Below are 68,586 nucleotides of genomic sequence, written 5' to 3'. Positions count from 1 at the left end.
GTTGTGGGAGATGGGGAGGGTGGCTGGAGGTGGTGTCGGAGGAGTAGGAGGAGGGGGGCTTCCCCAAACACCCATTCGTGGGGGGGGGGGAATTCCATAGTTTCTTGGGCAGGTGTTTATACCCCACTGTATAATTTTTACATTCGCTGGCCAATCTTCGTTTTCTGTTTCCTGTATTCGACCCCGTACTTGGTTGAGAAGAATGCAGTGGCTCCTTGCACACACTCTGTTCCCTTGGGGCCAGTAGAGAGAGGAGTGGGAGATCTGGTAACCAAAAATGGTGGCGAGTTCCTTCCAGATCTTTCTGGTGAATTCTGGGGTGTTGTCTGAGTGAAGGGCTCAAGGAATACCAAAATATGGGAAGAAGTGGCGAATGAGTGCTTTGGCCATGGCCACGGCGTGGTGCTTCTTGGCTGGGCAGGCGATGAGGAATTTTGGACTTGATGTCCACAAATGTTATGATGTATTGGTAGCCGGCTTTGGGTGGCAGGGGCCCGACTATGTCCATGGACAACAGCTGCCATGGTTTGTGGGCGATGATGCTTCCCGACGGTCCAGGTGTGCAGGTGATGTTTTTACCAAGTGTGCAGGCCCGGCAGGCCTGGATAATTTGTTTGGCGACACTGGAGGGGCCGGACGTCCAATAGATGTCATTGAACACTTGTAAGTGTTTTTATTTGGTGCCGAGATGGATGCTGTTTTTGTAATGTAGGTGGGTCATTGCACTGAGGGCGGTGTCCAGGTCGAGGACTATGTGCCTGGGCTGAGTAAACAGGCGATTGCCGTGCCTGTGGAGCTTAGAGATCACCTGGGGTGGTACCCAGTGGGGGTGCTTCTTATTTTGCCATTCTTGTAGGAGGTCGGAGGTGGCACTGATGGTGTTGACTGGTAGGTGGAACAAGGTGGTGTGTAGTTTCCCTAGTCTGTAAGTGATCTCAAGATCAAACTCCTCAAAGGTCTCTCTCCACCTGATCAGTTAGGCGTTGTGGGTGTTGGATTGTCGTAGCCACTGGAGGGACTGGTGGTCTGTGATGATAGTGACGTGAGTGTCGGAGAGGTAGGCTCGGAAATGCTCCAAGGCCCACATAATCCCCAGGCATTCACGTCTGGTGGTGGCATAATTCTTTTTGGCTTGGTTGAGGGTCTGGCTGGCACAGGTGATTGCGTGTTCTTGCCCCTCTTGGACTTGGGCCAGGATGGTGCCGAACAGGCAGAAGGGCAGGGTATAGTTAGGAAATGTGATGACCAGGGCGGTGATGAGTTTAGTTTTGAGGATGTGGAAGGCGTTGATTCGGTTGTAAGTCCAGGTAAATGGCTCGCCCTTCTTAGCCAGGTCGTGGAGGGGTTTTGCAATGTTGGCGAAACCCTTGATGAAGCGCCGATAATAGGATGTGAGTCTGAGAAAGGTGCACACGTTGTGGACATCTCTTGGTAGGGGGAGGTCTGCAATGGCCCGCAGTTTGTCGGGGTCGGGAGATATGCCTTCCTTTGAGATGATGTGACCCAGGAAGGAGACGGACTGTTCAGCCAGGATGCACTTAGATGGTTTAAGTCCCACCTGGCGGATGCACAGGAAGGCACTGGAGGTGGTTGGCCCATGTCTGGCTGAAAATGATCACATCGTCCAGGTACACCAGGCAGATTTCCCAGGTGAGGCTGCCAAGGACTGACTCCATTAGTCGGGAGAACGTGGCAGGGATGTTGCAGAGTCCACATGGAAGGACATTGAATTCGTAGTGTTTACCATTACTGGTGGAAAAGGCTGTCTTCCCTCAGTGCTCAGGGTGTTCAGGGACTTGCCAATATCCCGACTGCAGATCTAAGATGGAGAACCAGGATCCCCCATATAAGGAGTCAAGGGAGTCGTCTATCCTGGGTAGAGGGTGGCATCCTTGGTGGTCATGTCATTGAGTCGCCTGTAATCCACACAGAAGCGCATGGTGCCATCTTTCTTTTTGACCAGGATGACAGGCAAGGACCACGGGCTGGTGGAGGGGGAGATAACGCTGGCAGCGAGTATTTCCTGGACCTGCCGGTCTTCCGCAACCCATTGTTTGGAGTTTTTCCACCGTGATGGTCGGCAAATAGGTGGTCCTGTGGTGTGGATTTCATGTGTCAGGTACGTGTTGTACCCAATGTCTGCTGGTCCTGACAAAATTTGGTCTTGGAAGTCCAGTTGTTGGAGGTTGTTAGCTCGGTGAGGTGAGAGGTGTTCAGGCAGGGGGGGGTAGGGTGGCAGGGGAAGGGGGGGATTTTCACAAGGCTCGGCCTCCTCCATTTCTCCAACCACTAATCCTCGGGGAAGGGTGAGTGGGGTGGTGGAGAGATTGGCGATGTGTACTGCTCCGAAGTAGAGGGGTAGGAAGGTGGGTGACAGTAGGCAGGAGGAAAACAGGACTGAGGTGCCAGTAGGTCTGCTCAGGTGTAGCCAGGCCTCGTGCTGGGGGGGATGATTACGGTGGAAGCGATGGTTGTGGGGAAGGTGGGGTGGGGAGGAGTGGGGTGGGGAGGGGGCAGGGTGGAGGACATGGTGGGAGGGGACAGGGTGAAGGGGTGTGTGCACATGCAGAGTGGGTGAAACTGGGGATCTGGGGGCTTCCGAAACTGGAGACGCCGTCTTTGGCAGTCGATACTGGTGTGCAGCTTCTGTAGGAGGTCCAGCCCCAAGTAGCTGTCATTGGCACGGCAGGTTGAGTTGAAGATAATGAACTTGTGTTTGGTGGATGCTTGCTTGTGAGTATCAGCTCATGAGGCCCGGGTTTCCCCATGTATTGGCAGGAGACCATCCCCCGTGTCTATGAGGTGAGGTGAGGTAGGGAGAAGCGGGCCAAAGGCCGAGGCGTGGCGGGAGTAGAAGTGGGTGTAGAGACAAGATCTGGCCACTCCCATGTCGACCAGCAGCCTCGCTTTTACTCTGTTCAGTCTCATCTTGACGCAGACTGGAGGGTGATGTTGCTGTGAGATGGCCCTCACCACTGCGGGGAGGTGCGAGGGAGGTCCTAAAAAATCCAGCTGTTGTGGGGTGTCTTCCTCCTCGGGCTCCATTTCCCTGGGGTCGGCATAGTCAGTGGGTGAGGCATCATCCTCGGCACCTTTGTCGTCTAATGAGACTGCGGCACCCTTGGGTGGCTGTTCTGCGCTAGGCAGCCTTTAGCTGTTCACGGATGTCGTGGAGATGGCAGCTGCGGCTGCAAGCGGTGAATTCCCATGGACTGATGGATATCAGATTCGTGTTCTCATTTGGGTTGGGATGTTTCTAGGTAGGGTGCGCCCTGGGTATGGAGGGTGTTGTTGAAGGGCTTGGGTGGGTGGAGGGCATCTGTTGTTTCTGGTGTTGTGCTGTTCTCTGGGTGGGGAACTTGCTCACTGCGTCAATGTGCTGGGGGGTGGAGCGGGCGGCTAGGAGGTGCTGCACGAGTTTAACGTCCTTGTCAAGGTCTCCTGATGAGTCGTGTATGGTAAAATGTTCCCTTATATTGGTGGAGGATACTCAACAATGTGTTAAATATGTGTTGCTCCCGGGTGGCTGTGTTGGTGTCCCGGCAGGCGGTAGTGACAAGTTGTCCAGGTTGCTGTCGTACGTGAGGGCGTCAAGCTGTGACAGAGCTATGACTTTTCCCAAAGATGGCATGACTGACTGTATCACGATTTGGGTAAATTGAGCCCATGTTAATTCCGGGACGATCTTGGAGGCAATACTTGATATTGCCTTGCCCATGTGTGGCAGGGTAACAGCTATTTTCTCCCTGTCATGGTCAAAGCCTATGTCCGATAGTGGCTCAACCATGGACAGGTATACTGTATATTGACAGTGTACTGTTCAGGATCGAACTTTGGTAATTGGACATGAGGTTTGGCTACCATTTTGCTAGACTTTCTTGTTTGCTCCTCTTTGTATTCTGATCAGGTAAAGAACCACTGCTGGCCACCAGTGTTATGCTGTGTGTTCTTCAGGTGATTTCTCGTCCTTAGAACACTAGCTACTGAGCTGGGATTCTCTTTCGAGGCCGGAACTAGAATACACAAGAGGAACAAGGTATAAAAACTTGGCTGACCAACCTTACACGTATATTACCTTAGTTACAATCAGAATAAGTACAATATTCATGATATACACAAATCAGGTTAAGACGACACAATTGGACTACAATAGTTGACTTTGGTCCGGGCTGCTGTGGGTTTGGGTTGCCTTACAGGTGACGCCCGGGAGTGAGAGGTAGCTCATCAGGTGTGCCTTCCTGCAGAACTCACGGGACTACTGCCGGGGGCTAGGTTGTCTGGGATGGGCTGCTGGTCGGCATGGAGGAAGGCCATTCCCTAGTGGGGCCTCGGTGGGGGAGGCAATCCTCTGAGCTGGGGCCGAACAGGGCAAGCAGGCGTGCTTGCCTCCACCTGCTCCTGGAGGACTGCCTGCTGGCGGGACTGGGGAGGTTATACCCTGGAGTTCTAGGGGTGCCCTGGGTGTCTGAGGGCTGTGGTTTCTGCTGGGTCAAGCTGCTGTCAGGAGCGGCCTGAGGCGTCCTATCCTTGAAGAGTCCGTCAGCTGGGGGTGTCGCCCGGGTACTGGCTGCAGGGTGCTCATCCCCATGCTCATGATGGGCCCTTGCCAAAGCTCTTCTAGCTGCAACTCCACTGGGGAACTGCACTTGTGGGGAGAGAGACAAAGGCGTCCTGTTCGGCTTCTGGATGGGTGGTGGACCAAGCCAGGGACTTCCTCCAGAGGGGTAGTCACAAGGGCAGTGGACAAAGGGTGTATGGTGGCTGTCCCTTCCTTCCCGGTGGGGACGGTGGCCATCACCGCGGTTCCAAAGGCCCCTGAGACAACAACCGAAGAGCGGATGGTGGCCGTCTCTTTCTTCCCGGCGCAGATGGTGGCTGTCACTGCAGTGCAGTGCTGCTCCCAGGACCGGTTACTGCCGAAGAGCGGATGGTGGCCGACTCTTCCTTCCCGGTGCAGACAGTGGCTGTTACCAAAGTTCTGCCTTTTGCTGGGTTGTCAGCTGAAGAGCGGATGGTGGCTGTCTCTTCCTTCCCAGAGCGGACGGTGGCCGTCACCGCAGTGCTGCTCCCTGAGGAGGTGGCAGACAAAGGGTGTAAGGTGGCCGTCCGTTCCTTCCCGGTGCGGATGGTGGCCGTTACCACGGGTCTACCTTTCTCTGGGTTTTCAGTGAAAGAGTGGACGGCGGCCGTCTCTTCCTTCCCAGTGCGGACAGTGGCCATCACTGCGGTGCTGCTTGGGACTGTATTAAGACAAGTCCCACCCCAATCCTGGTGAGGGCTGGCCCGGCTGCAGTGTAGCCTGTTGGGGCAGCGTTCCTGCTGGTGGCTGCATTGCGGGGAAGAGGGGTGCAGGGTCACGGGGGACATGGGCCCGTCTTGCCTGGACCTTCTGCGCTCCCTATGTGCCTCCCCGTGGTCTCCTCCTGGGGTGGGTGTTGGGCCGTGGGTCCTCCCTGGGGAGGGTGTTGCGACACCCCTCCCTGGGCTTCCGGTGGGAGTGGGCACTTCAAATAATAATAATAATAATAATAATAATAATAACAACGGAGAGAACAAAGTGTTAGCTGTTATACACAGGTCTTGAGTTTAGTGCTGAGCGGGAGGGGGGGGGGCACGTAAAGAAATCCTTGGCAGGTGTGTGGGAGGTGAGGAAGTAGGAAGGCGACTGGGAAGCCTGTTGAAAAAGAAAAATGGAATACAACAAAATAGCGGGGCTTGGCTGAAATAAATCATCTACCTGTGCCAATGTTATAATTTTAGACCACGTTAAAGAGTAGATATTGTGCCGTGACGAAGGCCATAAAGGATGCACGTTATCAGATAGTGACGTAGATGAACACATGAAACAGCTACACTATCTGTCATGTTTAGCCTATCTCTGATTTCCTGATAAACGAGAGAATAGATTGGCTTTACTGATGTCTGTCATGGGGTCAGAAAGAATACATACACGAGCAAAGTTCTCTCACAATCCTATTCTAGCATGCTGTTCTGTCTTCCACATTTCTCTCCTTCCTACATGACAAAGTAGTATTCTTTCTTTTGTTACATGCCGGTGCTTGATATTACTGTCACAAAAAGAAAAAAAAAAAAAAAGGAAAAAAAAGTTCACGTAGCACCCTCCCATTGTCACAGCCGGCAAAAGCGTCATGAACTTTTGCTTGAGACTGTAGCCTACTATGTGATTTCTGAGTCACTAACCCATTAACTCACGTGTTAACCCATTCAGCCCCAGGACGTTTTATATCTAGAGTTTATTCACTTTAACTTGGCAATTGTCACGAAGCCTATTGTTTTAACCTACTCAGCCTCTGGAAGTAGGTTACTAGTATTTTTAATTTATAATATCAAATTATCAACTCAGAATGTAGACTACGCTATATATAAACCCTTCTGTTAGAAAAGTGCCTCGAACTGAAAATCGTCTGAATGTGGCAAAATTAAATAAGCGCCACCGTACTGAAGAGGTTTTTAAGATTCCGTTTAGCCTTGGGGGGGGGGATGGTTTTTCCAAGTGTGTTACCCCAAACCACCTTATCTCGCAATAACTGTTTCTATTGGTTTCCCGCTGCTCATAGGCTACCTCTCATAATATTACAGTAGATCATAAGGTGGCAGATCTAACTCATACACCAGGCCTACATGTTGTGGGGTTAACACACGGTGAAACGAGATTAGTGGCCTTCTGAAACAAAGAAAATCATATAAAACTAAATGGGGTAATTACACCAGCTGCAAACCGATACATATCTAGCGCGGCTCGCAATGACCTTGACCTTGACCTACTTCCACCAATTTCGATATCGTATATGAGAGGGGGGTGTGAGTTGGGAGCAGGGCAGTGAAATGGCGGGGGACAGGGCGACTTGGAGGCGATTTGTTTGTGGCCACCCCAAACGGGATTGAGGCGTCTGGCAATAGATAGATAGATAGACATTTTCATCCCTACTACGCACATGTAAAATTTTGTGATGATGTCTTGGGCGGTTGCAAAGTTACCGTGCTAACAGAAACACAGACAGACAGACAGACGGACAAACTGAAACCAATACCACCACTATCGCGGCTGGTAATGAATATCAGAGTCAATCTTACAGTGTTTGAAACAGAGTATATGACTCATAATTTTACAAGGGCGATACCGGTACTTTTCATCTGCAACATGACACTGTCAGTACATTGATGTAGTTAGCAAACGGTTTCCTGTTAGTCAGGAAACCATTTACAACGCTGGGTGGTAACCCTAACGTGTTCCCTACGTGTCGACAAGTGGGTTGGCGGAGGGTTGGTACCCTTTCCTGGAAAACAACCAACTTAAAGACCAACGGCCACCCCTTAAGGGATAATGGCATCAGGCTATAGATAGATACACACCTTAACTGTCATATATATATATAAAAAAAAAAAAAAATCTCGGGTTACCTGGGAGGGTGGATCACATGTCACGTACTAGTGCTGCATCTTGGCTATGCCACTGTTAAGTCGTCGTAACATATCCCACAACCAGCAACGTAACTGTTTGCTGGGATTAAAAAAATGAGAGGTTATGCCTACTGGCTTGTGTGATGCGGGGTTTACTTTACAGGGGTCTCGAGGTATTACCCGGAAAGTCAGAATGGCCGAGACATCTCTGGTGTGTCCAGTGCCACCAGCAAACCTATCAAACCTGCGCCAATTTATTGTTTCATGCATGTACAAAAACATGGTGTAAACACTACCTTACTGTTCACTCCAACTGCGTAGACACAACCTTGCTCCCTCCCTTCAACCCTATTCCTTTCGTGCCACATTCTTTTTTCCCCTTAAAACCTCAGGTATAATTACATTAAACGGAAACTAGTAACATTAAAGAGAATATTCCTGTGTAATATGCAAAACAAATAATCATGCAAGAGGTGCAGAGAAATTACCTAATAATCTACAGATATACAAATACAGTGTAGCAGGTGGGGGTGCTCACCATCCACTCACTCGATGCTGTGTTGTTCTCGGATGACTATCCTCTCTCTTCCTCCCTTCCCTCCTCTTTTGTATTTTTCCTTCATTCTTTCCTCTTCCTTATGCCTACGGGTGACAACACTCTCTCTTCAGTCTTTTTTTTCATTCTTTCCTATTCCTTCTGCCTGTGGGTGACCCTACACTGAGTGACGAGCCCAATGGTTTCCTTTGCACCAGGAAACCATTTACTACGCTGGGTGGTAACCATATAATCAAATTATGGCGCCTGGTGGTTTAGTAATTAAAGCGCTCCAATCGGATTACGCCTGTGTAGGTTTATATCCAGGGGATGGTTAGGGTTTATTGCTCACGTAATGCCACTCAGGGAAGAGAGGCTGGTCACTATCTTAAACGTCAGGACAGTCTTGCCTAGCCCCGGGCTCCTACTCTCCTCATGGGGCAACACTAGATCAGATGATGATGATGATATACAACCCATTCGATCCTAGCATTTTCATACATCCAGTTTAACTCAGTGGTGAGGGTAATATAAATGAATCCTCGGCTGCAGCGGGCAAAATTTAATAAACAGCCGTGGAAGAGCTGTTGCGAAGTAGGGAAAAGGTGCTACAATCGTAATACGCCACTCAGAATATAACCAATCAGGCTTTGTAAATTTCGTAATGCCTCTTCTTCAGTAATGATCAAGATGCAATACAAGGGAATATTCCGGTGCAATACGCAATGTGAATAGCTAAGGAAGAGGTGTTACGAAGTTCTGGTATCAACATGCGTAGTTTCCATTATGCAATGTTACTTACCTTGAGAGCCCATGATCACCACCTTGACAGCGATTATCTTCATAGTGTCCATTTAACAAGCTGATAACACAAACACGTCAGAAGCAAGGGTACGTACACATCACCTAGCGCACGAAATCTAAAGGTATTTCACGTTCTAGTCCCTAATTTCCATCGACAGTACTTTAGGATTTGATTTAAGTTTTATTTGTAGTTATTTTTTGCGCTGTCAACGTGAATGAAGCGGATGATCAGGGTCCGCAGCACTTAAACACCGAGCTCTACTTCAACACCCACCACATGCACGGTCTCAATCACACTGCCCGAGGAGGTGGACTGTGGTGTGGAGGTAGAACTGGACCAGGTGGTTCATGCAGAGTTGCCATCCTTTATATCTATAAATTTAGCTAAACTTGCTATATTTCCTTAAATTTTAGTCTTGCTGTATAAGTATGATTGATTAGACATTAGAAATTTTAACTCAAGATGAAAAATAATAGATTTCGTATAACGACTAAGAGACATCAAGATATTAGAGAAGAACGATTTTGTACTGTGTATGATAGTGCTGTGGTGATTATTAAGCCATATGATCGAGGTTAGTAGGTTCATATAGAGTCGCCCCAGCTTGAACTAATTTGGTCAAAAGTACGCAAAATGACAACAGAAAGGTCAACTGGCAAAATATTCGAGGGTCTGCTATGACAGGCACTTTTTCTCAGTTGTTTCCTGCTAACTATCATGTACCAGCATGGAACTGTAAACATAATACTTGAATTTTTAAGGGATTTATGTTCTCTGTGTTGTACTAGATCGACACTAATAAAATTTTAATATTCTTGAAAATAGCAGGAAAAACTTTATAATATCTAGACTATGGCTCAAAAATCATTAGATGCCACCTTCTTTTGATGGTTAAATACTTTATATACTTTTCAACAATAGCATTTCTACCAATTAATCACTATATCTCTGCTGAAGGTGTGGTATGATCCATCACCACTCATTGTTGTATAGGCTACTGTACAGTATTATGTAACTAGTGCTTGTATGTAATTATATTTGTTGAAGGAGGTGTGTGTATGGTCAGATTCACCACCACCTTTTGTTGTATACTGTATGTACTCTGTACTTTTACAGCAATAAACATTTCAGTTCAGTACCTTCAGATTATTGCTAAAGTTCTCAACACACACACACACACACACTGAGTACCTAAATGGAAGTCGCTAAATTTGTAACTCTGGATTCACTCCCACGCCACAGGTGTGCCCACATGTATAGTTGCCAACCATTATTTATTACCATTACTTCTCATCACAGCCTTCCTCTCCAGAGTTGTTGTCACTGGGTGTCAGAATTAACATGAGAAACTTCGGTTATTGTAAGTTATTGAAAAATAGGAAAACTATCCTATATATCACGCGAACTTATAATCTGTCAAGTGCGAAACAGTTAGCATTTTTTGTATTATCGTCAACATCTCTCACCAAGATCTTTTCCTACCAGTTTTGTGGGAAGTGGTATTAAATCTGATATTACTGAAGGTTAAATGGGGACAACGGAAAGCTAGAAAGAAGGATAATTAGGACGCCTCTTTGGAATATGGACATGACAACTCTACACCGCCACGTAAACAGATAAGCACCTAGATAACATCACTGATCATGTGATAAAAGGTCGTGTTCTAAATGGATATGGAGATTGCGTAGCACCTCTTCCTGAGCGATTTATTCTGTACAGGACACCCTAGTTATGGGGCGTCAGTTCAGATTTTTGGTTGCAAATGAAATTATGCATCAATCTACATGAAACTTGTTATGATGAGTGTTTTTAGGCCGACTCCTCGTACTAGAAACACTAGCTACTGAGCGGGGTCCTCTTTCTGGACCGGAAGTAAAGCACTAACAAAGGAACAGGACATAAAAACTAGGCAGTCCACCTTTAACACATCTATTACCTTAATTCTAACACCGTGACAATATTACATAGAATGATATTCTGGACAGGGGTTACAGATATACAAGGTTACGTTAAGATAGCATGGGATGTTCACACACACACTGTAAATACACTTTACAATGGGTTAGGGCTCTATAAGTGGATGTGACTGTCTTTCATTAAAGTCCAAAAGGTCTTAGTGCACTGGTACAATAGGGAAGTATAGGCTTAATGGTCCAGGGGAGGAATATTACTATAAAAGAACAGGGGGAGCAGATCACTACAGTTTACTGGCTGGGCTCGGCGCGGCGACTCTCGCCCGCGCGTGCACTGGTAAGGGGGAACTCCTCTATTCTGGGCTGGGGGAACAACACTAGATTCACGGGCCCAGAATTTATAGTCTTTAATCAAGGGAAAGTAATCACAGGCACTTATAGATGGGATCCCTCTTATTCACTCTGTCACTGTATCACTGTCCCTGTCTCACTTCCTCGGATGTAGGAGGGAATGTCACTAATCTTGCCCGATTTTCTGGGTCGATATCACTCTGTCACTTTAAGGGGACCTCCGGGGGCTCTACCCGTGGCGGGAATCACCGTACCCGCTGGGGGGAGACTCGACCCGGTTCCGATCCACTGAGGCGTTGCAGGGAGACCCTCTTGCCTGGGGTCTCGACCTGTTGTAGACCCTCCTCTCTGGTCCCGTCGTCACGGTGCAGGGAGACCCTCTTGCCTGGGGTCTCGACCTGATGTAGACCCTCTTCTCAGGGTCCCGTCGTAGTGGTGCAGGGAGGCCCGTCTATGTGGGGCCTCGACCTGTTGTTGTGGCCCTCAGGACTGGAGCCAAACAGGTGGAGCAGTCGTGTCTGGCGTCGGAGCTTTTGCGGCAGGAGGAGGACAGCGTTGGTAGGCTGCTGGGCTCGCCCGGGGGTCCGGGGGCTGTGGAGGTCTGTCGGAGGACGCGCCGTCAGGTGTGGGCTGCGGCCTCGTCTCCTGCTGGTGCCTGGGGAAGACAAGAATCTCCCGGGAGTGGGAGATAGGTCCCGACTGGGACTGGGTCTTTGCTCGGGGGACACCTTCGGGGCAACTCTCCCGGGTGGTGTCCAGCTACTCCTGCAGGAGTTGGCTGAATATAGAGGACACACGGAGGCCGTGTTCTCTCTCTTACACAGGGAGGGTAGCACAGAGGCGACTCTCTCTCTTGTCTTCAACACAGCCGTGGCGCCAGGTCGATCGGCCCTGGGACCCACTTGTGGCTTTATACAAGGGGCTCTTACCCTTGGGGTGGCTAGGGGTGTTGGCCCCTTATAGTTCACTATTGGGCCTCCTGCCCTGTTTGTGATAGAGGGTCTTTCTCCCTCACAGTTCACTAAAGGACCTCCTGTCCTGGTAGTGGCAGAGGGTATTTCTCCCTCGTGGCTCACTGTGGCAGAGGGTACTGGCCCCTCGTGGCTCACCAGAGTAGTGGCAGAGGGTGGTGTTCCCTCGTGGCTCACTGTGGCAGAGGGTACTAGCCCCTCGTGGCTCACCAGAGTAGTGGCAGAGGGTGGTGTTCCCTCGTGGCTCACTGTGGCAGAGGTGCGAACACCTCGTGGCTCACCAAGGGACCTCCTGCCCTTCTGGGGTGAAGCTGTGGTCGTCACCACAATACTACTAGGGACTGATTTTAGATCAGTCCCACCCCACTGCTGTCGATGGTCAACCCGCCGTGTAAGTTGTTGCGGATCTAGGCTCACCTGGCGTTGGGGCAGTTGCGGGAAGAAGAGGCACAGGTCAGTGGTGGTTGGATGACCCTTTTGCCCTGGGTCATTAACCTGTCCGTTATCTCCTCCTCGGGTGGTGGGGTGGTGGTGGCCCGGTGGTGGTGTGGGGGGTGGCGGGGCGGAAGGTCCGGCCGCGGGCATTTTAAAGCTTTACTGGATAATAGCTATGATACCTACTTAAGCGTGTAGAAAGTTTCAGGACGATACATGAAAAAGAGAAAAAAAAAATCAGTAAAATCTTAATGTATTTAACCTTTCACTGACTACTGCTCCTAAGTGAGTAAACATATAATCATTTTAAAAGTATCATATTAAATTAATCTTTTACAAATAAAGCTCAGGGATTAGTTTTGCCAAATATAGCTATTATCCAGTAAAATTTCATGTAAATTGATGCATAACTTCAATTTCAAGCAAAAAAATGAACTGAGGCCCCTTAATATATTTTTCCATCTCCATCCTTCTATCTATCGTTGTTGTTGTTGTTGTTGTTAAGATGTTTCCATCTGATATGGTCAGAATGGAAGCAGGCCTACAGTGTGAGGCCCGCCAGTGAAAGGCAGATAAAATAAAGTAGCTGTTGCTATGGCGGTGGAAGGAATTAAGTAATATGGGATGCGATGCGGCTGGAGATCAAGTCGATGAAGTCGGACCTGGAGAGGTGCTGAGCAAGGTGTTCGCTGAGTTCTGTGGGGCTTAAGCCTAAAGTTGGAGACAGGTGGGCGGTCGTCATCGGCAGGAGAAGGGCTCCTGGGCGTAGGGTCGCTGACGTGAAGAGGTACGGCACGGTGTTTAGTGGCGGGCTGCTTAGTCGTCTTCCCCTTCTTCCTCGGTGGTGGTGGGGTGGCAGAAGGGGAGGGACACACCTCCTGGATGGACTGAAGAATGGCCGGTGACACATCGTCAGCAGAAGGTGAAGGAGTGGGAGGAGAGTCTGCCACATCCTGGATGATGGGCGGGACGGGAGAGGCGGAGTCTTCCTCAGTAGCTGGCGATGTGTTGTGCAGGTCGATCTCAGGGTGGGCGTTTTTGATGTCCATGGGCTGTGCAGTGCTAGTTGTGGTGATGATGGTTGCCTTGTTTAATGGAGCGTCGAGCTGCAACCTTTTCCGTGGTGTTCTGTGGGGTTGGGGAGACTGCAGCGGAGGGGCACGACACTCCTGACGAGGGGCTGACTGTACACCACGAGCGAAACTCTGTGGGATAACAAGGCTCGGCAGCCCGTTCTTCTCGAATATCTGAGGGAGAAGAAAGAGCATTGCGGCCATGTCGTCGCCACAGAACTCCCTCGCCGTCGCGATGCACTTGGCGGTGATCGTATCCACTTCACCAGGGCTCCAGGGATCCATAGGCCAGCGCCTCCAGGCCGTGGGGTGCCGCCGTGCATGGGCAGAGCCCTTGACAGACGCGCCTCCCGGTCCAGTGACATTCCAAGCCTAGGGACCCTTCGGTGTCTGGTGAAGACGGAAAACGACCGTCTCGCCCTCGCCTAACGAGCGCCTGAGGCGCCGTGAAGTGGGAACAGCGATCCTCAGACGGTGTACATACACATCTGTTATGCTGGGTGTTTTTAGGCCGACTTCTCGCCCTAAGAACACCAGCGACTGAGGGGGATCCTCTTTCCGGACCGGAAGTAAAGCACCCACAAAGGAATAGGACATAAAAACCAGGCAGTATACCTTAACACATCTATTGTCTTAATTTCTACACCGTTACAATATAACACAGAGAGGTATTGGATATACAGTAGACAGGGACACAGAGTTAGCCTTTAACACCAAGATTTACAGTTACACTTGAGACACAGTATTCTGCATGTACACTTATGTTGCTAGTTATAATATCACTAAAATGCCAGCCGTGTCCGCCGCCGGACATCCCACCTCACCACCCCCCACCCCACCATCGGGCCGCCACCGCACCACCACCCCAGGAGGACACAACGGTGAGGTTAGTGACCCCATTCAAGAGAGTCATCAGGACATTACGGTCCTGGGCCCTTGTTCCCCGCAATTGTCCCAACCCCAGGTGATCAGGGGAAGTAGACTACATTGCGGGCGGAGCAATGGTCGCCAGAATAGGGGTGGGACTGAACCAGATTCAGTCCCAGGTAACACCATATTGACGGCTTTATTACACCCTCTAGGGCAGGAGGCCCAAGGGCAAGAGGCCCAAGGCTACGGCCTTATAAAGTGTGTGAAGGGGAAGGTGACCCCAGGCTCCGGCCTTAGCACACCAGAGAGAGAGAGTTGCCCCAGCGCATCACTCTCTTGCTGTTCTCCCCTTCAGGAGCAACTAAACGTTGTCGGCCCAGATACACGGCGGAGAAGGGACGGCCCAGTACACCCGTCAGTTATTCCTGATTGGATAGATCAGCTTCTGGCTACGGCCAGAGTACGGACCAGGGCAAAGAGCCCCTGCTATCGTACGTGTAGCACTTCCCTATTATGGGAGCAACACCACGTCGTCGGCCCAGATACGTGGCGAGAGGACGGCCCTGTACGTCCTGCAGTTGTTCTCCGTACAGGTAGGCATTCGGCTCCGGCCGGGGCACGTACCAGGGTAGAGAAGCCCCTGAAGGTAGACTCAATCCGTATTGGAGAGAGTGTGGCCTCTGTGCCCCTCACTCCGGCTTGTCTCCTACTTCGGGAGCAGCACCACGCTGGCGGTCCCAAGCCGCGGCGAAAGGACGGCCCTGTCCGCCCTACAGGTGTTCCCCGTATGCCGGGCAAGTCCACGGCTACAGCCAGAGTACGTAACAGGGGAAGGCGACCCCAGGCACTGGCCTCCAGATGTACTCGAGAGGACACGAGTTACGTGAGTCCTCCTCCAGCCTCCTTCCCTTCGGGGAGCCCTCCGTCACCACCCGGGAATATAGCCCCGGAGGAGACGCTAGAGTGGTGGCAAGGCCCGATATCGGGCTTACCGCCTACACCCGGGAGTTTCTTGTTCCTGCCCGAGCCCCGTAGGAGACGCTGCCGCAGCCCAGTCCTGACGGCGCCTCTCCCCCTTGGTGCTCGCAGTCCCAGGACACCCAGGCCAGACTCTCTAACTCCTGACGAAGGTAATCCGGGCTCCCTCACTCCCCGGAGCCAAAAACGGCAGGCCCGATTACTCCGGCTGTTTGGTCCCAGTCCCGAGGGCCACCTATCAGGTCGAGGCCCCCAGACCAGAGGGCCTCCCTGCACCCCACCGGCGCGGCCCTAGTACGAGGGCCGCCTCCCAGGTCGAGGCCCCCAGACGGGAGAGCCTCCCTGCACCCCACCTACGAGTGCTACCTAGAGTGAATATTACCCAGGAGAAAGGAAAACAGTGATTCACCCCCCCCCTCTTTGTGTCAAGAACAACTGGGGAAAAAGAACAGTGCACAGTGACTCCGTAAGAAACAGAGTAGTCAATAGTGGCCTACCAGAACTCAGTGTTGACAGGGCAGAAAGTGAACTTTGTGTAATTATCCCAGTTCTCCCCCCCACGTAAGAGAGGCAGAGAGTTTTCTGTGAACACCTGAGGCTGGGCGCACATTGAGACGCAGGTGACACAGGCAACGCAGCACAGAGCAGGGCAGAAAACTGCATCTCACTATTTTAAATGTAAGCGCGCACGTGGGCACACAGGGCAGCACAGCTTAGGTGCAGACCTGTGTCAGCCTGCGCCACACAGTCTTTGAAACGCAGTTTCCTGCACACATGCGGCACAGCAATTCATTTTGACAGTACTCACGATGTCGTCCACCGAGGAACTTATAGAGGCTGTCCGCCAACAAAGAGTGCTGTATGACATTACTCATCCTGAGTACATGAAGGGATCTTGTAAAGACAAGATATGGGCTGTGATTGCATGCACTCTACAATTTAAAGATGGTGAGTATATTGTTGTATGAAAAATAATATCATGAACTTGCATACGTATACGACTGAGATACAGGCTTTCCTTTGATGTATGCCGTTGCATCTTGTGTGTGTGTGTGTGTGTGTGTGTGTGTGTGTAAATCACCGGGTCGGTCAGGATCACCTGATGGTCGTGATCGTCAGCTTTTACCCTCCCGGAAGGGAGCAGAGAGCTCATATAGTCCGATCTAAGGGCAAGGCTGTGACCTTCACACATGCACACACCCGTCCCCTTGCTCAAGGGGGACAGTAACCACCCACTTCGTCAGTGAAACTTTTCGCAACCTGAGCGAGGCGCGAACTCCCGTCTACCAGATGGCAAGCGTGAACGTTACCACTGCACCAGCGAGCGGTGTGTGTGTGTGTGTGTGTGTGTGTGTGAGAGAGAGAGAGAGAGAGAGAGAGAGACAGACAGACAGATAGTACCACTGAATTATATGTAATGAAACTAGCTCCTGGGATATTGCATTTACTGTAGTTAGTAAATATCAAGTAATTCAATGAAAAAAATTATATGATGCAAATTGTATTACACAATGAAATTTACCAGAGGATATGTCACTTTGTATCATATCATGCACTTCTTCAAATTGATCTTGGCTTAATCTGAAATAGTTCTTGTATCTTGTATCAGACTCAGAGGTTAAAGCAAATGCTCCATGGGTATTCCTCTTTTCTATGTATTCACTCCTCCACAGTGACCTCTTTCCTTTACAAATGTCATATAATAACATAACTTTCTCAAATTCATTTTCTGAGTCGGACTCTGAACTAAGGTTTCTTAAGTAATCTTGAGCGACAATCATGACCACAGTACCCGCACAGGACGACAGACTGCTTCTCAATGTGCGCACTACACCTGCCCTGCCCTGCCCTGCTCTGCCCTGCGTCTGCCCTGCTCTGCGTCTCAATGTGCGCCCGGCCTGAGGGAAGGGCGCGCAGGCCAGTCAAACGTAAGTGTAAGTGTCTCCGTGACAAGGTGACCACGTCGAGTGTCGATATCCGCGCCCTACCTCATTTATAGTAATTAAAATGCCCGCGGCCGGACCTTCCGCCCCGCCACCCCCCACACCACCACCGGGCCACCACCACCCCACCACCCGAGGAGGAGATAACGGACAGGTTAATGACCCAGGGCAAGAGGGTCATCCAACCACCACTGACCTGTGCCCCTTCTTCCCGCAACTGCCCCAACACCAGGTGAGCCTAGATCCACAACAACTTACACGGCGGGTTGACCATCGACACATTGGCTCCGGTGAACTCTTCGGTATCGGTACTCCAAGCTCAACTTACTCCAGACGTCGTGCAGCTTACCATCTCGCCCGACTTCACGCTCTGAGGAAGTAACTCACGGTGCTAACTGCCCTAGTTCCACTACCACGAGCCTGCGACAAGATCCTTCACTGCAAATACACCTTGCTTCACTGCATACCAGCCTTTCACGGTGTATCATCGCAGCCCCAGCAACCGCGCCCCACGATTGTGTACCGGGGGACACACACTTGTGTGTTCCCGCCTTTTCGTGGGTTGCACCCCCCTCCAACTATCCTTCCTTTCGACCCTAGTGTCCCCCAGTGGTGGTACGAAGCCGAATCCTTAGGTTTTCTGGCGCAGGCCAGATACACGAGGGAGCCCCTCAGGCAGGGGTGGTTATAGGAAGCCACTGGGGTGGGTCAAACACTTGTTAGGGCGATAGGCAAGACCCTTCCAGGGGCAGTGGCAGGGCTATCACGACCTCCGCTAGCGGGGGGATAGTCACCACCACTGTAGGTAGGCGCCTTCTTTTTTCTGAGTGCATGTGAGTGTGATTGGAGAGTGAAAGTGTGAGTGACGGCCGCCAAGATGGCGAGCCGAGATGCAACCCCTACCTCTAAAGAATCGCTTGCCCCTCAACCTTCCCGTGACCCCAGACTCGCCAAGAAAAGAACACTTGAGACGAAAGACGCCACCCCTACCTCCGAGAACGCCAGTGGACGAAAAGCAAGATTTGACAGCCCTGACAGACGCCAAGACCTCCCCCCACATATCAACTTCACCATGGACTATGACGACACACCATCCAGCCAACAAAACGACCCGGACCAGCACGACTCCCAGGACAATCATTACGTAGAAGACTCAGCCTCCGTCCCCCAAGACCCCGACGATGGCTTCACACTCGTTACCAACAAAAAGAAAGGAAAAAAACAGGCACAAAATTCCTCTGACCCACGCCCCACCTATCCCAATCACCGGCCTTCCAACCCACCCACCCCCACATCCAACCTCCCAGCTTTCCTCATCCCCAAACCCGACAACTTCTCTAACACCTATGAAGTAGTGACAGCCAATGAGAACTCCTACCCCAACCTTCAATTTAAAATAACAGCCACGAAAGCCCTAAATACTATCATAGTCCCCCTTAACACTGAGTCACTGGACATCTTAGAAAACGTTCACGAGTTAGAGGGCAAACCCGTGAAACTCATCAAACTTGACCCCCAACCTTGCCACAAAGAAACTTGTTGTTAAGCATTACCCCCTTAACTTCCCCTTAGAGGCTATCCTCAATCACCATCAAGTCGAGGAAGCCAAACGATGTGATGCAAAAGGGGAGCCAACCAGATAAGTAATCATCACCCTCCGTGGCCCAACTCCCGACTCACTTAACCTAAAATCATGGGGCACATATGACCTCCGCCCCTACACCCCAGAACCCCTACGATGCTTTACTTGCCAGAGGTTTGGGCACCACCAGTCAACATGCAATCGCCCTCCCACCTGTGCCCTCTGCAGCGGTCGCCACCCAACTCAACAATGCCTTGATAAATTCAAGGCAAAGCAAGCAGTCCAAGCCAAATGCCCCAACTGCCATGGCCAGCACCATGCTTGGAATAAAGCATGCCCAATCCGCAAAGCCATCATTAACAAAGGCATTAATAAAGGTCAGGGACGTGCGCAGGGTAACACCATCATCACCCCTGCCCCTTTAGGCACCTTTAAGTGGGGGCAACAGAACAAAGGCGCTAACCACCCCTCTCTTACTACAGGCAATTTCCCCCCCCAACCCCCAGACCCCCCACACTCACCCCCCAACCTCACCAACTGCCCCCCCTCCCTCGCCTCCTTCTACCACCCTTAAACACGCCAGTACCCAAACTACCGCATCCACCCAAACCCAGACTCCACCACCAGCCACCCCTCAACCCTCACCCCCCCCCACCCTCAGTAGCCAAGACCTCATTCTCATCTCGAACACCATCGCCCAGGGCATAGCTACCTATCTATCCACCTTGATAGGCAAACCAGTTCCCACCACCGACCTTACCAAAGTGCTCCATGACTCCATCCACTCCTTCCACAATCACTCCACTTCCCCCAACGCAAACACTGACAGCCCTCTACCCACATCAACACCAACACCTGTTGAGAACCATAACACCACTCTCACACACACATCCAAACAAAAGACAACACACAACACAACCTCCACACAACCACAATCAGACACTCCATCACACCACTCCAAACACCCACAACACCAGCGCCGCAACAGAAGCAGACACCGACACTCCACAAACAGCCGGAAAAACACCTCCTCACACAGATCCCCATCAGCCACATCCCCCACCAGAACACACCACGAGCCCCGCTCCTCCACACGTGAAAACATAGACTCTAACATCTTGTCAAAATCACACTCACGCTCACCAATTTCAAAACACACATCACCGACACAAACGCCATCAGACATAGACACCCAAACACTAATATGGACAGACGACATGGACATGTAAACACTCCAACACCCTCCCCCCCCACCTCCACAATATCCCCCAACCCCCCCTCACATTAAAATCCTTCAGTGGAACGCCCAGGGTGCGCAGAACAAGCGCTCCCTTCTAGAAGAAACAGCGCACAAAGACCAAATTGATGTTATCCTCCTCCAAGAAACCCTCATCCCCGCCCATAAATCTATCAAAATTCGAGGCTTCACCTCCTTTACACTCCCCCATTCCCGAGGGGGCCCCCGGGGCTTAGCAATTTATATAAAAAACCACATCCCTAACAAACCCATTCACCCCCTGCCTGACTGCGGAGATGGCGTGGAAGTACAGGGACACTCCATCACCCTTGCAACCACCCAGTTACATTTATATAATATATATCGCCCCCCCAACGCACAGCTAAACCTGGACGAGGTCCTTGCCACATCAATAACAGATCATGTGCTACTTGGAGGTGACCTTAATGCCCACCATCCACGTCTTGGCTCCAGGAACACCAATCCAACAGGGCGCCACATCATAACCGCATTAGATAATACCCCCGAAATATCTCTTTTAAATGACCCTCAATCTCCCACTCACTTGAGAAGGGGCAGATTAGACCTTACCATGATTACTACTAACATTGCAAACTTAGCTAAATGGGAAATACACCCCTCCCTTGCTTCAGACCATCACGCAATCCTCTGCTCTGTTAATCTTGCTAAGCTCCCCAAACCCCCCAACCCCCCACCCAAATGGAATGTTAAAAAAGCCGACTGGGCCCACTTCACCTCTATATTAGAAGACTCCTGCAACATCAACCCCCCCATTGACCTCGAGGAACATGCGACCCTCATTACCAATGCTTTCCACACTGCAGCCACTCAAGCCATACCCACCACCAGCCCCCCCAAACACCTACACCGTGATTATTGGTATTATTGCGACAGGGTCAGAGAACTAAATAAAAGATTAAACAGGGCCAAGAAAATACATAGAGCAAACCCCACCCCTGAAAGCCTAAGTTACTTACAGTCGGTAATCAGACACTCCATAGATGAGAAAAACTCCCTTAAGGAGCAAAAATGGCTAGAGTGGTGCCAGACATTGGGAGCTCATTCAACAACAAGCAGTATATGGAGAAAGTTAAAGGCATTTTCTAACCCCCGCCCCACCCGCCCCCCGACACACCCTGACCCACAAGGAGAGGCAGAACGTTTAGCTGACAACTTTGCACAGAGAACCTCCCCAAATCAACTGCCACTACTAACGAGGCAAACTCAAGACACACTACACCCCGTAAGAGAACAGCTGATTAGAGAAAGCCAGAATACACCTTCCCCCTCTGATCAAAATTTCACCCTAGATGAGCTAAACAGGGCCTTAAAAACAAGCACAGACACAGTCCCTGGAGCAGATGGAATTACATATTCCATGATTAATCATGCGGGGAACTCTGCTAAAACAGCCTTTCTAGACCTCATCAATCACTCGTGGCATTTAGGCATTATTCCATCTCAATGGAAGGAGGCTATAATCCATCCCATCCCCAAGCCTCTCGATCCCACCACCTACAGACCCATCTCTCTTCTTAGTTGTCTCTGCAAAACCACCGAAAGAATGGTTAAAAGCCGCCTTGGCTGGGTCACCCCATCACCACATAGCCACATCGCCTTCACAAAAGGCAAGGGCACAGCTGAATGCCTTAGCTCATTTTTATCAGAGCTCAGGGGAGGTAAAGGCCTAGCCATTTTCATAGACCTGGAAAAAGCTTTTGAGCTGGCATGTCCCCAGGCCATCCTTGCCACCCTTGCAAGCAAGGGTGTTAAGGGTCGCCTTCTGCGCTGGCTTGAAAGCTTTTTCTCAGGTCGCAAAGCCAAAGTCAGGTTCCAAGGCCATCTTTCAGAAGCATATAATCACACAAATGGCACTCCACAAGGAAGCATCATAAGCCCCACCCTTTTTAACACATTAATTGAATGCCTCCTTCATTTCGACCTAGGCCAAGGAGCCCGCCTTTTGTGTTATGCTGATGATATAACTCTAGTAATATATGGGGGGCGCTACTCACAGAAAGCGCAAAAAGCACTCGACATCCTGCATAAAAAATTTAGAGAATTAGGCCTGAAAATAAATCCACTCAAAACTAAGGCCCTCCCCATCAAAATTCCAAACCCACCAAAACAGCTGTTCCTCGGTAACTCTCTTATAGAGTACGTCAACACCCGCCGGTACCTAGGGGTATACATGGACAGAAATCTCACCTTTGTCACAGAAATAAAATACCTCCGAGATATCACCAAATTACGCCTCAACGCCCTTAGATCTTTAGCTGGCAAAGGTGAAGGAGCTTCATTTAAAGTCTTACGTCTTTTCTATATTCAGGCAATAAGATCTATTATTGATTACGCAGCGCCTGCCTTACCCACCATCAACCCAAAATTAGCCGACAAACTGGAGGTTATACAGAATGAGGCACTAAGAATTATGACGGGATCACCAATGTGGACCCGTCTTTGCAACCTCAGAATGGAATGCAACATCGAATCTATTAACATCAGAATCAAAGCAAGAGTCGCTAGCTTGGCAGCCAAGCTTACACGTATAAACTCCCCCCTCCCCCTTACAACAGATTAACGGCGGCTGCTAACCTACACCCCGACATCCTAAACAACACCTGGAGTCACTGCGCCGCAAAAGCCATTCACTCCTTTAACCTAAATCCCATCATAAATCTCCCCCCAGATGAACCAAGTGTAGCGTATCATCCCCGCCCTCCTTGGGATCCTCCCCTATTCAATCTTATCATTACAAGCTCTCCCCCTAAAGCCCTCACTCCCGTACAACAATTACGCCAAGAGAGCTTAATGCAAATTGCCTCCCTCACCTCCCCCAACTCATCAACCTACTATACAGACGGCTCTGTGAATAACAATAAAGCAGGTGCGGCAGTCGTATGCCGAGAACACTCATTTGGCCTGCGTGTATCAGATGGAGCCTCTACACTCCAGACTGAATTAATTGCAATTCTTACCGCCATGGATGATGCCCTAGACATCAACCCAACATCCCATACAATCATCCATTCACACTCCGCCAGCGCAATACAAGCGCTAAGAAAACAGGAGCCGTCTGATAACACTCATTTAATTACTGACATAATTGCCACCGCGCAAGAAATACGAGATGCTGGCGGAACTATAACAATTAATTGGATACCCAGCCATGTAGGTATCAAAGGGAATGAATTGGCAGACCAACTAGCCAAAGAAGCCACGGAATATTCACACGTTCAGGTTGACATAACACAGAGCCTCACTCAGATCAAAAGAACAATTAAAATGCAGGCAGCAACAATCAACCGCTCAGAACACGAGCATCAAGTCCAGGCAGGCTCCCCTTCTGCAATATGGTATGCTGCCGCTACAAAATATGAGCCAATAAATGCTATTAACAAATTCAAAAGCAGAACACTTAAAAATATACGACGCCTCCGCCTGGGATACGAGTATAAGTGTAAAGCTCATATACTCACAAATGAGGCACAACCCAGCACGTGTGAAAACTGCAACACTGATACCCCATTCCCGTTTCTCCACTATATTCTCAGCTGCCGAAACACCAATAAATTTAACAGACCTGTCAATCTCCCCAACCCAGATACGCCCCGCATAAATACGGCAGCCAGCCCCGAGGAGACACTTAAACAAGCAGGTGCTGCAGTGATTGCTAATACAACCATAACAACCCTAGCAAACATCACTGCACACTTCCCCCCACCCTTTTAAAATCACTCAGTCAGGCAGCCACAAATGTCTCAGTCACCATGTCCCCTTCCATACGGTTCAGGTACCGTTAATCCCCGCTAATCCCCCGCCTAACGGTCACCTGGTCATCTGTCCCATTATACCCTCCCACTCTAAAATCACTCGTGTGTTTGTGCCTGCATGCGCGGATGTTTTTATACATCAACGTGTGCAGGCATATGATGCACCTGTGAGCTATATTATTTAAAAAAAAAAAAAAAAAAAAAAAAAAAAAAAAGGCCATACAGAACCACCACGGTGTTTTCTTCCCCCTCAAATACAGCCCAGACAACCAACTAAGAAATCCAGTAAAAAATCCACTGACTGGGCTAATGTAAGGCCCGGCCCTCCCTATAGGGGAGGAAATCGTCAACGAACGAACGAACGAACGAACGACCATCGACAGCAGTGGGTTGGGACTGATCTAATATCAGTCGCTATACAGTAGTAGTTTTGTGGTGACGACCACAGCTTCACCCCAGAAGGACAGGAGGTCCCTTGGTGAGCCACGAGGTGTTCGCACCTGCTGCCACAGCGAGCTACGAGGGAATACCACCCTCTGCCGCTATTCTGGTGAGCCACGAGGGTCCAGTACCCTCTGCCACAGTGAGCCACGAGGGAGAAATACCCTCTGCCACTACCAGGACAGGAGGTCCTTTGACGAACACGAGGGAGAAATACCCTCTATCACAAACAGGGCAGGAGGTCCAATAGTGGACTATACGGGGCCAACACCCCTAGCCACCCCAAGGGTAAGAGCCCCTTGTATAAAGCCACAAGTGGGTCCCAGGGCCGATCGACCTGGTGCCACGGCTGTGTCGGAGACAAGAGAGAAAGTCGCCTCTGTGCTACCCTCCCTGTGTAAGAGAGAGAACACGGCCTCCATGTGTCCTCTATATTCAGCCAACTCCTGCAGGAGTAGCTGGACACCAACCGGGAGAGTTGCCCCGAAGGTGTCCCCCGAGCAAAGACCCAGTCCCAGTCGGGACCTACCTCCCACACCCGGGAGATTCTTGTCTTCCCCAGGCACCAGCAGGAGACGAGGCCGCAGCCCACACCTGACGGCGCGTCCCCTGACAGACCTCCACAGTCCCCGGACCCCCGGGCGAGCCCAGCAGCCTACCAACGCTGTCCTCCTCCTGCCGCAGACTCTCCGACGCCAGACACGACTGCTTCACCTGTTTGGCTCCAGTCCTGAGGGCCACCACAACAGGTCGAGGCCCCACATAGACGGGCCTCCCTGCCCCACTACGACAGGACCCGGAGAAGAGGGTCTACATCAGGTCGAGACCCCAGGCAAGAGGGTCTCCCTGCAACGCCTCAGTGGATCGGACCCGGGTCGAGTCTCACCCCAGCGGGTACGGTGATTCCCGCCACGGGTAGAGCCCCCGGAGGTCCCCTTAAAGTGACAGAGTGATATCGCCCCAGAAAATCGGGCAAGATTAGTGACCTTCCCTCCTACAGTGAGACAGGGACAGTGGTACAGTGACAAAGTGAATAAGAGGGATCCCACCTATAAGTGCCCGTGATTACTTTCCCTTGATTAAAGACTATAAATTCTGGGCCCGTGAATCTAGTGTCGTTTCCCCAGCCCAGAATAGAGGAGTTCCCCCTTACCAGTGCACGCGCGGGCGAGAGTCGCCGCGCCGAGCCCAGCCAGTAAACTGTAGTGATCTGCTCCCCCTGTTCTTTTATAGTAGTAATCCTCCCCTGGCTCATCAAGCCTATACATCCCCATTGTACCAGTGCACTAAGACCTTTTGGACTTTAATGAAAGTCAGTCACATTCACTTATGGAACCTTAACCCATTGTAAAGTGTAATTATAGTGTGTGTGAATATCCCGTGTTATCTTAACGTAACTTTGTATATCTGTATCCCCTGTCCAGAATATCATTCTATGTAATATTGCAACGGTGTTAGAATTAAGGTAATAGATGTGTTAAAGGTGGACTGCCTAGTTTTTATGTCCTGTTCCTTTGTTAGTGCTTTACTTCCGGTCCAGAAAGAGGACCCCGCTCAGTAGCTAGTGTTTCTAGTACGAGGAGTCGGCCTAAAAACACTCAGCATAACAGTAATATACCCCATACAGACTCCCAACCTTGTTTATTCCTTATGTGAACAATTCTAAAAGTGACGTATAAGCAATATTGTAGATAATTCACGATCTCCCTGTATAAACATTGTAGTGTGTATTAAGTGCAACTCTATTTTGTGGTGCTAAGTATTAACTCTGTGTCTCTGTTCCCCTGTATTTCAAATATCACTCTACGTGTATTGTTACGATTAGAATTAAGGTAATAGATGTGTTAAGGTATACTGCCTGGTTTTTATGTCCTGTTCCTTTGTTGGTGCTTTACTTCCGGTCTAGAAAGAGGACCCTGCTTCAGTAGCTAGTGTTTTTACGACGAGAAGTCGCCTTAAAAACACCAGCATAACAGTAGCAGCAGCAGTAGTAGTAGTAGCAGCAGCAGCAGCAGCAGCAGCAGCAGCAGCAGCAGCAGCAGCAGCAGTAGTAGTAGTAGTAGTAGTAGTAGTAGCAGCAGCAGCAGCAGCAGCAGCAGCAGCAGCAGTAGTAGTAGTAGTAGTAGTAGTAGCAGCAGCAGCAGCAGCAGCAGTAGTAGTAGTAGTAGCAGTAGTAGTAGTAGTAACAGTAGTAGCGGCAGCAACAACAATAACATTAGCAGCAGTAGCAGCAGCATAGTAGCAGTAATAGTAGTAGTAGTAGTAGTAGAAGTAATTTCAACCCCGGTGATCTGCAAGCTGAAACTGACCTCGAATCCATCCTCCTCCTGTCGAGGGATTGAGAGGAAGTTCAGGGACGCTTGTATTAACCGGGCAGCTCCACCGTCCCGTCATATGGGTGCCACTACGTGAAGGCGTCCCTCTCCAGCACCAACAAAGGGAAGAAAGCTTGCATTAACCCCCCTCCCCCAGCTGGATGACGTCTGAAGGTTTTACACACACAGCAGAGGCGGGAAAAAGTTCACGATATTAAGAGGATAAATACAATGCAGTGAACGCTAAAAATAACTCTGCTGGAGGGAGGGTGAGACGGGGGAAGCCAGTGTACCAGGGAGTCCAAGGATAAACACCACCTGTATTGTTTATTTTCATTTATCATCGCGAAATTAGTAGTCGTATCAAAGATCTATCAGCAGCCTTGTAAAGTTTGTGTTTTCTATATTTTTTTGGTGTATAGAACAGCTCTTGGAGAAAATTGGTGACCAGATAGTGTGACTCATTTTCCTCTCGGCCACAAAAACAAATATATGAAGTGCACAGAGGGAGCAGAATATACCAGGGACCCTACGTATACTGAGTGAATTTCTTGTTTGTTATTTTTGCACCGGTAACCGCAAAATCATTGACGGTATCAAAATTCTAGCTGTGGAATTGTGAAGCTTGTGTTTTTATCTGTCTTTTGATATACAGAAGACCGCTTTAGCCCGGGAAAATCTGTAGCTAAAAAGCGTGACCAAGTGTTGTACGTTACTTATGCAGCAGATGGCAATGTTAGACAGAATAGTACAGTAATGTGTAATAAATAAATCGCTTAGGAAAAGGTGGTAGGGAGCTTCCTTAACCGACTATATGAGGTAACAGCTCCGTAACTATATTCTTTTTACTCTAGCTTGGCCTAAAGCTGCCGCCATCTTTTAGTTACGAAGAAGTGCTATGTGAAGGATGTAGAGCCGTAATGTGTTTTTTGTCGAAGCCACATGGAATTCAGTGTAAAACAACGAAAATTGGCGCTAGTCACGAAGAAGTGCCATGTTTGTTTTTCTAAGCTGCGTGAAATAAGACGCAAAAGGGAGAAAAACAGTTCTAGTCACGAAGAAGTGCTATGTTATGTTTCTAAGGTACGTAAAATAAGATGCACAAGGACGAAAATTGGCGCTAGTCACGAAGAAGTGCTATGTTTGTTTTCTAAGCTACATGAAATTAGATGCAAATGGACGAAAATCTGGGCCAGGTTAGAATAGTAAAAGTATCCGCTTAATTAGTGCGTCTACCTGCCGTGCGCTAAGGTAATTTGAACCCCAGGTAATTTGAACCCCCAGGTAATTTGAACCCCCCAGGTAATATCATCCCTGAGGTAATTTGAACTCCTAGGTAATTTGAATCCACAGTAATTTGAACCCCCAGGTAATTTGAACTCCCAGGTAATTTGAACCCCCAGGTAATTTGAACTCCAGGTAATTTGAACTCCCAGGTAATTTGGAACCCAAGTAATTTGAACCCCCAGGTAGTTTGAACCCCAGGTAATTTGAACCCCCTGGTAATTTGAACCCCCAGGTAATTTGAACCCCAAGGTGTGGCGATGGTGTATGTGGTGCGCAGAAGGGCGAAATTCAGCCTCATAATAACGCTATGTGCAGCCTTCGTTATTTATATTATGTAAGTGCTGTGGAGCCGTTAGTTTGTCTGTTTTAGTGGACTTTCAAACACCTCCTCCTTAGCGATTTATTCTGTGTCTGATTCGTCTCTGCCTTTGTCTGTCTGTCTGTCTGCCTCTCTCTGTTTATCTATTACTCTACCTATCTATCTACCTACCTACCTACCCACCTACCTACCTACCTATCTATCTATCTATCTACTTGTCTACCTATTTCTCTCTATCTATCTACTTACGTATCTACCAATCTATCTATCTATGCATCTATATATATATTACGACACATGAATAACACATAACACACACATGAATAACACACATAAATAACACACACATAAATAACACACATAACACACACATAAATAACACACATAACAAACACATAAATAATACACATGAATAACACACATGTGAATAACACACATGAATAACACATAAATAACACACATGAATAACACACACGAATAACACATGAATAACACATGAATAACACACATAAATAACACAAATAACACACATAAATAACACACATGAATAACACACATAAATAACACACATGAATAACACATAAATAACACACATAAATAACACACACAAATAACACACATAAATAACATACACGAATAACACACACGAATAACACACATGAATAACACATAAATAACACACATAAACAACACATGAATAACACACATAAACAACATATGAATAACACACATAAATAACAAATAAACAACACACATAAATAACACATAATAACATAAATAACACACATGAATAACGCACACATAAAAAACACATGAATAACACACATTAATAACGCACATGAATAACACATGAATAACACATATAAATAACGCACATGAATAACACACCAAAAACTGATAATAAGGACCTTTTTAGTATACTTCAAGTCTTTATTATCAACCATATATTCTCAAAGTCCCTAGCACCTCTTCCTTACCGATTTATTTTTTGATACAGCTGGCCAATAATGGTTTGTACGCCACTTATGCAGGAAATGATGTTATTTTAGTGATTTAAGTAACACAGAAGAGGACAGCAAGGAGTAATAAGCAAAATAAATCGCTTAGGGAGAGGTGTTGGGGAGCTTCCTTACTTGATGAGATACGGGTTTGTCTTTCCAGTATCAACACAGATTGCATAAATAGCCTGTAAGAATGTATTAAGGTGTGAAAAAATATCACAGCTAATACCATCACATCAGTCCTGAGTGGGGCAGCCCTGGCATGTATTCAGTATGGACGGTGCGTATTGGTGGCCAAGTGGTGCCATGTGGCAGTGTGTGGTACGTTGGGCTACTGGACCTCAGGGAATGGGCTGTGAATTCCATGGCCAGAATAGGACACGTAAAGCATAATGATAGTAATAATAATAATAATAATAATAATAATAATAATTATAATAATAATAATAAAAATGATGATGATGATGATGACAATGATGATAATAATAATATAAATAATAATAATAATAAAAGCCATATCTGTTCTTAATTAGTTACTGACGTTTTTACTGTGTTTCAGAAAAGGAAAGATGTTACACTTCTTGCCTTCAGGTGAGTGTGTGGGTGTGATCTCTCTCTCTCTCATACACACGAACAGTCGGTTAAAATGGTTCAGTGGGTTAGAGCGCTCCGCTCTGATCGAAGGATCGGAGGATCGAATCCACCCAAGGGTCATTGGTAGACATCAGGAAGGGCATCCGGTCATAAAATGCTACACGCTCCAGTCCAAAAGTCCTCTACCCAGGGGCAACGCCTTAGCCCTTCGGGGATACCTGGCGTAAAACCAAAGTAATATAATAATAATAGTATTCTAGTATTTTTAATCTACCGCCCTCCCCTACCCTTCCCTTCTTCCCTGCAACACATATACAGGGTCCAAGTGGGGCTGAGAGTGTTGCGTATCCCTCGTGAAGGTAACAGGTGCATAACTACCCCTTCTTCCTCGTCAGTGATGGAGAGGGACGCCTTCAGGTGGTGGCACAGATATAACCACGTGACTCAACTACCTGGTTATAGAAATATCCCTCAGTTCCCTCCCTATTCCCCAAAAGGAGGATGGTGGACTGTACGAGGGCAACTAAAACGTACTATGCAACCTATTTTTTTTATCAAAGGGTATATGGTTACACGCACACACACACACACACACACACACACACACACACACAATGTGTGGCCAGACCCACGAATGTTCCACTACCAACTGTATGTAACTGTATTGGCTGAAGGAGGTGTGCGGCACGGCCCACCACCTTCGTTTGTTGTATCAGCACTCAGTGCCTTCTAGAACAATAAATATTTCAGTTCAGTTGTTTTAATTCCAAGCTAACTCCCGATCTTCTCCTTCTTTATTACTGTTATGGTGGTGGGGCAGGGGCGGGGTGTGTGCGAGGGTGGACTGCCAGGCAGGACATCACCAGGCTTCACCATCAACTACGAAGGCACAACAGTGAGTATTAACCTCCTTTTTTCTTAGCGATTTATTCTCCTCGCTACACTTCAATAACCCTCTTGTATGTTATTGCAAACTATGACTTTAAAACGATATACTGCATATGTAACATCAGAGAGAATGTTACAGTGTAATATGCAAAATAAATAGCTTAGGAAGAGGTGATATACAGCCTTTTTATTCTTATATCTACAGACTTTCATGAGCAATATATTCCAGGAGAAGATTTAGACTCAGCAGAACATAATTATCTGAACTAATGAGCCTCGTATGAATATTAATCAGTCTCTCTCTCTCTCTCTCTCTCTCTCTATCTAATCAGATATTGAGGTTGACAAGGGGAGTGCGTCTTGGAGGCTGTGGAATGACTCCTGGCCCGGCACATGCAATTCCTACACCACCAGGTCAGTTCACAACTGTCCTTACCCCCTTTTATAATAATAATAATAATAATAATAATCTATCTATCTATTGCCAGACGCCTTAATCCCGTAAAGGGTGGCCACAAACAAATCTCCTCCATGTTGCCCTGTCCCCCGCCGTTTCACTGCCCTGCTCCCAGCTCACACACCCATCTCTCAGATACCTCTCCACTCCATCCCATCCTTGGCCTCCCCCTCCCTCTCCCCCCCCTCCACCTCACTCACATATACTCTCCTCGTCAGTCTCTTGCTCTCCATCCTCTCCACATGACCAAAGTCACCAAACGACTTCTGTGTGTTTCTTCTAACGCTTTCTATCAAATCCACTTCCACACCACAACGCCCCTTTACTTCCTTATTTGTCAGTCTGTCTCTCCATGTGACTCCACAGGCTCCTCTCAAATAACTCATTTCCACTGCTCTCACTCTTGACTTCTGCCTCTCCAACAAGGTCCAAGCTTCACTTCCATACGTTAGGGTTGGTATCACAATACTGTCATGTACTGTAGTAACTTTTTCACTTCAGTGCTCACTTCCCTGTTTCTTATCACTGCTTTCAAGGAACCAGCAACCTTTCTTCCTTGTTGTACCCTTTCAAGCACTTCATCCTCTAAACTTCCATCCTTACTCATCACACTACCCAAGCACGCACACACACACACACACACACACACACACACACACACACACACACACACACACAAACACACATATATATATATATATATATATATATATATATATATATATATATATATATATATATATATACCTAAATGCACTCACATTGCCATCTTCTCACTATCCAGACTCAGCGTAAATTCATTGACTTCATTTTTCTCGAAGACCATAACTTTACTCTTCCCTACATTCACCTTTAGATTCCGTTTCTTACACACTTGTTGCAGCTCAGTATTCAAGATGGAGGGATGGTAAGTTTACACCTAAAGGGGACAGAGGATCGTGCCTGAGAAAGTGGGTTGTGATATATCAAGGCTGGAACTGTATGTGCATGTGTATGACTGTGTGTTACGATGAGTGACTGTAACTGTGTGTGACTATATGTGACTAAGTAAATGTGTGACTGTATGTGACAGTGTGTAACGGTATGTGACTGTGTAACTGTATGTGACTGTGTAACTGTATGTGACTGTGTAATTATGTGACTATGTAATTGTGTGACTGTGTGTAACTGTGTGTAACCGTGTATAACTGTGTGACTGTATGTAACTGTGTGTAACAGTATATCGCGGTTCTGAGTGGTTCCAGAGTGACTGTGACATTATGAACTGAATATTGTACTCTTTTCTTACTCCAACTTTGCTAAACTTGCCATCTCACCATCGTAAAATATGATGCTAGTCACGAAAAAGTGCCATGAAAAAGGATGTAGAGCCGCAATACTGTCTTCATGTGCCACTAAGCTCCGTGAAATAAGCTGCAGAGGGGAAAAATCTGGGCCAGGTTAAGGTGTAAGAACTACAGCATCTCTAACTGATAAATGTTTTTTTCGTGCGTGATGTGGAGGTGTAACTGTCTGACTGTGTTACGCTCTTGACTGGCATCCCTGAGTGCGTGTGGTGCTTCTAACTGGTTCATAAGTAACTGTGACATGCTAACTGACTTCTAACATCCCTATCTGATGACTGACAGGTTCGGGCGTGATGTGGAGGAGGTGTAACTGTCTGACTGTGAGTTACGCCCTTAACTGGTATCCATGAGTGCGTGTGATGCCTCTAACTGGTTCATAATTGACTGTGATATTGCTAACTAACTTCTAACATCCCTATCTGATGACTAACAGGTTCGGGCGTGGTCTGGAGGAAGTATGGCTGGTCTCCTACCCCGGGTCTGGCAATACGTGGCTGCGGTACCTGCTGGAGGCGTCTACAGGAATATTCACCGGATCACGATACAACGAAACCACACTAAGGAAGAAAGGTAAACGGGGATTGTTTTCAGCTGGACATACACAAAACTCACTGGCCTATTTTATGAACCTCTACTACTGCCTGTCTATCTATGTATCTCTCTGTCTGTCTCTCTTTCTACCTCTGTCTTTCTCTCCCTCAGGTGTTCCAGGCAAGGACGCCAAAGAAGACGCGGGTATAATGCTCGTACAGAAGACCCTTGTATAATACCATCACAACTACTAGCATTGCCTGTCTATCTGTCTATCTACCTGCCTACCTACCTACCTGTCTGTCTACCTGCCTACCTACCTACCTGTCTGTCTACCTGCCTACCTACCTACCTGTCTGTCTACCTCCCTCCCTACCTACCTGTGTATCTATCTATCTATATCTTTATCACTTGCCTCAGGTTTTCTCGGCGAGGGTGCCAAAGAAGGCGCAGGAGTGACGCTGGTACAGAAGACACACGGCCCCGTTTTTGAGACAGAGTTTCGTCACGACCTGTACTACCGTCACGTCCACACCCACGCACACAAGCCCACCATCCTCCTACTGCGCAACCCAGCCAGGTCAGTGCGCAGGTCAAAATGGACTGAGATTAATATGATTCAAATATGTTTCTATAAATCGGAACTACGATGCTATGTCTGTTGTAGCCTCTCTTGTGTATTTTATGGCTGTCATCATTCCTTCAAGCTCACAGACACAATTAACCTAATCTAGCCTCTTCTAGCAAAATAAAACATAACTCAGTCTAGCCTAATGTTATCTTATTTAACCTAGTGTAATGTAATGGAATTTAATCTAACCTAACCTAGCATAGCAAAACATAGCTCAATATAACCTAGCATGTTACAAAAAATATGCTAGCGTAACCTCACCTAATCCAACCTAACAGCAAGACATAACCCATTCTAACCAAACCTTTTGTTACCTAACTTAACCTAGTACAGCCTGACCTAATCTAAACTAAAATGGAGTATCTAATTTCGCGTCTTTTGTTCCTGTACAGAGCCATCATCAGTTCCTTCCAGTTGCTGCTCCAACAAGACGCCAACAGACACACCAAACGGGCTCCACTGCACGCCTTCAACACCTCACGTATGTCTTTTATACAGGAGGATGGGAGTAGGGATGGGAGTGTGGATGAGAGTAGGGATGGGAGAAGGGAAGGGATAGGAGTAGGGATGGGATGGGCGTAGGGATGGAAGCAGCGATTTATTACACCTCTTCTTCGTGATTTAATTTCCATCTTACTGGTTAATATTCCTCTGTCTTCTATCTCCCTTTTTCCTTTTTTTTTCCACCTAAATTTTACGAAACTGATTGTCTTCTTAGTATAATAGGAAAAGTGTATGGTAGGATACTTATTGACAGAGTTAGAGAAAGAACACAGGAATTAGTTGGAGAAGAACAGGAAGGCTTTAGGAAGAGAAGAGGTTGTGTAGATCAGATATTCATTCTTAGATCTTTAGTGGAAAAGATTCTAGAGAAGGGAAAGAAGTTGTATGTGGCTTTCATGGATTTGGAGAAAGCATATGACAGGGTGGATAGACAAGGATTGTGGAAAGTGTTAAGAATATATGGAGTAGATGGGAAGTTGTTGAATGCTGTGAAGAGTATGTATGATGGTGCTAAGGCTGCAGTGCGTATGGATGGTGAAACAGGGATGTGTCATGTCTCCATGGTTGTTCAATCTGTACATGGATGGGGTAATAAAAGAGGTACAAGGTAGGGTAGTGGATGATGGAGTGACCCTGGTGAGAGAGGATAGTGTTTGGAAACTCCCAGTACTGTTGTTTGCATATGATACTGTGTTGTTGAGTGAAGACGAAAGGGAGCTGCATGGCTTGGTGGATGAGTTTGGGAGAGTGTGCAAGAAACGGAATCTAAAGGTGAATGTAGGGAAGAGTAAAGTGATGGTCTTTGAAAGAGGTGAAGTCGGTGAATGTACAACGAGGTTGGATGGTGAGGAATTGGAAAATGTGAGTATGTTTAAGTACTTGGGTAGTGTGATAGGTAAGGATGGAGGTTTGGAGGGTGAAGTGCTTGAAAGGGTACAGCAAGGAAGAAAGGTTGCTGGTTCTTTGAAAGCAGTGATAAGAAACAGGGAAGTGAGCATGGAAGTGAAAAAGTTACTGCATGACAGTATTGTGATACCAAGTCTAACGTACGGAAGTGAAGCTTGGACGTCGTTGGAAGGACACAAGTCAAGAGTGAGAGCAGTGGAAATGAGTTATTTAAGAGGAGCCTGTGGAGTCACATGGAGAGACAGGCTGACGAATGAGGATATAAAGGAGCGTTGTGGTGTGGATGTGGATGTGATAGGAAGCGTTATGAGGAACACACTGAGGTGGTTTGGCCATGTGGAGAGGATGGAGGGTGAAAGACTGACGAAGAGAGTGTATGTGAGTGAGGTGCAGGGGGGAAGAGGGAAGGGGAGGCCGAGGATGAGATGGAGGGATGGGGTGGAGAGGTATATGAGAAAGGGGTGTGTGAGTTGGGAGCAGGGCAGTGAAATGGCGGGGAACAGGGCGACTTGGAGGCGATTTGTTTGTGGTCACCTCAAACGGGATTGAGGCGTCTGGCAATAGATAGATAGATAGATTGTCTGTCCACTTACTTTTCGCCTTTTTAGGGACTTTAAGGCAAATTCGATGGTTCCATTTTATGTTCTTGGGGAAGTTTGAACCTCAGCAGAATTACTTGTCAACCTGAAGCAAAATTATATTCCTTGGTATAGTGATCCCCGTGTAGTCTATCTATCTATCTATGTCTACCTACCTACCTACCTATATCTATCTATTGCCAGACGCCTTAATCCCGTCAGGTGTGGCCACAAACAAATCGCCTCCATGTCGCCCTGTCCCCTGCCATTTCCCTGCCTTCTCCCTGACATACACCCCCCTCTTTCATAAACCTCTCTACTCCATCGCTCCATCCCATCCTCAGTCTCCCCCTCCTTCTGCCCCCCTCCACCTCATTTACATATACTCTCCTCGTTAGTCTCTCGCTCTCCATCCTCTCCACATGGCCAAACCACCCCGGTGTATTTCCCGTAACGCTCTACCACATACACATCCACGCCACAACGCTCCTTCTAAAATCTCTTTCTCTTTTGGTATGCATAAACTCTCTCTCTCCATCAGTCAGCATTAATTCTCAGTCTCCTCTTCAATCAGCATTAATTCTAAACCTCCTCCTTCGATCAGCATAAATTCTAAATCTTCTTCACTCAGCATAAATTCTGTCTCCTCCTTCAATCAGTGTAAATTTTAAGCACCTTTGTCCTTTGATATTCGTTACTTCTAAGTCTCCTTTTCCTTCATTCAGAATAAATTCCAAGTCTATTTCTCCTTCAATCACCATTAATTCTAAGTCTCCCTTTCCTCCAGCCAGCATAAACTCTGCACCTCCTTTTTCGATCAGCATTAACTCTAACCACTCACTCGACGTGGTGCTGCTCTCGGGTGCCTGCCCTTTCCTCTCTTCCTTCCTTCTTTCCTGCCTTCCTCTTCTGTCTTTCTTTCCTTCTTTCTTTCCTCTGCTGTCTGCGGGTGACTCAACACTGAGTGACAAGCCAAATGGTTTCCTGTACACCAGGAAACCATTTACTACGCTGGGTGGTAACCATATAACCAAATTATGGCGCCTGGTGGTTTAGTGGGTAACTAAGGCCCTCCAATCGGATTGAGCCGGTGAAGGTTTATATCCAAGGGATGGTTGGGGTTTACTGCTCACGTAATGCCACTCAGGGATGAGTGAGGCTGGTCACTCATCTTAAATGTCCGGACCAACTTGCCTAGCCCCGGGCTCCTACGCTCCTAGTGGGGCAACACAGGATTAGATGGAGTATGTATGTATGTATGTATGTTTTTCTCCCCCCCGCCCCAGTGTTTCGTGACTATGTAAATGTGGCAACGTCGCTGTGGGAGGAGCTGTACACAGACTGGCTGCTGGCCAGTGAGGCACCGTTACATGTGCTACACTACGAACACCTACGAGTACACCCAGTACTTATACTACGACGGCTACTGCGATTCCTTAGGTAACGTGTACACTTGTCGTCATCATCATCATCATCATCATCATCATCATCATCTCTCTCTCTCTCTCTCTCTCTCTCGGCTACAATGCTTGCTCAGGTTAAGTAGATTCATTCAGTCATTTATCAATCTGTCTGTCTATCTATCCATCTGTCTATCTATCTGTGTGTCTGTGTCTATCCGCCTATCATCCATCTACTCATCCACTATGAACATCGTGAAGCACACATGACGCGGATAAAAGACAACCATCGAAAGGTAGTATTGCTTTGATAAATACAGTACATTGTAGTGATGATGATGATGATGTTACTACTACTATTACTATTACAACTACTACTGCTACTACTACTACTACTACTACTATCTATCTATCTATTGCCAGACCCCTTAATCCCATACGGGGTGGCCACAAACAAATAGCCTCCACGTCACCCTCTCCCCCACATTTCACTGCACTGCTCCCAACTCACATCCCCCTCTCTCATATACCTCTCCACTCCATCCCTCCATCTCATCCTTGGCCTTCCCCTCCCTCTCTCCCCCTCCACCTTACTCACATACACTTTTCTCGTCAGTCTCTCACTCTCCATCCTCTCCACATGGCCAATCCACCTCAATGTGTTTCTCCTAACGCTTCCTGTCACATCCACATCCACACCACAACGCTCCTTCACATCCTTATTTGTCAGTCTGTCTCTCCATGACTCCACAGGCTCCTCTTAACCCGTCACGTCCCGAGGTTTTCCGCACCTCCAACATTCCCCAATCCCGAGGTATTTTCGAAAAAAAAAAAAAATTGGCTAAAACCTCCGCTTTTGGTGAGAAACATCGAAAATTCATAGAGAAATCGCTCACCTGAGGTTTAAAATACTCAATCCAGGTAAGAGTTCCTCCTTACCTGACTGGGTTTTCTAACATGCTGGCACCAAAGAAAACGAGTTCTATGGGAGGGTAACTATTTCACACAACTCATAAACGGTATTTCTTTGTTTACTTGGTACGAATTTATATGTAGTATGAGAGTATATTGGTTTTCAAACAGTAATATAGGCATTATAAGCATTGTTTCACTCACTAACTAATCACCATACCTGACCTTTTTTTGCCACATTACCTGATCATTATTTCTGACTGTTTCTTCCTCTAATGCTATGTAAACTTTGTCTTCCACATTGTCATCGATTGGGGAATCACTCTGGCCCTGAATATCTTTACTGGCCAGGTCACTGGTAGCAGGTGAATTGCCGAGACAATGGCATGAGGGGGGGGAGGGGGGAGGTTATGCGGTGTAAGGCATTGTCCCTGCTTGGCATCTTGTAGAGGAATAGAGGAAGGTGTCCTGTGTATACGTACGAAAAATCACGCAAGAAAATTGAAAATTGTGCAAATTAGGGACCTTGCAATTGCACGACGTACCGGTACATCGCCAGGACTGGCAAATGCAAATCGTTGCAACGCACCCATATGTCGATGGGACGGGGCGGGTTAAATAACTCATTTCCACTGCTCTCACTCTTGACTTGCGTCCTTCCAACAACGTCCAAGCTTCACTTCCATACGTTAGAATTGGTATCACAATAATGTCATGTAATAACTTTTTCACTTCCATGCTCACTTCCCTGCTTCTTATCACTGCCTTCAAGGAAACAGCAACCTTTCTTTCTTGTTATACCCTTTCAAGCACTTCACCCTCCAAACTTCCATCCTTACTCATCACACTACCCAAGTACTTAAACATACTCACATTTTCCATTTCCTCATCATCCAACCTTGCTGTACATTCACTGTCTTCACCTCTGTCGAAGACCATAACTTTACTCTTCCCTATATTCACCTTTAGATTCCGTTTTTTACACACTCTCCCAGACTCATCCACCAAGCCTTGCAGCTCCCTTTTTCTACACGTAACAACACGGTTTCATCTGCAAACAACAATACAGGGAGTTTCCAAACACTGCCCTCTCTCATTAGGGCCACTCCAACATCCACTGCCCTACCTTGTATCTCTTTTATAACCCCATCCATATACAGACTGAACAACCATGGAGACAAGACACATATCTGTTTCAACCCAACCTTCAAATAGAAAAACTCAGTTCACTATCCACACGCACTGCAGCCTTAGCACCATCATATATACTCTTCACAGCATTCAACAACTTACCATCTACTCCACATATTCTTAATACTTTCCACAATCCTTGTCTATCCACCCTGTCATATCCTTTCTCCAAATCCATGAAGGCTGCATACAACTTCTTTCCCTTCTCTAGAAACTTTTCAACAGAAGATCTAAGAATGAATATCTGATCTACACAACCTCTTCTCTTCCTAAAACCTCCCTGTTCTTCTCCAACTAATTCCTCTGTTCTTTCTCTAACTCTGTCAATAAGTATCCTACCATACACTTTTCCTATTACACTAAGAAGACAAATGCCCCTATGATTACCACACACTTCTTTTTCCCCTTTCCCTTTGTACAAGGGAATAATTATACCTGACTTCCAATCCTCTGGGACTCCACCTTCCGCCCAGGCCAATCTGCACATCTTCCACATCCATTCTACTACTATCTCTCCCCCATGCTTCAGCATTTCATCACACACACCATCAATTCCTGGGGCTTTCCCCATTTTGACTTTCATCATTGCTTCCACGACTTCCATCATACTGATTTCTTCCTGTCTTCTCACCCCCCTCCTTCTCCCAGCCATTCCCCAGCCACTTATACTCACATTACTTTCTATCTCTATGTTCAGCAATTCCTTAAAGTGTTCTCTCCATCTGCTCACTTTTTCTCCCATCTCAACAAGTAATCTACCATTTTTATCTTTCACTCCCCTACTAACTTCATTGCCACCCTGTCTTACTCTCTTTACCTCTTTCCAGAACATTTTCTTACATTCCCTCCACTTGACACTCAAATTCCTTCCAAATTCCTCATCTACTTTCTTCTTACTCTCTCTTACTAATCTTTTCACCTCTCTCTTACTTTCTACATATAACTCTCTCTTCTGTCTCTCAACTTCTTCCACGCCCCTATTTCTCATCCATTCATTATATGTTTTTTTCTTTTGTGCCACAGCCTGTCTCACCTCTTCATTCCACCACACTGTTCCTTGCACCCCCTTTCGTCTTCTCTTCACCCCACACACCACCTCACATGCTGCACATATTTCTTCTGTGAATATCTTGCACTACTACTACTTCTACTACTACTACTACTAATATAACGATATTCTTTCGTTCTGCAGCGTACCAGATCACACGAATAATAACAAGAATAACAATAACAATGGCGTTCTCTTGTTCAGCAGCGTACCAGAACACACCAATAAGAACAATAACAAGAATCACAATAACAATATCGATGTTTTGTTCTGCAGCGTGCCAGAACACCCAGGTCGCCTCCTCTGCCTCTCGTCACACCTACAGGGCCACTTCAAGCGAGGAGAGGGAACAGATCTGGACCCCTTCACTGCGAGGGAAAAACAGGGGTTTAAACTGGCAGTGGACAGGGTGACAAGGCTTCTGATGCTCCTTGGCTATCCTACACCGCCCTATTGACACTCTTAGGCTCAGGGTTCATACAGGAAGCTTCGTAGTTCCTTCTCCCGGGTGATTCATTCTGTATCATATCACTAAGAGGGAGAAATAAGGGTTGAATTTGGCAGTGGTCAGAGTGACAGGGCTTCTCCTACACCGCCTTATTCACTCTCAGGCTCAGGGTTTATACAGGAGGCTCCATAGTTCCTTTTCCTGAGCGCTATAATCTGCACCATATTCAGGACTCTAGCACGACACTAACAAGGAGCTAAGCGAACCTCATTGCCATGGCAATAATCACTGACAAGACATCACGCACTGCAAAGCCTTGCAGTCCTTCGCTGGATGAATATGGATGGACAGTACAGCAAGCAGAACTTGTGTCAGTACCAGTGACTGCAGAACTATGGCCATCAGAGATGTCAAAATCCCTCTGTTTTGGTTGCAAAAGAGGTTTTTAAGAGACTGTTCGTTTGCCAAAGAGAATGTTCCATGTTATTTCACCTGCAGATGCCGTGGATCTCCAGTGAGCTGTTCCAGAGTTCAGTACTTCCAAGAAATTGAGGATAGCTTTGACTCTGATTAGATTTTCTATGAATATTGTGATTCTTTTTTCCCGTTTGAAGAGGATTATCTCTGTATGCTATTGGACTAAATCTCAGTGTTATTTTAGTAGTTATTACGGTTATCATTCACAAAAAACTGTGTTATGATTTATGGCTGAAATGTTTAGTTACCTGAATATTATAAAGGATGATACAAGAGCTTATATTCACATGTTCAATCACTGATATTTCTTGGATATGTGCTGTAATTATACACCCTGTAATTGTTTTTTTTTTTTTTTTGCTAAATTTCTCAGTCATTACAAGTATATAAACTTTCTAAAGAGAAAAATGTTCATTTTAATAAATTATGAAGTCTATAAAACATTTTGGGGTTTTCAACATTTTTTTTTTTCTAGAGACAAATAATACTGTATAATATCCTTAAATATGTATGAATATGACTGCCTACGATTTATTTACAAATTATCATCGTACAATAAACAGGATCGGCAGCCATCTTGGATTTCCAGCTTACAGTAGTTGGTTTGCAAGGTTGTGCGCCTGGATATTGTTCCTGATGGTCCAAGGATTAAAATGGAATACTACAACCTTTAAACAATCCATGCTGATTAACTAGAAAAAGTGGCTTTTGTCCACTGGGTATCTTGTCGTTGTCTTCTAAACAGCTTGGAAATTTCGTAACCCCTATTCCATACTGATTTATGCTACACATTACGCCTGATAATCCTCTTGTGTTACTGATGAAAATTATGTCGATATTTTAAGGATAAAAGTAATATATACGAGACAATATGTAATATGCCCGGAAATTTCGTACCACCTTATCCTTGTCGACTTATTCTGAACGTTGTACCCTTTCTCTTGAGTTATTGATGCAAACTGTTTCGATAGGGATGGACGATACTAGTATTTTTAAATCGCTACGATACCAAGTATTTCCTACCCCAGTATCGGCAGTATTGAGTAACGATACCAAGTAGGCTACTAAGGCGCTGGTATCGGTCTGAACGAGTACTCTGTGAAAATGAATGTGAATATTGTTATTTTTCAATACTTAACCATCCATCAGCACTGAAATATAGAGAGTATCGCATAATATGATGAATAAAGACTAATAATTACCATCTGTATCGAGGATAGGTAGTTCTTATAAAATTAATGTCGCCATTAAAGAAATAAATAAACAGGAAATAAAAATACAGTGACTACTGTTGTTCCACGTACGTATTTCTGCACTATATTATGCATCATCATAATTAGTAAAGAATAACCAGAATAATATATGCTACTTGGGGTTAACATAATGAAACAGTATCATATCAGAACATTAATGAGGGAGAAACTTGGCTGAAAGCTTGGTAAACTCCCAAACCATTTCCCAGAGCCCCACTCCTACCTTGATGTCTATAACTACAGTACACGTGCATCAGCGACAGTTTCATCTTTCATTAGACATTTACAGATAGAAATGTAACTACAGCTTACCTTTACTGCAGAAAAGAAAGGAAATGTAACTATAGCTTACCTGTACTGCAGAGAGGAAGGGAAAAACACAAACTTCCATCCAGGACACTGAAATGTGAAGCAGGTTGGTTCTAGCCAACCACACTGAACGACGAACTGGCGCGGACTGAACGTGGCTGGTCTGGCGGCCGAGCCGTCATCTCGTACTTCGAACATTACGTTTAATGTCTAATACGTTCATACAGTATGTAACAAACCCTTTGCATATACCTGTTATATATATATAAAATGCGTGACTTAAAGAACAGTACCCCCGGAATATACCATAGTAACCCCGACGACAGGGCAAGCCAAACACAGCTCAGTATGCCCGAGGATGCGCCGACACCCCCACACGGACCCCACGGGGTAGCCGCCACAAGTCACCACCATTCCCGGCAACAGCGACATATATCAGCCCGGGCCGTGCGCCCCTGTGTCACGCAGCCACCACGCCGTCGCCGCCGTAGGAGAACACTACCTTCACGGAGTGGAATTGTTGAGTCAGCTAGGGGTGGAGTTGTAATAGACACTCCAGATGGCGCCCCTCCGGTAGAGACGATCTGTGGTCGCTCCCATCCTCGTGAGACGATCTATGGTCGCTCCGAAAGTGCTCCAGTAGAGACGATCTATGGTCGCTCCCATCCTCGTGAGACGATCGATGGTCGCTCCGAAAGTGCTCCGGTAGAGACGATCTATGGTCGCTCCCATCCTCGTGAGACGATCTATGGTCGTTCCAAGAGTGTCTTGGTAGAGACGACCTATTGTCGCTCCCTTCCTCGTGAGACGATCTATGGTCGCTCCGAAAGTGCTCCAGTAGAGACGATCTATGGTCGCTCCCATCCTCGTGAGACGATCTATGGTCGTTCCGAGAGTGTCCTGGTAGAGACGACCTATTGTCGCTCCCTTCCTCGTGAGATGATCTATTGTCGCTCCGAGGGTGTGCAGAGAGGTAAGGAGAGAGACGTCCCTACGCCAGGAGACTAGAGCCCAGGCTTCCTGTCCCAGAGTGACCCAGACAGGCCTCACAGCCTCCCCTGGTCTCTGTTCTCTACATCTGGCTCTAGAGCAGACGCACCTGACGGACCCCAGTGGAAGTCGCTGCTGCAGCCCTCCTCTGTCGGCGCCCGTAGACGCTGGAGACCACAGCCCGCAGTCACTCTCGGTTCTCCCCAGGACACCCAGGCGCGATCTCCCTATGCCCCCACGACGCAGTAAGGCCCTCATGGCAGGCCGGGACTTATCACAGAGGTTCATGGAGCTATTCGGCCCCAGTCCCGAGGGCCACACGCCTGAGCCCAGACCGGAAGTCACAGGTAGCCCAGGATGCGAGAGGACGCCCTTATGAGTCATCCCGTGTTCTCTCGGCACGCCTTGCATTGGCAGTGCCCCTAGCCCGGCAGGATCACCGACAACATGTTCCTGCCTATCCCCCTGATGAATACGTGTGATACTGTAGCACGAGTTATTTAGGTTAAGTGTGATTTCCCCTAATATAAGTATTGTGCAGTGATTTCATACAGTGAATATCGGGGTAAATAAGATCACAGTGAGAAGCTAAAGAACGAGTGTGTGGAACAAGATCTGATGAACTATGATTATGAGTGACATCCCTGTTATACAATGGTAAGCCTGTGCCGCCTGGAGATTCCCCTATAAAGGCATATCCCCATTGCTGTGAAGGAATATTGTGAAAGGGAGTATTAATGGTATTCTCTCCCTCCCCCACGCTACCCATAAATCTTGTATCACCCTCTCTTACTCCAATATCCCGAGTAAGTGTGAATCAAGAATAAAATCAATTACCAAAGTCCCTTGGCTAGTGGAAACCACATAAACTTCACGGCTATTATCTGCCGCTCTCCAGTATTAACATAACTTTCCCTTAGCCGTCACAAGTCACTCCCCGCACCTCCCCTATCTCCTCCTCGTGAGACTCAACCCCCCTCCTGCGCCCCCCGCTCGCGCCTTTATTTACTGCACTCTTGATACACTCGGATTGATTGTGTTGTCATTACTATCAGAGAAGCAAGTATCCTGCGAGATACACATATCCTAGACAAGGTTTTATATTGCTATGTATTGTGCTGTAGTATCTGCTGATTTGTCCTGTGTCTGATTGTGGTAATATACGTGTAAAGGTTGTTGCCTAGAGTTTTTGTGTCCTGCCTCTCTTTATTGCACTAAGCTCCGGTCTCGAAAGAGGACCCCGCTCCACGTTAGGTGAATTAGGAACGAGAAGTCGAGCCTAATTTCACCTAGCATTACACTGGTGGCCAGCGGTGGTTCTAGACCCGGGCGTAAAAGAGAGGTAATCAGGAAATATTTGGCAAAATGGCAACTAAACCACACGTTCAGTTACCCAAGTTTGACCCCGACCAGTATGATATACACACATATCTGGCAATAATTAAACCCTTACTGGATATTGGCTTTGAAAATGACCAACAAAAAATTGCAGTCACACTACCACTATTGGGGAAAGCGGCGGCTAACATAGCGCCGAAAATCGTCCCAGAACTCTCCTGGCAGAACTTTACAAAGTTCACTGTACAAGCCATCACCCCATCATTGGGGAAAGTAGTGGCTCTATCCAAATTGGATTGCTTTTCATTCGACGGGGATTTAGATAATACCCTGATACAGGCAAGACGCCTGGTTACTGCTGCCTACCCGGAGGCAAATGAGGAAACCCGAGATCAGCATACATTTAACACTCTGCTCAGAGTACTCCCAAGTGTTGTGAAACAACACTTCACCATCCATGACCCAACAGGAGACATGGATAGAGATATCAGTTTAATGAGGCGCTTTTTAGCCGTCCATGCCACCCCTCAACGCATTTGCGAAATAAATCAATTCCCCGTTAACCTCATCACCGTCAACCCGTGGGAATTTTCTCTGTGCTACCACGGATGCCTGATCCACGACATCCGTGAGCAGCTAGAAGCTGCCCAGTGCAGCCAAATGACACGAGGGCACTTACAAACCTCCCCACCATACGCAAATTCCCCTAAGCCTCAGGGGAAGAAAATACAAAAAAGGAAACACAAAAAGCGCCCCCCCACTGCCCCCGCATCCCACCGTAATGGCGGGGGCCACCTCACATCTCCCCCAGTCTACGACAGGGGGGAACGTTATCATTCCTTTTCCTCCCCTCTCACTATCTCTTCTGTTCTACCTTCCCCTATTCCTACCCCTAGTTCTAACCTTCCCACCCCACACACCACTATACCCACTCAACACAAAACCGGCCTCCCTCTTCACAGGCCTCCTAGGACCCTTTCCTCATCTTCCCCTAACCTACTTCCTAAAACCACCCCACCACCAAACACCGGGATGGCACCACAAGATCGCACTCCCTCCTCGCCACCTACCCTCCAAGCCAACTCTCCTGCCACCTCACCACCGCTACCGACCCCACACCCCCAACCTCCCCCTGCTCCCGCACCGCCTGTCACTTCCACATACGAGTGCTATGTTTCCTCCTCGCCATCCCCCTCCATCTCCCCTACCACCTCAGCCTCCACCGCCTCCACCACCCCCCGCACCTCACCTGACATCTCACCCGCCACACCTTGCTCACCCTCACCCCTTGCCTCCGCTGCCTCACCCTTTCCACCCCAAGCCCACATGCCCCGCCCACCCCGCCACCCCCGCAGGACAACCCACTACCACCACCCTCTCCCCTCCACACCTACGCACGCCCACTCCGACTATCTCACCTTCCACTGCGCCCTCAACGCGCGTGACAGCCCATGCTAACTGACCCCGCCCACCCCGCACGCCTACTTCCCCACCCACACCCACCCTCAGAACCACCACCACCACTCCCTCCGGCTGACTCTCATGCCCACCCACCCAATACACACACACCCCTACACCGCCCACCTCTCCACGACTTCACACCATCAAGCTGCATCAGGCCCAAATCTCCTCTACCTGTACTCCCCAGAGACTCAACGCCGCATTCCACAGCGCAAAACCCGGCCCTTACCCTCGGTATCCAGCATTCAGCTCCCAACCACACCGACAGCCACACCAAGCAAGATGAGAGTGAAGCAGGCCGTATGGGCACCTATCCTTGGCAGGAACCACAGACTCTGTGGGCCACACCACCTGCTAAACCTCCTTCAGTCTACCACCGCCACCTCCACACTCTTCCTCACCTGCGACCCAGCACAAGAAGAGAACCCCTGCACTGTCGCCTGGCAAACTGCGCTGCAACACCTCCAGCCCATGTACACCACCTCCAACACAAAAGCGTTCCACCTCCAGCCACGAGGACGTGACTTTTTACAGGAGGAGAGTGGTAAAATGCGTGACTTAAAGAACAGTGCCCCCGGAATATACCATAGTACCCCCGACGACAGGGCAAGCCAGACTTAAAGAACAGTGCCCCCGGAATATACCATCGTACCCCCGACAACAGGGCAAGCCAAACACAGCTCAGTATGCCCGAGGATGCGCCAACACCCCCACACGGACCCCACGGGGTAGCCGCCACCAGTCACCACCACTCCCGGCAACAGCGACATATGTCAGCCCGGGCCGTGCGCCCCTGTGTCACGCAGCCACCACGCCGTCGCCACCGTAGGAGAAGAACACTACCTTCACGGAGTGGAATTGTTGAGTCAGCTAGGGGTGGAGTTGTAATAGACACTCCAGATGGCACCCCTCCGGTAGAGACGATCTATGGTCGCTCCCATCCTCGTGAGACGATCTATGGTCGCTCCGAAAGTGCTCCGGTAGAGACGATCTATGGTCGCTCCGAGAGTGTCTTGGTAGAGACGACCTATTGTCGCTCCCTTCCTCGTGAGAGTCTATTGTCGCTCCGAGGGTGTGCAGAGAGGTAAGGAGAGAGACGTCCCTACGGCAGGAGACTAGAGACCAGGCTTCCTGTCCCAGAGTGACCCAGACAGGCCTCACAGCCTCCCCCGGTCTCTGTTCTCTACATCTGGCTCTAGAGCAGACGCACCTGACGGACCCCAGTGGAAGTCGCTGCTGCAGCCCTCCTCTGTCGGCACCCCTAGACGCCGGAGACCGCAGCCCGCAGACTCTCTTGGTTCTCCCCAGGACACCCGGGCGCGATCTCCCTACGCCCTCACGACGCCGTAAGGCCCTCATGACAGGCCGGGACTTATCACAGAGGTTCCTGGAGCTATTTGGCCCCAGTCCCGAGGGCCACACGCCTGAGCCCAGCCCGGAAGTCACAGGTAGCCCAGGACGCGAGGGGACGCCCTTACGAGTTATCCCGTGCCCTCTCGGCACGCCTCGCATTGGCAGTGCCCCTAGCCCGGGAGGATCGCCGACGACATGTTCCTGCCTATCCCCCTGATGAATACGTGTGATACTGTAGCACGAGTGATTTAGGTTAAGTGTGATTTCCCCTAATATAAGTATTGTGCAGTGATTTCACATAGTGAATATTGGGGCAAATAAGATCACAGTGAGAAGCTAAAGAACGAGTGTGTGGAACAAGATCTGATGAACTATGATTATGAGTGACATCCCTGTTATACAATTGGTAAGCCTGTGCCGCCTGGAGATTCCCCTATAAAGGCATATCCCCATTGCTGTGAAGGAATATTGTGAAAGGGAGTATTAATGGTATTCTCTCCCTCCCCCACGCTACCCATAAATCTTGTTTATCACACTCTCTCACTCCAATATCCCGAGTAAGTGTGAATCAAGAATAAAATCAATTACCAAAGTCCCTTGGCTAGTGGAAACCACATAAACTTCACGGCTAATATCTGCCGCTCTCCAGTATTACCATAACTTTCCCTTAGCCGTCACAAGTCACTCCCCGCACCTCCCCTATCTCCTCCTCGTGAGACTCAACACCCCTCCTGCGCCCCCCGCGCGTGCCTATATTTACTGCACTCTTGATACACTCGGATTGATTGTGTTGTCATTACTATCAGAGAAGCAAGTATCCTGCGAAATACACATATCCTAGGCAAGGTTTTATATTGCTATGTATTGTGCTGTAGTATCTGCTGATTTGTCCTGTGTCTGATTGTGGTAATATACGTGTAAAGGTTGTTGCCTAGAGTTTTTGTGTCCTGCCTCTCTTTATTGCACTAAGCTCCGGTCTCGAAAGAGGACTCAGCTCCACGTTAGGTGAAATAGGAACGAGAAGTCGAGCCTAATTTCACCTAGCATTACAATATATATATATATATATATATATATATATATATATATATATATACTGTATATATATATATATATATATATATATATATATATATATCCAGCCAAGGAGAAGCAAGATGATTTTCCACTTCATATTTATTTATTCCAGGTGACTAGTTTCGGGATGCTTATCCCATCTTCAGACCTAAAAGCATTTAAAACACATATTGCAAATTAGATAAAGTTTAAAAAATGTAAAAATATCAATAAGAAATACAAAAAAAGAAAAGTTACCAAAAAAGCATGTGGCAATGACTGATTACTATAAAAAATGTATTTTTTTTTAAATAACAAAATCGAGAAATAAAAGTGAGAGTGTTACCTCTGTGAGTTGGCAGCTAACACTGAAAATCATGAACACAGTGTTTCATAAAGAAAAGTGTCATGAAGCTTCTGAATCATCAACGAACCAGTGCGAAGGAAAAGAACCAAGCAAAGAATCAATGAACCAAATATCAAAAGGCTGATTCACCGATACAAAACTCTATAATCCTAAGGTGTACAACTTTGAAAGTGGAAAATCATCTTGCTTCTCCTTGGCTGGATATATAGTATAAGATTCCCCACGGGCACCTCAGTTGTTGATATATATATATATATATATATATATATATATATATATATATATATATATATATATATATATATATATTGTTACGGAACAGAGAGAGATAATGAACACTTCAAGTGAGAATACTAAAATCACTATTGTCTCGCAAAGTTCCAGGTTCAAAACAGACTTAGGTAAAATTTCAAGTTAAAGTTTAATGCTCAAACTAACAACTAAACATTCAGGACTCATAAGGATAATGTAATGGCAAAACAGGTTACATATATGGGTAACTGCAATAGCCTCTATTAACACGAATTTAGCAAGAGCAAATTTATCTAAGTCAGCCCTGATAAAATGAGAAAACCGGATAATGCTGAGTTAAAGCAAGATATAATATTATTACAGATACAAAATATTACTAATACTGGCTGACAGTATGGAACCAATATGAATCATAAAAACTTTACCAGGCTTACGAATTAACGCCTTAGGCTATACAGTACAAGAAAAACGGTAATAACACTTATACTCAAATTATACAGCAGCTAGATGGCTGGAAACTTCCTGAGCACTCACAAAAATAATAATATACTGTACAGGGGGGGACAGAGATGTGAACAGAATGAGGAGTAGATCTAAGTGGCAACTAATGCAGAGACTGAGCTCATTATATAGGGGCCGGCAGAGCTTGATTCAACTTGTAAGAAGGACGCGCAAATGAAGGCATAGGGGACGAAGAGTTGACAATCCTGCTCTGAACAACAGAAAGAACGACTTACTCTACTATAAGGGGAGAAAGGGGGAGTAAGGTAGAACACGCAAGCCTGGTCACTATGCAAGCCACGTGGCGAATCGTGAACAAACATGCAGCATACTGTACATTAGGATCATACAAAGGATGATGTAATCATGAACAAAACTGTATCATAAGTTAGAATTATACAAGGGGTGATGAAATCATAAGCTATGTAACACCTCCCCACAAAGAAAAAGAAATTTACAAAGGAAATTTCTTATTACTCTAAAACAATCTGTCTAAAGTCTAGATAAGAAATCTGCAAAAACATTTTCTTTCCCCTTGACATGTTGTATGTCTAATGAATACTCCTGAAGAAGTAGACTCCATCTTGTCAATCTCTGATTTTTATCTTTAAACTTACTAAGGAATATCAGCGGGTTATGATCGGTATAAATGACTATGGGGTCAAAACCAGAACACAAATAAAATGAAAAATGCTGTAAACCCAAAATCAAGGCCAAAGGCTCTTTCTCAATAGCTGAGTAGTTCTTTTGAGGTGGAGTGAACTTCTTACTGTAATAAGATACAGGGTGTTCAATACCCTGATCATCCTCTTGCAGCAAAACAGCCCCAGCTCTTGTATCACTTGCGTCAACAGCCATCTTAAAAGGCTTAGCAAAATTTGGAGTAGCGAGCACTGGCTGACTTAATAGGATAGCTTTAAGTTTACTGAAAGAGGATTCACAGTTATCGGTCCAGACAAATTGAACTCCCTTTTTCAGTAGGTCTGTAAGTGGACAAATCTCCTGTAATAACCTACCATTCCCAAAAATCTTTGCAGCTCTTTCCTACTTTTAGGTCTGGGAAGATCACTTATAACCTGAACCTTAGCTCCTGGTGGTGCAACGTGTCCATCACCAATTACGTACCCAAGGTACTGAACTTTAGCTTGACCAAACTCACACTTTGATAAATTAGCTACAAGATTAGCCTGAACCAAACGCTCAAGAAATTTACTGACATGGCATAGGTGATCTTTCCAGTTGTCACTGAAGATTAATACATCATCAATATAAACAACACACCCTGCCAAACCCTCTGTTACAACATTCATGAGCTTCTGAAAAGTGGCTGGTGCATTCTTCATACCATATGACATTACAGAACATGCGAAAGTCTTTCCTAGTGTTACAAAACATGAGATCTCCCTAGCACGTTCAGTCATAGGTACTTGCCAGTATCCCTTTAACAAATCAAACTTACTTATGTACCTAGCCTTTCCGATCTTGTCCATGCAATCTTCCACGCGAGGGAGAGGGTAAGTGTCTGTTTTGGTTATCTGATTAACACGTCTGTAGTCGATGCAAAGCCGCTGTGACTCACCTGGCTTAGGGACTAGAGTGACAGGAGAACTCCACTCGCTCTGACAGGGCTCAATCATCTTGTGGTCCAACAGGTAGCCAAGCTCCTTCTGGGTGAGAGGAACTTTCATTGGGTTCACACGATAAGGAGGCAGTTTAATTGGCTTTGCGTCTCCAACATCGACATCATGCATCAACACAGTGGTTCTTCCTGGAGTGTCACGGAACACATGCGGGTACTCCTGCAGTAATGCCGAAAACTCCTGCCTTTCCTTGGGAGCTAGATAAGAAAGCTTAGTCTGGAGATCATTCATGATATCAGAATTCTTCTCCAAACTATCACGCAGGCTCATACTGCATGGGAGAGCTTCACTTGCAGACTCCGGTGGAACAGCTACAGTGCAGACTGGGTTATTTTCGTCCTGCCTGTGATATAACTTTAGCATGTTGATGTGACAAAGTTGCTTGTTCTTTCTACGATCTGGTGTGGCGATGACATAGTTGACATCACTGAGTTTCTTCTCCACGAAATAAGGACCACTAAACTTGGCTTGAAGAGGTTGACCATGCACCGGTAGCAGAATCAAAACTTGATCTCCTGGCTGAAAGTGGCGTAACCTGAACTTCTTATCATACCAAGTCTTCATCTTCTCCTGAGCAGCTCCTAAATTCTCTCTCGCCAGCTGTTAAGCAGTGGACAGCCGTTCTTTGAACTTCATCACATACTCCAGCAGGTTGACGTCATCTTCCTCCGACAGCCAGCATTCCTTGAGTAGCTTAAGGGGTCCTCTTACTTCATGGCCAAACAGTAGTTCAGAGGGTGAGAAGCCCAGTGATTCATTTGGAGATTCTCTTGCGACAAATACAACGAATGGAAGACCTTTATCCCAATCTTTCTGATGTTCCAAACAGTATTTCCTGAGCATCGATTTGAGTGTTTGATGATATCTCTCCAACGCTCCTTGGGTCTGGGGATGGTAAGCTGAAGACGTGATCTGGGTGATGCCCAACTCTTTCAGAGACTGCTTGAAAACATTTGACATGAAATTACTTCTCCGGTCTGACTGTACCTCCTTGGGCAGACCGAACTTGGTGAAGAACCTTAGCATTTCCTTAACCACGTTCTTTGCTGAGATATTTCTAAGTGGAATGGCTTCAGGATAACGAGTAGCCATATCAATCAGGGTCAACACATAAGAAAAACCTGAAGAAGTCTTAGGAAGAGGGCCCACAATATCAACCAACACACGGGTGAATGGCGCCTCAAAAGGAGGAATGGGAACTAGAGGTGCAACCTTTTCGGTCTGATTACACTTCCCCACAACTTGACAGGTGTGACAAGACTTACAATACCAGGAAACATCTCTGAAGATACCTGGCCAGTAGAAGTGTTTCAAAATGCGTGCCACAGTCTTCCTTACTCCAAGGTGTCCTGCCAAACTGGAATCATGAGCCACTCTAATGATATCCCGCCTACAAACACGAGGGATGACAACTTGATGTACAACCTCCCATTCACAGTCGGCTGATGTTGTTGGGGGTCTCCACTTCCTCATAAGTACTCCTGACTTTACATAATAACAAGTAGAAGCACCGGCTGACTCTTCTTCACTGCAAGTAGAGTTAGCTAGACCTTTCAACACAGGGTCAGCAACCTGCAACTCAACCAACTCTTGACGAGACAAATTATCAACACTACGGGGTACTGCCTCATCTGGTGAGTGGTCCAAACTAGCAAGAAAAGTGTCAGCTAGGATAACATCATCATCATTATCCTCTAAGTCACCAGTAACTTTAGACTTAGCCCTAGTGACCGCACATGCAGAGAACACATCAGGGACATCACAATCCTGGGTCGCAGTCACTGGTTCACTAGACAACTGAGGAGCTGGACACACTTGACTTCCACCAATATCATTTCCAAGTAAGAAAGTTACACCTGACATTGGGAGTGTCTCAACCAACCCAACCATAATGGAACCATTAACAAAACCAGACTCTAAATTCACTCTGCACAGAGGGACAGAGAAGTAATTATTCCCTACACCTTGTAAGATTACAGTTTCATCAGAGGAATTAACATTAGAGCCTAGAACACTGGTCAGCATAAAGGATTGGCAAGCACCTGTATCACGATATATTTTAACTGATTTCCTGTCATTACTGTCCAGAGGACTGACAAAACCATCACACAGGAAATTAGCACATGAACTCTTGAGAGTGTCACCCACGTTACTGCTCAAAAGAGGAGCTTCATCGTGAGAATTTAATTTACCCCTCAAAGCAGGTTCAGTTAACTCGGTTAAAGAATTCTGGGAACTCTCAAGGGTGGACACTAGACCAATTGACTGAATATTTAAAGACTCCTTTTTGTTCACACCACGCTGTCTCCTGAAACATTTGTCCGTAGTATGACCAAGCTTACTACAATAAGTACATTTACTTTTCTGAAATCTAGAGGTGGAGCTGGTATTTACTTCCTGAGAAACATCATCTTTATTCTCTTTCCTGTTACCTGTACTCTGAGTAGAGGCAACGTACTTACTCTCAGCTTTCCTTTTTTCTTTAGAATATCTCTTGTGAGTGAGAACATATTCATCAGCTAAAACTGCAGCATCAAACAAATTATCTGTTCTTTTCTCATCAAGATATAGGCTTACATCTTTATTAATACACCTTTTGAAGTCCTCCAGCAAAATCATCTGCTTAAATTTATCAAAATCAGAATTTTCATTCTTAGAATTTAACCACTGCTCTAACAGATCTTCTTTGATTCTTGCATACTCAACATGGGATTGCTTATCTTGCTTATAAGTTGTCCTAAATTTTACTCTATAGGTTTCAGGAATAGGCTCATAGGCCTTAAGAATCAAGCTCTTAACTACATCATAATTATCACATTGATCCTGAGGCAAAGATGCATAAGTTACTTGAGCTTTACCGGTGAAAACACTCTGAAGGAGTACTGGTCAATACTTTTTGGGCCAATTAAAACCTGTAGCTACCATCTCAAACAACTGAAAATACTTTGTTAAATCAGATTCATTAAAAGGAGAGACAAGTTTAACATTTTTATCCACATCAAAATCATCAGAGCTAGGTGATCCAGTTCCACCTTGTTTCATGCGATACTCATGGTCTGCCTGAATCTTAGCAAGTTCAATTTGTGCCTGAGCCTGTGCCTGTGCCTCCTGAATACGAGCCTGAGACTCAGCCTCCTTAGCACGTGCCTGAAACTCAGCCTCCTTAGCACGAGCCTCCTGCAGGGCTAGCTGAAACTTAGCTATTTCAATCTGCGTTTGCTCATCTGGAGGAGTTACATTAAACAAGCTTTTATTAATCATGCCAACAATTTGATCTTTAGAATGATGAGAGCGAACAGCAATTCCCAATTGTTGAGCAACAAGCTTAAGTTCATTCTTTGTTCTGTTTTCTACATCACACACTGTTTGCACATTTGACAAAAAATCTTTGGCTTCATCAAGAGTAGTAATAGTAGACATCATGAATAAATCACAGTCACAAAATATCAAGCAATATCCTTATGATAATATCCTGAATATCCTGATAAGAGGTCGCCAAATTAATGTTACAGAACAGAGAGAGATAATGAACACTTCAAGTGAGAATACTAAAATCACTACTGTTCCGCAAAGTTCCAGGTTCAAAACAAAAGACTTAGGTAAAATTACAAGTTAAAGTTTAATGCTCAAACTAACAACTAAACATTCAGGACTCGTAAGGATAATGTAATGGCAAAACAGGTTACATATACTGTATGGTTAACTGCAATAGCCTCTATTAACACGAATTTAGCAGGAGCAAATTTATCTAAGTCAGCCCTGATAAAATGAGAAAACCGGATAATGCTGAGTTAAAGCAAGATATAATATTATTACAGATACAAAATATTACTAATACTGGCTGACAGTATGGAACCAATATGAATCATAAAAACTTTACCAGGCTTACGAATTAACGCCTTAGGCTATACAGTACAAGAAAAATGGTAATAACACTTATACTCAAATTATACAGCAGCTAGATGGCTGGAGACTTTCTGAGCACTCACAAAAATAATAATATACTGTTCCAGGGAGGACAGAGATGTCAGCAGAATGAGGAGTAGATCTAAGTGGCGACTAATGCAGAGACCGAGCTCATTATATAGGGGCCGGCAGAGCTTGATTCAACTTGTAAGAAGGACGCGCAAATGAAGGCATAGGGGACGAAGAGTTGACAATCCTGCTCTGAACAACAGAAAGAACGACTTACTCTACTATAAGGGGAGAAGGGGGGAGTGAGGTAGAACACGCAAGCCTGGTCACTATGGAAGCCACGTGGCGAATCGTGAACAAACATGCAGCATACTGTACATTAGGATCATACAAAGGATGATGTAATTATGAACAAAACTGTATCATAAGTTAGAATTATACAAGGGATGATGAAATCATAGGCTATGTAACAATATAAATATATAAATTATGAAAAGTTGAATCTCGTGAAGGAAGGCTATTGCATTTTTTAAGGGATTATTTCAGGGCTCAGAAGTTTGGTTCTCTCTTACCAATTTCAGGTTATCTTTTTTTTTTTTTTCTGTGACAAGTTCCACATGTACCTCAGTTGCTTGATATGAAATGGTGTTCTGGTATTACCCGAATGCCACGTAAGAAGGTGCTCCTTCCTTTAATTCTGATTAAAATGGAAAAGCAGACAGGTTTGAACACACACACACACACACACACACAGGGAGTCAACAGAGGCAGACGTCCGACATCGGCGCTCCGTACCGAACCAACACGGCCAGTGGCATTACCTAAATTAGTATCTTTGTATGAGTCAAGCTCTGTACCAGGTTAGACTAAAAGATTTTTCATTATTAAAAGGAAAAAAATAATAAGTTTAAACAAGACTCGTTCAAACAGAAAAAAGAACCAAGGGGAAAAAAATGCGCTGAGTCAGCTGAGGTTTCTTTAGACTACAGCAATACGGGGAAAGTGTACATACTCTGTAAGTGCATACTCTGTTCTTTTAGTATTGCAAAATGGATACATACTTTAGTAAAGCAAATTTGGAAAAGAAAAGGGATAAAGGTAAAAACCAAAATGATGATTTCTACCAAGAACTGGTTGAAGTGGAGACTCACAATAGACTGGTTGAACGTGTACACAAACTAGAAATGGCTTTCAAAAATGAAATTGATGAAATAAAGAAGCAGATGCACTTGCAAAAGGAAGAAATAGAAAAACTAGGAAGGGAGGCCAATAAGAAAGACACAACCATCAGTGAACTAACAGTGGAACTGAGTACGCTTAGGAAGAAAGTGAGTGAAATGGCAAGTACAGTAGTCAATCACGAGAGTGTTATGGAAGAGTTCAAAAATGACACAGAGACGATTAGGCAAGTAAGCAGTCTTATGAACCAGAGCAGTGATACTGAGGAGAAGATAACACAGGTGAATGAAGCTGTGCAAAGCTACAAAAATGATGTGGAAACCACGTATGATGAAATGGTGAAAGTAAAGAAAGACTTAGAAACAAGGGTGGAGGAAAAAAGCATTAAAAAGGAAGTGAAAAGAATAATCCAAAACAATCCAAAGTTAGTCAGAGATTCAGTAGATATAAACAATCTATAGTAATCACTGGTATAGAAGAGGAAGAAGTAAAAAACAAGATCACAAGAGACAAAAAGGAGATGGCAAATGTAATGAGCTTACTGAAAGAAGTATCAGAGGAAATCTGTAGTAAAGACATAGAGGAACACAAAAGGTTAGGGAAATATGAGAAAAGCAAGACAAGACCTCTAAAGATGACTTTCCAGAGTGTAAACACTGTGGAAGAGATACTAAAAAATGCAAAGAATCTTAAGGAAAAAGAGGAGTTCAAAAATGTATGGATAAAAAGATGCCTAACACAAGAGGAACTGGAATTACTGAAAGAGAAAAGGGAGGAAGCAAAAACAAAAAATGAGGGAAGATCAGAAGAGGAGAAGAAGAAATTTTTTACAAAGTAATAGGATTGCATGTACGAAAGTGGTACACAAACAGGATGGAATAAAAAGGAGGAAGTTAGTAGAACCATGTCATGACAAGTATATAAACAAGATGATAAAGTTGATGTACTCAAATGTGGATGGAATGGTATCTAAATTACTAGAGATGAACGATTATGTCAGAGAAAATGAACCACAAATAATATGCCTAACTGAAACAAAATTAACACCAAGGATATCCAATGACATAGTGAACTTAGAGGAATACAATATATGGAGAAGAGACAGAATTTTAAAAAAAGGAGGAGGAATTATAATATTAACTAAGAAAAATCTAAAAGTCAATGAAATAAAACTAGATATACCATCACAAGTAGAACTGATTGCAGTAGAAATCAACACATCTGAAGGCAAAGTAATTGTAGCCAATTTGTACATGCCACCCAGATCAAACACATGGGAAAGAGATGAATATGAGGACCTGGCAGAGAGTACAATTCAGAGTTTAAGATCATTACTACTTAAAATGGAAGAGAAATCAGAAAGAATTATACTAACTGGGGATTTCAATACAAATATAAATTGGAATACTCTAGATATAATTAGCCAAGAAAGCTGTTGGGACCAAAAGTTCCTGGATCTCGTACAAAAGTTCTTCCTAACGCAACATGTGAGGGAAACCACCAGAAAAAGAGGACTTGATGTACCTTCAGTGCTAGATCTGATATTTACTAGGCAAGAAAATGATATTGACAGTTTAATATATCACCCTCCACTCGGCAAAAGCGATCATGCAGTACTAAATTATAACTTCAGGATAGCATATGACATAGTAAACAGCAATGACAGTTACAAAAAGAGCCTAAAGTATAAAAAGGGAAATTATCAAGACCTAAAGAAGTATTTCTTAGAAGTTGATTGGGAAAATGAGCTTAGAGGACAAGGTTTAAATGCTGTATATAAAAAATTCTCTGAATTTTTATGAAACAGGAGTCCAGATGTACATCCCACAGCACAAAGAAACAGATAAGAAAATACAGAAATGGTTCAATACAGAATGTAAAAAATCAAAAGAAAGAAGAGATTTGTTGTGGAATAGATACAGAAGACACAATAGTGAAAGGGCGTATAATAATTACAAACAGGCAAGAAACGATTATACAAGAATAAGGAGGGAAGCCCAAAAACAGTTTGAGGAGGATATAATAAATAAAAGTAGTGATCAACCAAAGCTGTTTTACAGCTATATCAGAAGCAAAACCAAAGGAAAAGATATAATACAATCAATTACGGACGAGGGAATCACTTATACACAAGACAAAGATATTTGTGAAGCACTAAATAAGAATTTCCAATTAGTTTTTACAGAAAAAATTTTTTTTTAGAGGGACTATGTGGAACATGCATGTCCACACATACTACCAGATATACAAATAGCAGAAAAAGTACTACAGGAGGAGTTAAGTAGATTAGACAGAGGAAAAGCAACTGGTCCTGATGAAATTTCATGTTGGGTACTACGAGAATGTGCAAAGGAGTTAAGTAAACCATTATTTTTAATTTTCAAGAAATCCTTGGGTCAAGGTAAACTACCTGATATTTGGAAAAAAGCAAATATTGTCCCCTTATTCAAGAAAGGAAATAGACAAAATCCACTCAACTACAGACCAGTATCACTGACCAGTGTTGTAAGCAAGGTATTAGAAAAGCTTATAAGAAAAGCTTGGGTAATTCATCTAGAAGAACACAGTATGATAACAGAAAGACAGTTTGGTTTCAGAAAAGGAAAATCATGTGTTACTAATCTGTTGACCTACTATGACAAACACAATACAGGAAAGGGAAGGAAGGGTGGACAGTATCTATTTAGATTTCAAGAAAGCTTTTGACACAGTACCACACCAAAGACTTTTATGGAAACTGTACCATCAAGGAGGAATTCGAGGCAAACTGTTTTGTTGGATGCAAGACTTTCTCATAAAAAGAGAAATGAGAACAGTACTAAGAGTAAACTACTCATCATGGAAAGAAGTGACTAGTGGAGTACCACAGGGTTCAGTGCTGGCACCAATCATGTTTTTAGTGTATATAAATGATATAAACAGTAACACTGGAAATGAGAGCTATCTGAATATGTTTGCAGATGATGCAAAAATACAAAGGAGAATTACTAACACAGACTCTTGTAAAGAGCTACAGGAAGACTTAAATAAACTTCATGAATGGAGTAGTACATGGCAAATGGAATTCAATGTGGACAAGTGTCATGTAATCAAGTTTGGTAAAAGTGGAAAAAGACCTGATTGGGATTATAAATTAGGAAATAAAACCCTATACACATCAGAACGAGAGAAAGACCTAGGTGTGATTATCAATAACAGACTATCTCCGGCTGACCACATCAGCGAGAAGGTACGGAACATGTATACACTGTTTGCAAATATGAGAATAGCATTCACATACTTAAATGAAGACATGCTAAGAAGGATAATAACATCATTCATTAGACCAACCCTGGAATATGCATCAGTAGTCTGGAGTCCTCATATCAAAAAGCACATAGACAAGATTGAAAAAGTTCAAAGGGCCGCTACAAGATGGATACCAAGCTTAAGGGACCTATAAGCTACGAAGAAAAACTAAATAAACTGAATCTACCAACACTACAGGAGAGAAGGAAAAGAGGTGACATGATAATGCTATATAAATGCATATCAGGAAAGGAGAAAATAGACATAAATGATTACTTAACATATGGAGAAGCATCAGCAAGAGGACACTGCAAAAAACTGCATACGAAGAGAGGTGATAAAGACGTAAGGAAATTCAGTTTCCCAAACAGAGCAATTGATCAATGGAATGCACTACCGAATGAAATAGTGTGTGCCAAAACAATTCACAAATTTAAGGATATGTACGATAAATATGGTTTAAGACACGGGACAGTACAAGCTTGACTCATTCCTGTGAAGATACAATTAGGTAAGAACAATTAGGTAAGGTAAGAACAGTTTCCGAAATAGGGCAGTTGATCAGTGGAATGCACTACCGAATGAAACAGTGTGCCAAAACAATAAGTTTAAGGATATGTATGATAAAAATGATTTAATACACGGGACAGAACGAGCTTGACTCATTCCTGTAAAGATACAATTAGGTAAGGTAAGAACACACATACACACGGAAACACCATACCCACCCACCTCCACTCTTACCGTAATTTACCCATCACCCATGGTGTCGCTGTGCACCGTGGGTGGGGCACCTGCAGCGTCCGCATGGGAGCCACACACTCCTATACTTCCGTGCACCTCGCCGTGGGAAGGACTCTGGTGAGGCGGTGTCTACCACACGGAGGCACTGGATCCCTAAGCAGCGTATGTACTGTACTGCACCTGTTGGTCTGACCCTTGTGAGGTGCTGTCTACTATTGTACAGTACATCAGGGTGCTGGATCCCTGCATTTTTCTTTTTTCTTTTTTTTATGTGTCCGACTCTGGGCATAGGCTTCACAGCCTGCTATCAAGGCCCACCTTTTTACATGTCACCACTTCGGCGCTAACACCCACCGTCCATACTGAATACATGCTAGGGCTGTCTCATACAGGACTGGTGTATTGGTATTAGCGGGGGTATTTTTACGACGTGTCGGCTGGTCTTCTGGTAGATCAGTAAAGTTTGATTTCATGAAATTCAAATCCTTAAACTGTTCCCTGCCCCAACGGGGATTTGAACCTGGATCCGGTAGGATTGCAGGCCACCTCTCTATCGACTGAGCCACCGCCTCCCCCAGTACTCTACCTGTAGGACGGCCCCACAGTAGTTGCTTACCTGCAGTCAACAGGTCTGCACAATCAGACAGACTGGGACTGAACAACATCAACAGCCCATGTCCTTGTTCACCACGTGTGGAAATGTAGCGCCCTGGATATAAATCTGATAGCTACATAACTGAACCTTAACAATAATATATTGTCTTACTGATCCTCGAGTAGTTGGTTGGGATTATTTTTTTTTTTCTAGGTACACCTCTTCTGCACCTTATTCTTAACCATACACACCTTCACACTCACCCCGTTACATAATTCCTACTTTTACTCCATTCATACTCAGTTTCTCCCCATCTCCACATAACACATCACAAGCCACAACATATCCACAACACTACACCACACCTTTAATTTTTCAGTTCCTCTTTGGCATTATGACATAAGAACATCTAATTTTGTGTCATACTGCGAATGGCTTTAGAAAGATCACATCATCTCTTGTGTAGGAATTTCCTTTGCACATTACACCTCAAAATCATCTTGTACTGTACTGTATGTTATTGATGCAAACAACGCTGATATTAAGATGACAAATAACGCAGAGGAGAATGTTAGACAGAATGGTGGCACAAAATACCTGGGCAACCCCATTGGCTGGCTATACAAACATCCCTCAGAGGTATGCAGCCAAGCACGTATCTGGCTTTGGGAATATTGACGTCTAAGCCCTACATGTCCCAGATCAATTTTGGACTAGGTGTTGCACCCATTAGCTTATCAAAAAGGTAGTAGGTGGATGGTTACCATTGTCCCGGGAGGTAACTGGGGTTCATCAACAACTACCACGAGAGTGATGGGGTAGCTGGTCTAGCACAACACTCGCAGGTGGGGAACCCAACCATATTTGCCATGTAGTCAAAGTCCGGGCTGAGACTATTGCTACTACTACTACTACTTATGCATTTCTCTCATACACACTTCATCTTCTTGGGGGTTATGCCTCCTCCATTGTCCCAGCATCTCACCATATGGAAGGACAATGTTCCAACCCCGAAAAGGCACTGTTTGCCACAAGAAGGTGGCTGTTTGCTTGTCTATGGGTCTGCTCGCCAGACAGGGTACAGCAACAACAACAAACTTCGCTCATCTCTCTCCCTATCCCATGAAAGGAAAATGATGGACTGCAAAAGAGCAACTTCAGTCTATTGCCCACCAGGTTCACCTTCTGATGAGCCTGGGGAGAGTTATGGCGCATTGTGCAAAATAAATTGCTTTGAAAGAGATGCCACAGAGCCCTCTATGCCACCCCAAATATAACTTTTATATCACACTTTCAGATGTAGTGTACAGAACAATTAAAACCTCTCCCCATTTCCCACATTCTGCCTGTTAACTCAGTTGTCCTTTTCTGGACCTGGATATAACATCAGTTGCTTTGTATCACATTTTAGGAGAAGATTAACCCTACCATCGTTTGGTCAGTCCTTGTCCGAGGCTTATTGTTTGTTTTTTTTAGTTAGTTGTTTTCCGGGGAGGGGCACTAACCCTCCGCCAACCCTTTTAGTCGCCTTTTACGACAAGCAGGGATACTGGGGGAGTATTCTTGGTGTGATGAGTAAGGATGGAGGTTTAGAGGGTGAAGTGCTTGAAAGGGTACACCAGGGAAGAAAGGTTGCTGGTTCTTTGAAAGCAGTGATAAGAAACAGGGAAGTGAGCATGGAAGTGAGAAAGTTACTACATGACAGTATTGTGATACAAACTCTAACGTACGGAAGTGAAGCTTGGACGTTGTTGGAAGGACACAAGTCAAGAGTGAGAGCAGTGGAAATGAGTTATTTAAGAGGAGCCTGTGGAGTCACATGGAGAGACAGGCTGACGAATGAGGATATAAAGAAGCGTTGTGGTGTTGATGTGGATGTGATAGGAAGCGTTATGAGGAACACACTGAGGTGGTTTGGCCATGTGGAGAGGATGGAGGGTGAAAGACTGACGAAGAGAGTGTATGTGAGTGAGGTGGAGGGGGGAAGAGGGAGGGGGAAGAGGGAGGGGGAGGCCGAGGATGAGATGGAGGGATGGGGTGGAGAGGTATATGAGAGAGGGGGGTGTGAGTTGGGAGCAGGGCAGTGAAATGGCGGGGGACAGGGCGACTTGGAGACGATTTGTTTGTGGCCACCCCAAACGGGATTGAGGCGTCTGGCAATAGATAGATAGATTAACCCTACCCCGTAAAAGGAGGAGCTTAAATTCTGGCTGTGCACCCAACTCTCGCTTGAGAGCTTTCAGAACAGTCGTGTTGAGATACTTTACATCTAACACTCGTAGGAAAGTTACTATTCATCATTTTGAAGATGAAGAGTTTTGCTCTGTCGTACATTATCCAAAAAGACAATATATCCATCCATCCATCATCCAATCCTACATTGCCCCATGAGGAGTGTAGGAGCCCGGAGCTAGGCAGTTGGTCCCGACATTTAAGATGAGAGTGACCAACCTCACTCATCCCCAAGTGGCATTACATGAGCAATCAACCCCAACTACCCCTTGGATATAAACCTTTTCCAGCTCAATCCGATTGGAGCGCAATAATTACCCACTAAACCACCAGGCGCCATAATTTGGTTATATGGTTACCACCCACCGTAGTAAATGGTTTCCTGGTGTACAGGAAACCATTTGGCTTGTCACTCAGTGTCATCCACAGGCAGAAGGAAGAGGAAAGAATGTAGGAAAGGCAGAAGAGGGAGTGTAAAGTCACCCGTAGGCAGAAGGACAAGGAGAGAATGAAGGAAAGAAAGACAGAAGAGGATGGAAGGAAAGAAAGGAAGAGGATAGGAAAAGGCAGACACCCGACAGCAGCACTACATCGAGTGAGTGGATGGTGAGCGCCCCCACCTACCACAATATATACAAAATAAAATGCAAAAGCAGTGAGTAGAAGTTAGCTGACATGCTAAAGTTTTACACTGTCCCTTAAAGAAACTATTCGCAAAAAAAAACTATTCAAGAAGTAATAATATTTTTTGTTTCAATACGTAACAGAATAAATTTCCTTTCAAATAATGTATTATATGTTGTGTTTTCTTCAATAATAACGCCACATATATACGCGAGAAAAAGGTGCATAAGTGTTTGGTGGGAGGTCAAGAGCTGTACATCCTACCTGTGAGGAACCTCACACCACACTGAGCCGAGCAAACCAAGTGAGCACAAACACACCCACTGTGGCAGGCTTAGCTCTGCCCACTTTTGCCTGTCATCCAACAAAAATGATGACTCCCTAAATATTTTCTTTGAGCTTACATCAGATGACAGGCAATGTTGTCATACTGACGTCAGAGGTTGACAAACGCATGACGACCCAGGCCGTCATTGGTATGTCTATGGGTTAACAGTTGGCAAAAGATTGTCTTCCTTCATAACTTTTAATATACAATATTTCACCTTTGCATATTGGTGGTTGAGAGGGATGCCTTCCTGTGGTAGCACCAATATAACTGTAGGTATCCACTGTCCCATTACACAAACAACTTTCCACTCACTCCCCATCCCCTCAAAATAAAGTTGGTGAACTTTGGGAAATAGCAATTTCAGCCTGCAGTCCAGAGTTCACATCCACACAAGCCTGAGGCCACAACAAACAGCAACATTAACAAAACAACAATCCTCCTCATTATTACCATCTACATATACACAAGGATAATCATAAACTTTCTAAGTTTCAGTAAACTGTATACTGATATACAGAGTAAGAGTACAAATACAAATTCCTTGTATATAAATTACAGGATATCTAAATACTGTAAGAAAAATAACAAAATTTCTAAGATTAACCTTCTCTTAAACTGCAGAGATTAAAATGGTAACAGATGATCCCACATTATCTCCATTATGGTCACGAGGCTGTTTCTATCCATCCATAGCCAGGCAGCATAATCCTGTAAGGGGTGGCCACAAACAAATCACCTCCATGTCACCCTGTCCCCTGCCATTTTGCTGTCCTCCTCCCAGCTCACACACCCCTCTCTCATATACCTCTCCATTGCATCTTTCCATCTCATCCTGTCTCTTCCTCCCTCTCCTCCCCCCTCCAACCCACTCAAATACAGTCTCCTCATCTTGCTCTCCACCCTCTACTTAATCAAGTTTACTTAAGGGTAGATGACCAGCCTACCTCCCCTGATGGCATTATACGCCTGACACACATCTGCTCACCTGTTGGGGATTAAAGACAAACACACACACATGATGGTTGGGCCTCCACTCCAACAGATGCCTTAATATTGATATCACTATAGTCCATTCACCTTAACTTGGTGGAGATTTTCATCCTTTAGCAATGTTTTTTTTCCCCAGCAGGTCAATGGCTGAACAAATAATGCTATGGCTCCATATCCTTTCCACAGCACTTCTTCATGATTGTCATGACACTCCAGTGCTAATCAACTGTTAAAACCCAGCACTGAAGATGGAAGGATGTCAATTTTGGTCAAGTTAAAGTGAACAGAGTATAACATATTTTCTCATTTGAGAACCAACACAGAAATGGAACTTCATACAAAAAATATAGTTCTACAATCTACAAGCACAGACTTCATATCACAAATGCACTACATGTACGAACATTATATGCATATACGTGTACTGTATATATGTTATCACCTTTATTATATATGTGATGATGATGATGATGATGATGATGATGATGATGATAATAATAATAATAATAATAATCAGTAATAATAATAATAATAATAATAATAATAATAATAATAACAATAATAATAATAATAATAATAACAGTAATAATAATAATAATAATAATAACAGTAATAATAATAATAATAATAATAATAATAATAATGGCAACAGCTGGTTCCATTTTACCCATTTTAAAGGTGTAGGGATCTGTGGCCAGGCTGCCGTAGTCCAATAAAAATAAAACAATAAACAAATAAATACGTAGAACTGAATACCACCCTTCTTTCCTTGGTAGCACTACATGATCAAAAAACCTCCAGTCACCTTTTAGGATCAAACTTATGCAAGACTTTCAATGGGTAAAGTATTCTGACCACCTGGTAAAAAAATAATAATAATAATAATATTGTAGTAGTAGTAGTAATAATAATAATAATAATAATATTTAATTATTTAATAATAATAATAATAATAATAACAACAATAATAATCTAATAATAAAAATTTAGTCCCATGTTAATCCTTATCAAGTGCAGGGGCTCAGATAAGCTACTGTAATTCCTTATATTTATGGGTAGGTGACTGGACTGGGCCCCTGGTGACACTACTAGCCTGTTATGGATTCAAACTGATGCCCCATTAGTCCACCAGGTACAGTATTTGTGTACAGTAAGAGCCCTTTAAGGTGGAACAATTGTGTGGAAGGTGTTCATCACAAACCTATATATGATAAGAATTTAGTAGTTTACCGATATACAAATTCACTCCATCATTTAACAAGCTAAGAGTGTTTTATTCAACCACCAACCAAAGAAAGGGCAAGGAAACACACTGTGATAAGGTTTGGTGTCAATGTTTGGTGCCTTGTTTACGGCTGTGTTTTCTCACTTCAAAAATGTCTCATCTCACTTCATCTGTCCACCTTAACTGGTCCACCTTAGAAGGGTTTTACAGTACTACCAATCAAGAACAAACTCATACAGTAGCATCTTTTTCTTGAGCATGTAGCTTTACTTTTTTTTCCACTTGTTAGAACAGGCAAATCATTTCAATCCTTCTTCCCAGCTAATCCCATATAATATTATTGGGAACACGAGAACACTGGCAGTAAAAGTATTCAACACAGGCCTATATTTTAACTCCCAGAATCTGATGGTCCTTTATTTATTTATTCCACTCCTAGACAATATCATTCTTTTTCAGTAAGACTTTATGTACTGAAATAGATTAGTGAAGACTCTAACTCCTCCAGTTTCTAAAATATCCTTGAATAAAAGTGAATGACAATATCAAGAAAGACAAAATATATCACGGGATTCCAGGGGTTACTGGTAAGAAGCACAGGACATTTTATGCATATCTTCCTCAGCAATTTATTTTCCATCTTACGGCTGACTTCCTCTCGTATATATCATGCACTTTGGATCAGACACATGCCTGTATTTTTAGTGGCACTGGAGACTTAACAATGCCTTTTCCTATAAATAATAACTTCCATTTTACACTTTCCATTCTCTTGTATATCGTGTACTTAATCCCTGCATCTGGATCTCTGCCACTTCAACGTTAATGTACTATAACACATCTGGCAAAGATTAATAAGTTTTTCTCCCGCACATAATGGATAAGCATAATCAGACTGGAGTGTAAATTTTACTATTAGCCAAGGAGATTCATTTCTACCTCATTAAGATGAATTGAATTTCATGCCACCACAACTTAATACGGAAGTGATGGGAGTAGCCCTACACTATCAGATGAAAACAAACCAGCAATACCAACCTATAGCACCCTTGACATTGTACTACACATTACTACTGATATAAACCCTACCCTATAATATCCTTTGTATTTCCACCTTCCCACAATCATTCATTTACCTGCTGCAGTCCAACATTACTCTACTATGTGGTGTAGGGACCCATGGCTATCTGTCAGTCCATATCATATAAGGGTTATTGTTGTTGCTTAACCCTGGTCTGTCTAGCCAAGCAGACCTATCAACCACAAGAAAGCAACTGCTTGTGTGGTGGTCTTACAGGTAAAGTACAGTACATAAATCCTGTAGAAAAATTGTGCCTCCTTGTGGTAGACATAAGGGTAAATGAACAAAATTATGATATACATGTTTCACTGTCTCCCTCACACTGAATCACAAAATTATAATTAATTCATATGAGAAATACCCAGAAAATACCACACATGAACACAGCTTATAAAATTAATCTTACAAAATACAGGTAATGTCTTTCTATTCCACAGAATTTTTAAATCAAGACCTTACAGAATTCAGTTATACAAGATTTCTTTCAGCACAGTTCAGTAAAATAAATCACGCATCTAATCATGTATCATTCCTAGCTCCATCTCACAGGAAAAAGCATCCATTCATTCTCTATTATAGCCACTGCTAATACTGTAGTGGTAAATGTATAATCTATCACCAGATGCCTAAATCACGTGAGGGGCGGCCACAAACGCCTCCACGCCGCTGTGTCCTCCAC

General features: G+C 45.4%; 1 protein-coding gene across 1 annotated transcript; it reads left to right on the top strand.

Annotated features, from left to right (window-relative positions):
* The first annotated feature begins 24,035 nt into the window (after positions 1-24,035).
* On the top strand, positions 24,036-40,715 carry LOC145416948 (sialate:O-sulfotransferase 1-like). Its single transcript, XM_080285800.1, has 6 exons — positions 24,036-24,076; positions 32,991-33,127; positions 33,509-33,668; positions 34,112-34,200; positions 36,994-37,147; positions 40,466-40,715. The coding sequence occupies exons 1-6, from the start codon at positions 24,036-24,038 to the stop codon at positions 40,713-40,715; spliced, it is 831 nt and encodes a 276-aa protein (XP_080141926.1).
* The last annotated feature ends 27,871 nt before the right edge of the window (positions 40,716-68,586 follow it).

The sequence above is a fragment of the Coenobita brevimanus genome, chromosome 108 (genome assembly GCF_032717465.1).
Source record: "Coenobita brevimanus isolate Jiangsu-jjx chromosome 108, ASM3271746v2, whole genome shotgun sequence".
Taxonomy (NCBI): domain Eukaryota; kingdom Metazoa; phylum Arthropoda; class Malacostraca; order Decapoda; family Coenobitidae; genus Coenobita; species Coenobita brevimanus.
This window is presented reverse-complemented; position numbering and strand designations above follow the sequence as displayed.

Bases quoted from the DNA above. Each gene is read 5' to 3' on its own strand.
- LOC145416948 (XM_080285800.1), top strand. From the start codon at position 24,036: ATGTTTTTATACATCAACGTGTGCAGGCATATGATGCACCT. The intron at 33,128-33,508 runs GTAAACGGGGAT...CACTTGCCTCAG, and splicing joins AACCACACTAAGGAAGAAAG to GTTTTCTCGGCGAGGGTGCC. The intron at 37,148-40,465 runs GTAACGTGTACA...CTTGTTCAGCAG, and splicing joins CGGCTACTGCGATTCCTTAG to CGTACCAGAACACACCAATA.